This window comes from Salvelinus namaycush, chromosome 2, assembly GCF_016432855.1.
Source record: "Salvelinus namaycush isolate Seneca chromosome 2, SaNama_1.0, whole genome shotgun sequence".
In the NCBI taxonomy this organism is placed as follows: Eukaryota; Metazoa; Chordata; class Actinopteri; order Salmoniformes; family Salmonidae; genus Salvelinus; species Salvelinus namaycush.
The window spans coordinates 40687094-40759182 of NC_052308.1; the positions used below are offsets into that span (position 1 = coordinate 40687094).

The following is a 72089-nucleotide window of genomic DNA, read 5'->3' on the forward strand; positions in this document are numbered from 1 at the left end:
AGGTTTCAAAGAGGTTTACATTGTCAGCAGGGCAACTCATTACTATGAGCCTGCCTGCCCTCGCCACACTCCTTTGAACTCAGCATGTACAGTATGCACTGGAGAGTGAGAGAGAAAGAGAAGGTAGGAGAGACTCTCAACTGGCACAATACATAGTTGTCAAGGTTTGCGCAATACCTGTATTGAGCTTATGCAATAGTTGATACACTGTTTCAAGGTTGTTCCAAGCACCCACCCACTCCTGACTTCAAGCCTTACATCCAATATACAGAAGTCTCTAAATGCATGAACATCTATCAGTTGTTCTATTCAGTATCCTCTGTACACTCTCTCTGCCTGAGTCTACGTTCACAAAGTGAGCTCAGCTCCTAACTCACTCCAGGGCTAGAATCACAATGACTTACTGTTACCTACTCTCCATCTACACAGCTCCCTATCTTAAACACCACGTAATGCTGTTTTCATTTCTCACCAACCTCCCCTGATTCTTTACAGATTTATTTTATGGCCCACATAAACTAGGGAACATAGCTTGGCTTGTTTGGGGTTGCTGAGTATATTCAATGCACCGGATGTTTTGTTGTAATCAATGGAATCGACCAGGCACTCTAACCTCTTCTGCCTTTCAATCTACTGCAGAATGCAGTAAAGATGAGGATGGGATACGGCCCAAATGGCACCACATTGGCTATATAGTGCACTACTTTTGACAAAAGTGGTGGAAAATGACTGCGCTATAAAAGGAATAGGGTGCAATTTGGGATGCTGCCCAATGATTCACTGTAGACAGTAGCTGCAGTCAAAGTCCACTTGGTATGGACAGCACCTGGGTAGATGCATCATACAAGCCATGCATATGGCGCACAGATAAATCAGGTTGTCAAAAATTCTTTGTGTGTGTTTTCATCATGTCATCTCTCTTTTTATAGACTACGGCAAAGCTGAAAGGGCAGAGTTACTTGTCTGGCTCGAGTACAATGGCTGCATGAATGAAACACTATGATTTCAACCCCCTTGGCAATTCATTCATTCAACACAACGGAAGCCATGTGTTCCAATTACTCTGAATAGGCTCCTTGGTGCCAGTTGAACAGAGTGCATTTGCAAAATTAACAGGTCAAGCTGGCCAAGCATAAATAATAATTATCGTGGAGAGGTGCGGTGGGTGGGGGTATTTTTGGAAGTGATCTCATACCATGTGGATGGGCTAAGATAAGATAGTACTTTATTGATCACCAAAGGGGCGATTAGATTGTGCCAACCAATACCTAAGACACAGTAGTCTACAGAAAGATGGTAGTCTACACAGAGACAATTTCAATCAATGACAATCTGTCACAACATGATCATATAGCATGATCAATAGCTTACCGAAATACCTTAGTTTAAAGGAGATTCATGTCTTTATAGCCCAATCCACAGAGAGGGGCAACAATATAGCACTCTGGTAGATTAAATCAGATATGGTGTGTGTGGAGTTTTCCCTGGACAGGTTCCGTAGTAATGTGATGTGCTACCTGGCAGGGCTTGGTGTCGTGAACATCTGCTTCTGTTTACCTTAACGTATCCCTGTGGAGATCACAGAGCATCTGCTCTGGGGAGGGGAGGGGACATTTTGCCTGGTTAGGGTTGTCTTTAGGGTTGTCACATTGTGTAATGACTTCCAAGTTAGACTGCTTCCCTGTGTGGGGACTTCTATGTTAGACTGCTTCCCTGTGTGGGGACATCTATGTTAGACTGCGTCCCTGTGTGGGGACTTCCAAGTTAGACTGCTTCCCTGTGTGGGGACTTCTATGTTAGACTGCCTCCCTGTGTGGGGACATCTATGTTAGACTGCTTCCCTGTGTGGGGACTTCTATGTTAGACTGCGTCCCTGTGTGGGGACTTCTATGTTAGACTGCTTCCCTGTGTGGGGACTTCTATGTTAGACTGTGTCCCTGTGTGGGGACTTATATGTTAGACTGCTTCCCTGTGTGGGGACATCTATGTTAGACTGCGTCCCTGTGTAGAGACTCCCTGTGTGTGTCCCTTCTAAGTGTCTCAGGAGTGTAGCAAATTATTATTCAGAATCTCTGTAGAGCAACCACCATGCTCCACTGTAATGACATGGTCCTTACAAACAGTTCTACTGTGGCCCAGTGGATCATAGTATACCACTTTCTTTTACCTGTCTAATAAGTACTTAACAGTGGCCAATTACTGACACAGCTGATGAATGAATGTCTAATTAGCAGCTACAGTACTTCATTTAGGCCTTTGAGAGCAAAGGCCAATCCGTATCGCAGAAGTTCAGCTTTACAGCGTGATTGAAATTTAAAGGTAACGTTCCCTTGTTAGCGGAGACTGCATTCACGGTAACCGCTGCACGTCGGCTCAATCTGAAATGACCTTTTACATTTCTACCACACAATCTGTAATGCTACAGCGATACAGGTTGAATAGTGTGTTAAAATGCCAACGCAACATTTGCCTTAACTGCAGACAATAGAATTATGGCATGTCTTGCCCTTTTAAATATGGTCTGTGGTGCGCGTCTGTAGAATATGGAGTTGTGTTGTCGTTTTAATTACGGAATATTTTGCCATATATTAGCTGTCAGTCAAACTGGGCATTCATCCTGAGTGCTGAAGCTTAGGGTTACGGTTTGATATAATGTTAAACTTAAGTTTAGGCATTCATTCAGAGTGGTTATCGCATAAACTGACAGAGTGTGCTAGTGTAATACCATAAATGGCTGAAATGTAATACTGCTTGTATATACGAGACAAAGTTATGGCTCCAAGGTAATTACAGGACAGATTGTTATTTATGAAAGAATAACAAGTCTCATGTTTAACAATGACATTTACTTCGAGGAATCTCATTAGCCATGATATCATGAACACATCATTTCGCAAGGATGCAGCATCTTATAACCACCGTATAAAACGATTACTGTTCTCCAATTCCAGACTCTAATGCAATGTCCTCCTTGCCTTGGTTAAACCTGATCACAAGGCAATCCCAATTTGTCAGTAACATTCGGCATTTCCCCCTCTGCATGCAAGTAACCTAATTCCCTTCATGTAGAGGGAGGAGGGTGTAATTACAGAACACTACCGTGAGACATGGGAATGAGCGGGTGTAGTGTCGTTTTCGTCAGCACCGGCCACCGCTACGTTCACTAATGGCTTTTATGGGTGACGTATTTGACAGAGAGAGGCTAAAGAGAGAGGTCTGTGGCTCTCTTTAGAAAGGCGGCATGGTGGCGTGATTAGGACATTAATATTTACAAGCCTTGTGGGGGTCAAGGCAGGGAGAATGTATTCAGGCGTCTTCAATAAAACATACCATCAACCTACTCCAACTCCCCCTCTCTCTCTCTTTTGGTCTGCCAGCTGATTTATTGTTGTGCTGCTTGTATTAATCTTGCCAGTGTTTTGGGGTTTGTTGTCGACATGGAGGGGGAACAGTAGCCCTGCCAGTTTAATAGGAATGATGTAATCCATTCTAGGCATACATCAGAAGATAAATGAGAAAGTTATTTATGGTAGGGCTGTTTGGTGGGCTAAACCTAGACTGGGCCAGGGTCCAGTAGTGCTTAACCTTTAATGCTAAACCTAGACTGATAAAAAAACTATATCAAGCTCCAAGAATGTATACAGTACCTGTATGTGTATAGTATTTCAAACAGTTTTTGTAATAAAACATATTGACTGATGCACAAATAAACTCAGTAAACATTGGAAATTCATTTCTATTACTTTTCTGGATTTGGAAGTTTCCAGACTCTGGGAAGTGATTGAATAGTACGAGTTGTGTTGACATGGACAGAACCATAGAAGATAAAGACAATAGCCAGGGGTTAGGGAAAAAGAGATAGCTTTACTATAAAGAAGGCGTCTCTAGCAGAAGTTGCAACATCTCATCATACACGCATACATTGTGAATATATTAATATGCCATTTCTCCGTTGATTAGATGTACCTTACAAAAGCTGTTCTTTTGCGTGTAGAGGCTTGACGGACGAGCTGCTTTGATACACTTATAATTGTAAAAGTAAAATGCAGAAATGAAAATAATTTCAAATAACAAGAACATGAACAATAACAATACATGCGCCAATTTAATAAGTGTTATGGGCATCTCGTTGAAGAATAAAATCGCAGTTTTGCAGAATCTCAAATCAAGTGAACTCAAAGCTGTGAAAATGCACATTGATACTTTTACATTTTTTGTTACCCCTTGATAGTTTAAAAGTTATTTGCTATTGTAAGGGAGGAGTCGTGTCGAAAGATACACATATTACAAACGGAATAAAAAAACACTACTCCTTATGCACCTCCAGTAAACGCACACAAACAAATAAAAATACATAAGAAAGCACTGTGTATCAGCAAATATGCATTATTATATTTTCTGTTTTCTAGCCAGTTCACTAATTACCCCTTAAGGATCCATACAGGGAAAGGAGAAAGGCTGTCAGGGGAAAGGGCTTGTACAGAACTCAAACAACGGTGAGTTCAAGGCCAAATCCGCCGTCGAACATTCTGTGATTCAGTAGTTTTTAAGGGTTGTTGGAGTTTTGTGATTGGACTGTTTCTCTGTGCACTTTGTCTTGTTGAGGAGAGCGTATAGCAACAGGAAAGGCACTGTATTGTGTCTCTGCCAGCACTCCTGGCCTCCTGTGTCCTCATGTTAATACAGTGGTCAGGTGTCTGTGCATGGTAGGCTAATGTAGTCACTACCCAGTGGTCACGGTGAACTTTACCACAAAGAAACAACATGAAAAACAAATGGGTCAAAACTTGCTTTGACATACTGGAGAAAGAAGGTTTAAAGAGGACCCGTTCACAGAGGATGTTGATGGCCATACAGTATATTACATTTTTTTAAGTCTAAGAGGAGGAAGGCAGAACACAAGACATCTCTTTAAAGAAGTGAAACACACGACCAAATCTGTCCCTTTCAAAATGGCCACCAGCCACTGGGCTGTCACCAGGAGGAGTGGAGCAGCAGGCATGTAAGCTGAATGGCATGATGGGAGAATGAGTCTGTGCAGCCTTGAGAAAGTCTGGGGTTGCCTTATTAAGAGATGACAATACAAAAACAAACAAAATAGGGGAAAAATGGCTATCCGTTACCTCAGCAAATGCTTTTTTTTTTCATACCTATTGAACAGGTGTGTGCAGTATGCTACAACAACACATTTCATTAGCACTTTTTATTTACACCATAAAGTGGCTGACTACTGTATACCTGTTCCACAAGATAGTGTTTATTATCAACTGTTTCTTTTGAATTAGTGATCATCAGAAAAGTGACGGACCGATAGACAAGTCACAAGCCATATATTACAAGTTCAAAGCAAGTTCTTAGGGACAACATCAATTGAGTAATTTTGAGTCACAATCGTAATCAAAGCTACATTGCAAAGGTCCACATGACATCATTCTTGGGATGCACCAGGTACATTTGCTTGGTGGATACAGATTTGTGACTATTTCTTTACTCATAAAGCAGTTTTTCTGATAGATATTTACAAATACATATTGTTTCAGGACTTACGTGTACGTACAGTTACAGTATGTCAAACAAATAAGCAATGTTACATTTCTGTGTTAAGTTAAAGTTATATTAAATCAATTCTAATACCAACATGGAATAATAACAGTAATACAAACATGAATACTCAACATGAAGAGCAGCACAATGAATAGATCACCACAACGTCTTTAATGGTGACAGTCAATGTTGTTAGTTTACACAAAAATACCCATAGCAACAAAAGATGTGTCATACAGCAGATTTCCCTTTTCTTATGTACAATAACAAATCCCGTTAAGTTCTTTATCGTGGCTTTCAGAGTGGGTTCTGATGTGATACCATTGATTCAGTTGGTCAAACATGTGTATTCAACAATTAATAAGTGAATTACTAATATATTAATTAACACTATCGACATAATGTAATAAATTAAAATATAAAATAGTTATCTGAAATACAATGTGACCTCTGTTAGCTAATTGTAATTTGTTAGCTAAGATCTATTTGATTTAACGTGAAAGACTTTAGTAATGCTCTTGTAATAAGTTGTAAAAGTGGGTGCTGAGCTTTCTACCGCTTCGAGAGGTGAAACATCAAGGAAGACTCATGAATGAGTTCTACTATTGAAAGGATCAAATGGTAAAATGGCGGTCGACCAATGTATTAGTATCGATGCGCTCTAACTTCTTCACACTTCCTTGACATACTGGCTTCGTATGACAATGATGACTAGGGCCAGGTGGCATCTGCAGGGACCTTCATTACCTTCACAGAGTTATCTGTATCTTATATTCAAAGACATTACATATGTTTTGTAGCAGTATTTCGTTTATTTTTGACTTCAACAGTCAATTAGGATTCCAAATCATTTCTAGAGGTTTGAAGGTGAAGACATGCCTCTACAGATTCCTCCTGTCCCATAACGAGATCAGTTATAAAAGAAGCAGACAAAAGAGGTGCCGATCAAGCCAAGCCTAAGGATCACAGTCATGCTAAACAGGAAGTAAACAAGAAGTGAGTCACCTCCTTGGAGCACCATTCGCCATAGAGATGGACAGACAGTCTGTAGCAGTTTACCAAGCAGAGCAAACCTCCTCTCCAAGCTACTTTTCCTTTGTCTCTTGCACTAAAGTACTACCATGCTTGAAAAAAAATATTTTCTTCAAATGTCATTTATAACTGACATAGTATAGGCTTGTACTATAACAAAGCTTGAGGCAGGAATGGCATTGCTATAGCTGTGGCCATTTTGAATATCTCCACACTACTTGAGTTTGGAGGTGAAACAGAAGTACATTTACCACAGCGGGATGGGGAGGAAACGATACCATTTCATTAAGCAAGTTATTCTTCTTTAAACCTGTGAGAATCAACACAAAAACAACAAAAAATAAAATTCATAACCAGACTTTACCCAAAAACATGAGGTGGTGGTAGTGCATAGTTTTGCAGCGAATTAGAAGGTGAGCTAGCAGAGTTTACAGCATTCATATATTCTAATGACTCGTCTATTGTACCAGAATTATCTCTCTTTGCGGAAATATCAATATGATAAACATATCTGCCGACATCCTGCTGTGTTGGTGGTCTGTAGCTGATATGTTCACAGGAGGAGCGTCTGTGTCTCCTTCCCTAGGAATGCTGGGTAAAGATATGATATGTGTGGGAGGAAGAGGGGGGTTGCGGGAAAAGCTGAGGACGTTGAAAACAAAAAAGCTCTAGTGCCACACAAAATGCTTGAAAACCTCTGCGTTGCCTCTTAGTCCTCTATACTTGAGGCCAGCCCTTTAGGCACACTAACGTCTGTGTGATGGGCAAGAGGAGGAGGAGCATAGAGAAACCGGTACTGTTCAAGATTCCCAAACTTTGCCTCGGCAAGCCATTTTCTGGAGCTGACAATAAAGGCTTGGCTCACTGTATATGGTAGCTTCCATTCCATTCGCACCCCTTTATTTCTCAGAGGAATGGTTTCTCCGTCCGCTTAAAGAGGCCAAACAGTCTCCAGGCAGGCGCTGTGTGTTTACGTGTGTATACGTGTTTTCATAGATTCATATATATATATTCATATTCATATCTGTGTTTGTGTGTGTGTGGTAGTAGTAGTGGTGGTAATAGCACCCTCCGACCGCTAAGGGGAGCTCCTCAGATCCCCAGGCCGAGGCCGGCGGGGGGGTTACGCCAGCGAGTAGATGGCGTTAACGGGTGAGGTGGCCTCGGAGCTTTCGTTGCCCTCTGTTTCGTCCTTGTCCTTCTTGACTGTGTACTGGCCAATGAAGGAGCCGTCTTCGTTGAACTGGCCGTCCCCTCCCTCGCCGTAGTCTACCAGGCTGTCGTCACTCTCCTTCACCCCGCCGTCCAGAGAGTTCTGGCTACCCTGCAGAGGCTTGTTGTCCTCGTCGCTGCTACAAAGGGTAAAAAGGTCAAAGGTTAGACTCTGCCTGTGATGTCATCGACACGGTCATCACCGCAAGTGAGTCCTTACCGTCCCAAAGGTTAAGGGGGAGAGAGAATATGGGTCAGAGGAGAACTGGGGAAGGGAACAGCTGTATACAAGAGAAGTGTTGACTGTAGTTTTCCGCAGTCCTTTCTCTTACAGATCATCACAGGCTGAAGCTGAGGTCATTCAGTTCACACGGGAACACAATCACTTTCAAAAAAACAATTTTGGAACAACATCGATACTTGCCTTTAGCTATGATATAAAAACACTGGCAGTTGTCAACCAGAGTGCAATAATATAAGCTTGCTGAAATAAATACTGTAGACTACAATAACTGCTACAGCACCGCTGAGTCATTGGGGAAGCCGTATGTTGCCCTTAAATGCTCAAACCAACGCATTCTCACACATACACATGCCACTCAGTCTGGACTATGTTCTGATGTGAGATCTGTGCATTAACCTCATGCTCACACACAAAGCAGAGTGTTGCGGGGATTGGACAATTTGTGTGAAAGCTCAAGTTAGAGTAGGTGAGCGCATCTCAATTCAGAACATGTCCCTATGTCTTCTACCTCTGCAGTAGGGAGAGAGAACTGTCATGCAGAGGGACACTGGTGCTATCAACCGACATTAGCTCTCTAGACTCTTACAACAGGCAGATAGCAAACAGCAGAAAGGCATTACCAGAGCAGAGGGAAGAGAAAAAGATGGAAGTTTAGCTCTTCAACAGTCTTTCCGTCATAGTTGGAGGTGTTGAATATTTATCTTGGCTGTAGAAAGGATCGATCTACAAACCAGACTGTGTTGACATTTTCTTTGGTGATTTGCTGGTGTGGTACTGTATCAAGGCTGGCCGGTTAGTAGACCAACTACATCGGAATATAATCTGACAGAGATTACCTGAAGTCATGGCTCTGAGCATGCTCCATGCAGTCACCAAATCAACTGAGCACACAGGTCATCAACCAAGAATTACCAAGGAAACCAGACCGAACTGTATCAACACTAGTAAATAAGAGTCTGGTAGCAACAGTTGTGATGTGTGTGTGCGTGTGTGTGTGTGTGTGTCTGTGTGATTGTAGATAGAACGTGTCTCAGTGATGTACTGGGCCATCTTCACCACACACTGGAGGGCCTTTTGGTCGTGGACGGAGCAATTCTGGTACCAGGCCGTGATGAAACTGGTAAGGAAGCTCTCGATGGTGTATTTGGAGAGGACCTGGGGTGGCATGCCAAATTTCTTCAGACGCCTTAGGAAGTAGAGGCACTGTTGCACCCTCTTGACAAGAGTGGTAGTATTGTTGGTTCATATCAAGTAATCGGTGACGTGGACCCCGAGGAATTTAAAACTACTGACTCTCTCTTCTGCAGTCCTGTTGATGTGGATCGGGGCATGTGCCAGTTCACTTACATCCTTCCTATAGGCTGACTGGTTGATGTTGGTTATCAGTGTGGAGGAGGTTATTGCCAATCCTCACAGCCTGTGGTCTGCCCGTCAGGAAGTCCAGGATCCAGCTGCAGAGGGTAGTGTCCAGACCCAGGGCTCTGAGCTTGGTGACGAGCTTGGAGGGAACAATAGTGTTGGATGGTGAACTGATGTCAATGAACAGCATTCTCACGTAGGTGTTCCTCTTGTCAAGATGTGTAAGGGCTGTGTGAATCGCGATAGAAATGGCATCTTCCGTGTATCTGTTGGAGAGTCAGGGAAATTAGAGTGGGTCCAGTGTACCTGTCATGCTGGCAATGAAGTGGGCCATGACCAGCCTCTCGAAAGCACTAAATGGTGACAAGGGTGAGTGCGACGGGGCGATAGTCATTTGGGCATGTGAACTATTGGGCATTGGAACGATGGTGGTCTCCTTGAAGCAAGTGGGGACTACATCCTGGGATAGGGACAGGTTGAAGATGTCAGAGAAGACGCCCGCGAGATGGTCACCCACACTCTGAAGATGCAGTCAGGGATGCCATTTGGCTGGAGACTTTGTGAATATTCCCTCTTGAGATCTGTCCTCACATCAGCCGTGGAGAGCGAAAGCATCCGGAGCAGTGAGATACTTCCTGGATGGCTCTGTATTGTCTGCCTCAAAGCGAGCATAGAAGATGTTAAGCTCATCTTGGAGGGAGGCTTCGGTTGGCACCAATCCGCTGGATTTGCCTTTATAGTCAGTGATAGCCTGTAGTCCTTGCCAAGTGTCGCAAGTCTGAGTTGTCGAACGAATGGATTTGCGGAGCTTGTACCTGCTTGCCTTGTACACTTCCAACTGAGTCGTTGTGGTTCGTTCTGCTGACATTAAATGTTGCAGTACGGGCTCACAGCATGGTATGGATGTATCTGTTCATCCAGGGTTTTTGGTTGGGTTATATCCAGATTGGTATTGTGTGTACAACATCATCAACACATTTTCTAATGAAGCCTGTGACTGACGATGTATATTTCTCAATGTTAATGGATAAGTTCTGGGTGGATGAATAAAAAAAAATCAAATCAGCATTCTCAAAACAGTCCTGCAGCATTGCTCTGTCCAGCTCCTCACTATTCTCTGTGTTGGTGGCTCCCTCTTGAGTTTCTGCTTGTAGGCATGGAGTAGGAACACAGAGACGGGATCTTATTGGCTGAAGTGGTGGCGGGGGATTGCTTTGTACGAGCCATGGATGTTTGTGTACAGATGGTCCAGCATGGTCCTCTCGTGAGGCAGGATACATGTTGGCGATACTTTGGAATAATTTTTAAAAGATTTGCTTGGTTAAAATCTCCTGCGACAAAGACAGCTTCCGGGTGAGAGGCTTCTTGCAGGCTAACATTATTGTACAGTTCACTGAGTGCCACCTTGCTGGTTGCTTGTGGCGGTATGTACACAGCTGTGATAATAATACACATGAACTCCCTCAACATATAGTGGGGTTGGCATTTTAGCATCAGGAACTCCAGGTCGGTTGTGAACAGATGTTTTTAATTTCATTACACCAGGAAATGTTGATGAGGAAGCATACACCTCCCCTACTCTTACCAGAAGCCGCCATACGATCCATACGGAAAATGGAAACGCCATCTAGTCGGATAGCAGAGTCGAGTGAGTTTCACGTAAGCCATGTCTCTGTAAAAACAAAGACACAGCATTCCCTGATGTCTGCGATTGAAGCCTTGCTCTGAGCTGAAAGATTATTTTCCAGCAATCGGACATTAGCCATCAGGATACTACACTCTTAGAAAAAAGGGTTCCAAAGGGGTTCTTCGGCGGTGCCCAAAGGAGAACCATTTTGGGTTCCATGTAGAACCCTCTGTATAAAGGACTCTACATGGAACCCAAAAGGGTTCTACCTGAAACCAAAAAGGGTTATTCAAATAGTTATCCTATGGGGACAGCAGAAGAACCCTTTTAGGTTCTTGATAGCACCTTTTTTTCTAGGAGTGTAAGAAGAGGTCTTTTCAGCCTAGCTCAGAGTTCGCCTTCCCTTACTTTTCTTCATCACCGGCTTTGCCTTTGGTCAGGTAAGCCCGCAGTGCGAGGAACTATGGAACTAATGTATTATTCCAGATCTGGGAGGTTGAGAGATAAGTGTGTAGCTTCCAATCATGATCCAGAAGTGTTTGTCGGTCGTAGGAATATTGCACGAAGATTCTGAGCAAACAAAGTAACAATGAACGCAGAAAAAGCAATACAAAAGCAATGTCAAGCAGGAACCAGCAAGACTCGCCGTCCTCAGAGCCGCCATCTTATCATACATGAGAGAGTGAGAGTCTAGAGAAGATAAGTAGACCAGAAAATAAAGAGAGTGAAATAGATGAGAAGAAACTGGATAACTGCACGGGAGATGTTTTTTATATTTTAATCGATTAATATACTGAGTGAGGAATTGATCAGGAGTGTTAGAACTCACTCTCATACATACAATAGTGTATGTAGACATTGGCCTTATACAGGCATGGTCAATGACAACCTTGATTTTTAGTAGACCTGAGCAGATGGAGAAATGAACTTATTAGATTTTCACAACCCTCAAATTCACTAAGATTTATCGAACCATAAGGTGAGAAGCATAGCAGCTGGCAAATACGAAACTATTGTCCATAGTTCTAAATCCACTCAAGAGTGGAGTATTACAGCTGAATTATGAGGACATCTCCACATTATATAATTGAATAAATCTACTAGAGTGGCAAAGTCATTAAAAAAAACTTGACTCAAGTCGCGGGTTTCCCAGCTTTCGTGTGTTGACCTTATCGCTCAAGCAATATTAGTGAGCCAGAAGGTTTAGAGGAGGTATAAAAGACCAAGCGTTCTTCGACTTTAAACCTCTTTAGAATGAGAGGGTGTAGAATGATTCAATTATCTGATTAGATTATTTTTTAAGAAAGGAGCAAAGGTGGAAAAAGTAACTGGGAATACTTTATTCTACTGAAATAAGCTGCAGTGTCTGAAACTACTTTCAAAACAAACTGTTTCATCTTTGTTATTTGAGCATTTTTCTATAAAGATGAATATTATCCAGCTCAATTAACATATCAATTGGACTAGAGAAATCAATTGCGTAAATGTCAACATCAGTTTGTTACTTTCCACCTCCGCTTACTTCGACATGACTGGAATCAACAATATCTTGGAAATGAAATGAGGATTTTAGTTGGTTAAGCCTTAGTGGGAATATGTTTGAGCTACGACTTTCATTCAATTGAAAACAGAATGGTCAATGTTCAGTCAATTCAACAGGTTGTGATTAGTGTGTGATTAGATATTAATCGATTAAAATCCAATGCAAGAAGTCTGAGCGATCTCAAAGTAAATAATGCATATTACTTCAGGGTTATTCTGGTTGTGGTGTGCACTGCGCAGACTCCTTCCATACCTTTTCAAGGAACAACTTGATTTGACCCAATGGGAACAGAAACCAAAACAGAAAGACAAAGGAAAGACGTAAGGTGAGGAAGAACAAAAAACAGAGACGGCTAAAAACACACTGAACAGACAAACATACTGAATAAACACACGGATTGAAAATGAGATCTTAAATGCGATCTTGAATGGGGGGGAATTGCTAATATACCTGAGTGATATAGACCTAAAATCACATTTACTAGTGGGTCAAAAACATTTGGGTGCCCATACATAGTTGCCCCATACTAATACTGTACTATGACATCAAACAAACAAAAACACAGATGAAGCAACAATAATCATAGGATACCGAACAAAAAGCCCTAGAATTAGGTTTTACATAGCCAAAGGAAAATGGGATAACTATCTATCTGGTCATGAGGTGCATCAAGGCTAGCTCTGGTCCACGGTGTTACGTGAGGCTTGAACCTTCTTCAACTGAAGAAAATGCCTTCTACGGAGGAATGAATGGACAGATGGAGGCAGCTGAAGCCGTTTCAAGCCGCAAGTAACACACGGGACCAGAGCTACATCAAGGAGCGCATCTGTGGGTTTGGCAATTGGCAAATGAAGGCCCTAACAGCTGAGTCTGTAGCACCACAGCAAGTCAAACTGGATACACCATAGACCAGGGATGGCCGGATCTAGTCCTGAAGAGCTGCAGAAGGTGCAGGCTTTTGTTCCAGCCCAGCTTTAACACCCCGATTCAAACAAACAACCAGTCTTCAATGTACAAACCACAGAACGTTAAATCAAGTGTGTTACAGCTGGGCTGGAACAAAAGCTTGCACACTGTGGCGTTCCAGAAGCAGGGTGGGCCACCACTGCCATAGAGTCACGCACATGCAGAGATAGAACTGTCAAAGTGTTTATACATCATAAATTAAGAAAAGTACTCCCCCACATGAAAAAATACTATAGTCTATTTTAGCAACAAGGCACGAGGGGGTGTGGTATATGGCCAATATACCACGGCTAAGGGCTGTTCTTACGCACTACAGTGAATACTGTCTTATACTGTCATATTTACTGTAGTATAATGTATCATACTGTATTATACTGTAATATGTACAGTTAACTATAGTATAAATAGTGTATTAAAAGAAAACTGTATACACTATAGTAAAGAATGTAGTGTTTTTGCAGATTGTAGTATACTGTAGTGTTTACTGTCGTGTTTTTGGAGACATTACTGTAATATTTACTATAGTGTTTGACATAGAAGTGGAGGTTTTCTCCTTCAGGAAACCTATTGGAGAAATAATAAATGAGCACATCTTCCATAACCTGTGGGAAAACAATATATGGTCGACACTTGGCATTTAGATTTCTCACTTATGGGTGGCACAAATTGCGATATGGGGAGGCAAATTCAATACTGTTGTTTTTACAGTAATTTAAAAAGTGTACTGTTTGTACGGACTGTAGTGTTTTTACGGACATAACTTTAGTATTTATTACAGTGTTCTCTATAGTAAGTACTACCCATGTTTAATGGATACTACAGTGTGTAGTATAGTATTATACAGTATACTACAGTTTACTATAGTAAGTACTGTAGTATTCTATAGTACACTGTAGTATTTTTTTATGTGGGCCAGAACATACTAAGTTTACTCCTGCATGTTTATTTTATCGACATATCTGTCAGTCTGACCCTTTTGAAGGCCCAGGTTGACTCAACCGAAACGGGACAGAATAAGCATTTGTTTATTGGACGTGAGCAGCAGTGAATGTCAGCATGTAGGAAGGAGATAGTGTTGTACGTGTTGCTATTTTATCTGCATACAAAGGCTTTATTGTCACATGTTGCAAAGGTTCTCTGCTGCTTATTCCCCAAATTGGTTCCTCAAGGGTGTCAAACTCCAACGGAAGACCTTCCAACCTCCCTCCTTAAACCCTCTCTCCATCAGATTCTACCCTACACTTTCTTCCCTCCCTCCCTCTCACTTCGGCCCAAATTGATTTCCGTCCTCAGCCTTCGCCTCTGCACCTGGTGGTTGCTGCCTTTTGAAATGTCAGCTGTTGGAAGAAAAACAAAGCAATTAACCTTAAGGGTAGGAAAACACGATCAAAGCCTCGACAGAGACAAAGGGTTCAGGACTTCTCAGTGCTCACGATCAGTTTCAGGATCACCACATCACCTACCTGATCCATGAAACACTTGACAGCTCTCTAGGGACAGATAAGAAAACCCTGCATATTCTCTCTCTCTCTAGCTCTCCTTCGCTCTCTCTCATCTGCAAATTACCTGGATTTACCTGACACTTTATTACCTGATTAAATTGACACTTTCAGAGTATATTGAGATTAGTGACTCTTCAGCTGTGGATCTAAAGTGAGGCCTGTGGTACTCCGAAATCTGCTTTTCCAACTCTGTGATATCCTGCAGACTGGTAATAAGAAGAGGCTTTCACAGTACGGAGCCTTGGCTCACTGTCTGCGCACTTCAGCGGAGTCCTGAACACTAACACGCTTTTCTCACTTGAATGTCATAAGCCTGAGGCGACGCTTAAACCACAGCTATGATTAGCCTCACTTGCCCCATATTGAACACTTGCTGCTCTTAACCCTGAACAACCCATGGATGGATCTGGTCCCTGCCAAGAACTCTCCACCAGAGGCCTGTATTGAACAGGTACAGAACAGCCTTGGGCTTAAGTTATTTTGCCTATTGTAATGGCTGTTGTTCTGCTTGTGAGGTAGCAGGTGTGGAACAGCCATGGCCAGGCCATGGATACACAGGGCAATAGATGATCTTAGCCTTAAGGTTAGGACAAAGTAGCCTGGTGATGCATAACATGGTTTAGCCCTGAAATGGGATTGTCCTATTCACTAACCTGCCTTGAAGGGAAAGTTGACCTAATTTTATGGAAGAAGACTATATACCCAAAGAGTCAGGGACTGATTATAGAAGCTTTTGTTAATTAGCTACAGCTTAGCTACATATTTCCGAAGTCCCTTGCCGGAAGGTCTAGCTGTGCAGAAACAACACTCTTCTCACTTCTATCTGTGTATTCACACTACCCGGAGAGTCTCAACTGCGCCCTGGTCACATGTTTGACACCCCGGGAACTGAGATATCTAAATTGGCTGGTGTACTGTGTTCACCTCCACCACCCATCTCTCACTTTCCCCTTCTACCCCATGAACAGTAGTGCAAAATGAGGAGGGTGAAGTTGGTCATAGACCATGATCTACCGTCGCAGTTATTGCCTCACTTCCGCACCCCCACTATTACCCCGAACGCCCCCAATCTCACCCCCAAACCCGCAGGCAGCCCCCCTCCCCCAGTCTGGAGGGGAGTATCTGCCCCAGACATGCGCAGGCCGGGAGCAGGATACCGTGCCAAAACCAAAGTACCTGTTCTCCTTTTCGTTCTCGTTCCTGTCAGGGACAGACGACCATTTCAGCGTGGAGAAGAGAGGGAAGAGACGTGGAGATAGGAGAGAGAGTAGAGAGAGCGAGAGAGAGGGAAGGGAGGAAGGAGACATCCTCCAGGTGACACACAAGCGTATGAGAGCCAGAGACGACACACACACACACACACACACGTACACGCCACACACCCTTACGCACACACACACACACACACACCCAAACATGCACGTACACATACACCAACACAACGTGTGAGTTATGTAGACAAAGGGATTAGAGCCAGTGCTATTGAGTGTGTGTCACTGTGTGAGCTTAGCAATGACCTTCACTGTAGGAAAGAGGTTAATATTAATAGACATTGATTAGAGACGAGAGCAGGGACTTGCTTTGGTTTTCCATTGTCGACATGCCTCACACACTTGTATAAACATAACAGTAGAGCACTGCTCACACACAAGTGATAATGGTTGATTTCACCTTTGAACATCACACTACACATCCAAGTGCTTTTAAAAACACTTAACACTTTAAAACCACAGCACTTTGTTGTCAAGTAGAATAAACACCTACAACAACACTGTTCAAATGATTTCATACATTTTTTTATGGTGTAAGTTTTCTGGGTGGCAGGCAGCCTAGCGTTTAGAGCATTGGGCAAGCATTGGGCAAGTAACCGAAAGGTTGCTAGTTTGAATACCCGAGATGTCAAGATGAAAAATATGGGGATGTGTGATTGAGCAAGGCACTTAACCCTTATTTGCTCCACGGGCGCCATACTACTATGGCTGACCCTGTAAAACGACACAATTCACTGCACCTATCCGGTGTACGTGAATATATATATATCATTTTTGTTGCTCGTAATGCTTTCTAAAAGCAAAACTAATAAAATCTCTTCAAATGACTCTAAATATACCTGACTAAACCATTGTAACTGGTCTAGGTAGTAGGTGCCCCCAAATCTTGGGTAAATGAAGGTGCCATGTTCCATTTCAGACTCATAAGAACAGTTAGGGGTTTGGGTTACAGGTTGCGTGGTGTTACTGGGGGTTGAGTACAGGGGCACTTCCTCTCCTTCTGAAGTTCTTAAGACACTGTCAGCGGTAATATGGTCATCACCATGGCAACAGAGGAGGAGGGTCACCCGAGAAGGTATCTCTACTCAGGAATTAGCTTTGGTCATGTGAGAGGTCAAAGGTCATTGCTACCTTGGAAACCAAAGGCCAAAGGTTTTGTGTGTTACCACCACAACAATACACACCAGACAGGCTGTGTACGGATGCTTCTCTATGTACTTTAGTTATGGATTTAGGTGGCAAACAGAAGCTACACATTTAAGTGTGCACATACCCTCTGCCTGTCTGTGTAACTTAGGACATGGGTTTTAGCACCATTTCAATAAAGCAGGATCAGGATGATTAGAGTGAGTAAGCTGACTTGACGGTTAAGTTAGAGGGTTAATTAATCAGTAAAAGTGGACAGAGAGAGTCTCATTCCCCACAGAGAAAAACGAGTGGAGACAGATCAGTGGGACCTGGAATGAGCAAAAGACAATCACTCACCAACAAATATATATACTACTGAACACATGCATTGCTAGACCTAACACATACTAACTCCTGTCATAACAGGATTACAAGACCTAAGAGTCCCTGTCCCTCGTTCCTGATGTCTAAATACAGTACATGCAGATCAACACTGCTACGCATGATCCTAAGACTGAACACCATACATCATAATCATGATGACTAGCATACACATACATAAGTAAACCAACCAGACAAAAGCCTACTAAATCCCCCTCTATATAAGCCTGCATGACTCAGTCATACCTAGCTCTATTTACTACACAGTGTTACAATAGAAAATCTGCATCGATGAATCGGTCACTGATTGGTGAAACACATATTTAACCTCCCAGGGGAACATTGGGCCATATAATACATAGTTCCGCAAACATATGAGAAATATTCATATTCAGGAGAAATACTTACTGGTAGTCAAATGATCCGTCCTCCCCTTTCTGATCCACCGCGTCCAGAGGGAGATCTTTTTTTTCTCGCACTGAAGAGCGATCAAGCCAAAAAGACACACATGAATACTGAACATGTATTCAAAGCTCCACCAAGGCCTTGGAATTTACATGGGTGCTGCTCTCCGTAATTGAATAACCCATTACATTTACATTTATGTTTGACCTGTAAACTCTTACATTGGAGCTTGACCCACTCCCACCCCACATCATTACCTTAACTGGGTATGTAACTCCCTTGTGTTACTAGCACTTCTCCAGTAACCCTTACCTGGGTATTTAACTGCCTTCTGTTAACCCTTACCTGGGTATTTAACTGCCTTCTGTTAACCCTTACCTGGGTATTTAACTGCCTTCTGTTAACCCTTACCTGGGTATTTAACTGCCTTCTGTTAACCCTTACCTGGGTATTTAACTGCCTTCTGTTAACCCTAACCTGGGTATTTAACTGCCTTCTGTTAACCCTTACCTGGGTATTTAACTCCCTTCTGTTAACCCTTACCTGGGTATTTAACTGCCTTCTGTTAACCCTTACCTGGGTATTTAACTGCCTTCTGTTAACTCTTACCTGGGTATTTAACTCCCTTCTGTTAACCCTTACCTGGGTATTTAACTGCCTTCTGTTAACCCTTACCTGGGTATTTAACTCCCTTCTGTTAACCCTTACCTGGGTATTTAACTCCCTTCTGTTAACCCTTACCTGGGTATTTAACTGCCTTCTGTTAACCCTTACCTGGGTATTTAACTGCCTTCTGTTAACCCTTACCTGGGTATTTAACTCCCTTCTGTTAACCCTTACCTGGGTATTTAACTCCCTTCTGTTAACCCTTACCTGGGTATTTAACTGCCTTCTGTTAACCCTTACCTGGGTATTTAACTGCCTTCTGTTAACCCTTACCTGGGTATTTAACTGCCTTCTGTTAACCCTTACCTGGGTATTTAACTGCCTTCTGTTAACCCTTACCTGGGTATTTAACTGCCTTCTGTTAACCCTTACCTGGGTATTTAACTGCCTTCTGTTAACCCTTACCTGGGTATTTAACTCCCTTCTGTTAACTCTTACCTGGGTATTTAACTGCCTTCTGTTAACCCTTACCTGGGTATTTAACTCCCTTCTGTTAACTCTTACCTGGGTATTTAACTCCCTTCTGTTAACCCTTACCTGGGTATTTAACTGCCTTCTGTTAACCCTTACCTGGGTATTTAACTCCCTTCTGTTAACCCTTACCTGGGCATTTAACTGCCTTCTGTTAACCCTTACCTGGGTATTTAACTCCCTTCTGTTAACCCTTACCTGGGTATTTGCCTCCGCGACTCCTCTTGATGAAGCAGACGATGAGGAGGATGAGGATGATGAGAGCAATTGCACACATCAGCCCGATGAACCAGCCCTGGGTAGCAATGTCCACCTGATCTTTACTGTAGGCTGTCAGCAGGCAAACACATTGACAAGCACACACACACGCACACACACAGGAGGGAGAGATGAGACACACAGAGAGAGGGGAGAAAAATAATAAGAGTCTGTTGTGCCCCAGATGAGTCACTGGCAATACGTCCGACCATCTGTCCTCATCCAAGACTTTTCAAATCAAGATACAGCAACCACACAAACTATGACAACCCAAAACCATCATCACAATATTCCATTATTCCCTCAATGCAGAGCTATTACCCTGAATGGAATCCCACTACTCATTCAATTGTTTTTCTTTATTTGTACTATTTTCTATATTGTAGAATAATAGTGAAGACATCCAAACTATGAAATAACATATATGAAACAACACATATGGAATCACGTAGTAACGAAAAAAGTTTTAAACAAATCCAAATAGATTTTATATTTGAGATTCTTCAAAGTAGCCACCCTTTTCCTTGATGATAGGTTTGCACACTCTTGGAATTCTCTCAACCAGCTTCATGAGGTAGTCACCTGGAATGCATTTCAATTAACAGGTGAGCCTTGTTAAAAGTAAATTCATGCATTTGAGCCAATCAGTTGTGTTGTGACAAGGTAGGGCTGGTATACAGAAGTTAGCCCTATTGGTAAAAGACCAACTCCAAAGACTCTGAGTGGTCGTTGACCTGGTTTGCTAACTACCTCTCTCTCAAAGATTGCAGTGTATAAAGTCAGAACATCTGCTGTCTCAGCCACTGCCTGTCAACAAGGGAGTGTCCCAAGGCTCGATCCTAGGACCCACTCTCTTCTCAATTTACATCAACAACATAGGTCAGGCAGTAGGAAGCTCTTTCATCCATTTATATGCAGATGATACAGTCTTATACTCAGCTGGCCCCTCCCGGGATTTTGTGTTAAACACTCTACAACAAATCTTTCTTAGTGTCCAACAAGCTTTCTCTGCCCTTAACCTTGTTCTGAACACCTCCAAAACAAAGTTCAGGTGGTTTGGTAAGAAGAATGCCCCTCTCCCCATGGGTGTGATTACTACCTATGAGGGCTTAGAGCTTGAGATAGTCACCTCATACAAGTACTTGGGAGTATGGCTAGACGGTACACTGTCCTTCTCTTAGCACATATCAAAGCTGCAGGCTAAAGTTAAATCTAGACTTGGTTTCCTCTATCGTAATCTCTCCTCTTTCACCCCAGCTGCCAAACACACTCTGATTCAAATGACCATCCTTCTCATGCTAAATTACGGAGACATAATTTATAGATTGGCAGGTAAGGGTGCTCTCGAGCGGCTAGATGTTCTTTACCATTTGCCCATCAGATTTGCCACCAATGCTCCTTATAGGACACATCACTGCACTCTATAATCCTCTGTAAACTGGTCATCTCTCTATACTTGTTGCAAGACCTACTGGTTGATGCTTATTTATAAAACCCTCTTAGGCCTCACTCCACCCTATCTGAGATATCTACTGCAGCCCGATCTTCCACATTCAACACTGCCAGTCACATTCTGTTAAAGGTCTCCAAAGCACACACATCCCTGGGTCGCTTGTCTTTTCAGTTTGCTGCATCTAGCGACTGGAACGAGCTGCAACAAACACTAAAACTGGACAGTTTTATCTCAATCTCTTCATTCAAAGACTCAATCATGGACACTCTTACAGACATTTTTGGCTGCTTTGCGTGATGTATTGTTATCTCTACCTTCTTGCCTTTTGTGCTGTTGTCTGTGCCCAATAATGTTTGTGCCATGTTTTGTGCTGCTACCATGTTGTGCTGCTTCCATGTTGTGTTGCTACCATGTTGTTGTCCTGTTGTGTTGCTACCATGCTGTGTTGTCATGTATTGTTGCCTTAATATGTTGTTGTCTTAGGTCTCACTTTATGTTATGCTTTGTTGTCTCTCTTGTCATGATGTGTGTTTTGTCCTATATTTTTATTTAATTGCTTATATCTTTAATCCCAGCCCCTGTCCCCACAGGAGGCCTTTTGCCTTTTGGTAGGCAGACACTGTAAATAAGAATTTGTTCTTATCTGACTTTCCTAGTTAAATAAAGGTTAAATAAAAAATAAAATAAATAAAAATAAATATTATGTCAAGAACAGCTCAAATAAGCAAAGAGAAACGACAGTCCATCAGTACTTTAAGACATGAAGGTCAATGTGGAACATTTCAAGAACTTTGAAAGTTTCAAGTGCAGTAGCGAAAACCATCAAGCGCTATGACGAAACTGGCTCTCATAAGGACCACCACAGAAAAGGAAGACCAAGAGTTACCTCTGCTGCAGAGGATAAGTTCATTAGAGTTAACTGCACCTCAGATTGCAGCTCATATAAATGTTTCACAGAGTTCAAGTAACAGACACATCTCAACATCAACTGTTCAGAGGAGAATCAGGCTTTCATGATCGAATTGCTACAAAGAAACCACTACTAAAGGACACCAATAATAAGAAGAGACTTGCTTGGGCCAAGAAACATGAGCAATGGACATTAGACCAGTGGAAATCTGTCCTTTGCTCTGATGAGTCCAAATTTGAGATTTTTGGTTTCAACCACCGTGTCTTTGTGAGACGCAAAGTAGGTGAACGGATGGTCTCTGCAAGTGTGGTTTTCACTGTGAAGCATGGAGGAGTGCTGGGTGTGCTGAGTGTGCAAAGCTGTAATCAAGGCAAAGGTTGGCTACTTTGAAGAATCTCAAAAATAACATACATTTTGATTTGTTTGAAACTTCTTTGGTTACTACATAATTCCATATGTGTGATTTCATAGCTTTGATGTCTTCACTATTATTCTACAATGTAGAAATGAATGAGTAGGTGTGTCCAAACTTTTGACTGGTACTGTATATATATATATGTACCAATAAAGTATTTATCTTAATTTCCCCAAACCTTGAAAATAACAGTTGAAAATATAAAGTCTATTTTGCATTTCAAATTTAATCAGAATATACACTACAATTATGTGTTGGGTCAATTTGTTGATATGAACACAAAACCTAGGTATTTTAACAGAAATAAGCTCAAATATTGAAAGCAACCAAAGACACTGTAGAGTATTATGATCTGAAATCGGTCTAAAATATAATTCTAGAACATTGAAATAAGCCAAACACAGTACGCTACTGATTGAAAAACACATCTGTAACAAAATGCAGACTTAAATATACCCCGACAATGACATGAATAGTTTATAATTACTAACCAACCAAGTGTGAAATTAGCTAAGTGAATTTGCTCAGAACAAAACGAAGATATGAGAAAAGTAAAGTATATGTCCAAGTTATAGACCCATTGTATGTATTAGCTTTCATTCATTACATTGCATTGGATTATTCTTACCACATCGAATACTCTCCTACGGCAAGTCAAGACATCACAAACAGTTAAATCGCTGATTCACGGCAGATATTTCCAGAAGTTCAGAACAGACAACTGAACGGAGACAAAGCAGTCACTTTACAATGCGTTTGAGTATTTGATTGATGGACGGGGAATTCATGGCAACACTTCAATACCAGCTCATGGAGCTATTTCAACTCCTAGCCTTCTTTCACTTGGCTGGAGCACCACAGTGTTCTGACCCAACATACCTCATTGTTAGGAAACTGGGCCATCCATGTGGTCCCTGTAGCATGGGTGTTGTCATGTCTCTGCATTAGCCTGCTATAGTCTCCTAGACTGGGCTGATGCAGACACAGACTGGCCCCCAGGCTATCTGACCTGACCTGATCCGGGCCATGTACCATCCCTCCTCAACTGGGCAGGTGGAGTCTCAACTGGGCAGGTGGAGTCTCACCTGCGCTGGTCTCAAAGGTGACAACATTGCTGGAGATGCTGTGGTATTCGTTGGAGTACACCCTCAGGTGGTACTTGGCCCCTTCGATCAGTCCCGCCAGCTTAATGGGCGGCTGGTTCACAGGTACGCTTGACATACTGCCGTTGCCTTGGAGACACAAGAGAGGGCCAATCACACTCTGTTGTGGGGGCGTGGCCGGGCTACCGTGGTAACGACGCAAAGTGGAAGGGTACGACGCAGTGATACTACATGGGCAGGACTGATTTTTCCCCCTATGAGATGGTGGGCCAGTGGAGTGAATTGAGACTGACCCAATGCAACACACACACACCCTCTTACCTCCACTTATTGACAACCTCGTTGAGATTATTAGCTACATCTGTAAACCGATGTCTCGAATACGGATACATTTATATCTAATGGAATTTATAGAGACTGAAAGTGAATAGAAGAGCCGCAGCTCGGGGTTCCATGGCTTTTTCAGGATTCTTTTTGGTAAATTTTCTTCTCAGTGAGAGTGAAACCACATTTCTCACCTGGGGGATAATTCTCCTGAGAAAGCTAATCTAAAAAGGGGACATTTTCAGTTGGCGAGAGAGAAAAGAGTGTAAACCTAGGAAGCAGGTGTTCCTTCAGGCTACTATAATAATGTGGACATCAAAGTTTTACTAAACTCCCAGCTGAATTGCCAGCAGTAAATTGTATTACCCTGACTAGTGGAATTTAAATTCACCATTATGGAACACTCCGTATTGTGAAATAGAGCAGGAGGGTAGAAAAGCACGGTGTCACAATTACCCATAGCCCTCCACTCATCTCAATGGAAGAAACACCAATGGTGGAAAGGAACGCAGCATCTTTCCAAAGGTCATGACAACACCAAGCTGTGGGGGCATGGGTCAGTGATCGCACGCAAACTGGTGACTTCATGCACCATGCTATGACATGACCTTTGACCCCATGAAAGGGTGAGACGAGATCATCATACAGCAATCAGCCAAAACCATTCCAAAGCTTGGTACATCCAATGCAGCCTCTGAAGCAACTAAACAAAACTGTAGAAAACTCAATTCAATCTTGACTAGGCCACAAAAAGACCTGAAGCCCTATGAAAATCAATAACTTGGAAGAATGTCTGACTAATATAAAAACAGACTGCATTCCTTACATCAGTTAAAACATGAAGCTAAATCTACAAGTTGAATGTCTGAAAAATATATTTGCTATTTGACTCAGTGTACAGATGTAGGATCTTAATTTGAGCCAGTTTGCTACAGCATGAAAATAATCCTACACTACAGGAAATGTGAATTATAATTCATGGACATTTTTTGTAGGGGTAGATACATTTTTCGTTAGGGCAACTCAAGTAATTTTAAAGTGAAAATTACAAACTTTAGAAGACGTTTGCATTTCCTGTTGTGCAGGAAAATTCTCAGCAACAAGAGTGATCAAATTAAGATCCTACATCTGTACAGCCTTGAGTCCAAAACATAGAAAGACAAAAGCAAACAGCTTGTAGCCCTCCCTTCCCAATCTTTTTAACCTTCCCAATGCCCTTGGCTTGCGTTGTGAAAGCATCTCCTTGCCTTCCCACCCGATAACATTAGCCGTACTACAGCATGTAGACCAAGCCTGTAATCTAGATCTGGCATAGAATACACACCACTGACTACAGCTAGTCATCATCACAGTGATAGGCCTGCCGGGGAAATTACGCGTGTGTGTGGTCATAAAGACATCATGCGTCCCCCCCCCCCCCCCCCCCCCGCCCCCCCCCCCCCCCCCCACTGACTCTAATGTTAAACAGCCAATGGAAAAGCCAAGCCTGACAACCAAACATACAGCCAGACAGACAGCCAGATGATGCAGGAGCCCGATACTGGGTAGTAGCTATGAAGGTTGCACACTGCACAGTTTGGGGAGTTAAAACATCATGATACACTATGGACATGAACTATACAAAGCCACATTTCCAAAGAGAGAGATGGAAAGAGAGCAGTAGAGATAGGGAGAAAGTGGGGTATATTGTGTGTTACAAGTACAGTATGTCATTGATACAGTTTGGGAAAATAGAAATGTGTGCACACGCTCGGCTTGTTTGAATATCACCTAACATTTCCTCCTCTGCAATCAGAATCATTTAACACATATACATATACTGCTATCACTGTGCTATAAGCCATCAGTATTGTAGGTAGCATATCAAGTTTTGGGGAATGTTATTTTGAGTCTTTTTTTAAGGAATGTTGTTCATTAAACAGTATATTTCCACCCAGTAAAATAACACATTCTCTCTCTCTCCCTCTCTCTCTTTCTTTCTGAAATTAACTTCTGTTTCAACTGGCAACAGAGAACCTACATGGGCACAATAAAATACAAATTTAACATAGCCTTTAGTAGGGATTTTTGAAAAAACAAAACCTCAAAAACCTGCAATCAAAGTGCAATAGAAACCAGAGGTGCTATACAATAACACATTAATTATTCAAATGGCAATGCCACAGAATATATTATACATTTCACCCACATCTACAGCTATGGGATGCTAGACAGATTCTAATCTGACTTCTATAGGTAACTGAACTCCGCTCTGCCGAGGCAAAATTAAATGAGAGCTGAGAGTTTCTTCTCAGAAATTGCCTTTCTGTGGAGATGAATAGAGATGAGAATGTTGCCTTACTCGCCTCTGAATAAAAGCCTTGCTTCTCCACAAGAGTGAAGGGCTGTCATGAATTGGACTGGATTTTTTAACACCATTTGGTGTATTTTCCTGCCCCAAGAATGCCTCACCGTTCCCTTCAGAAAGCCCAGTGGGTTCTCTGCAGAGATACACTGTCTGAAGATGAACTTTACTGTTGACATTTCTGCCCAGGATGGATTTTGAACTGTAGCTGTTTGATATGATCACACTTGGGTCAAATACATATGTCAAATCCTTTCAAATACTTGAGCTGGGCTTGATTCAGTTCCCCCTTTGCAATGGAAGCAATGAAATAGTCCCTAAATTGCAAACGCCAAGATTTATCAAGTGCACATATGTATTTGACCCATTTCTGAATATTACTGTCCCCAATAAGACCTAGGCTGAGGATCTTAAACTCTGGGTCTTTTCTTATTGTCCAGCCTCAGCTCTGACACAAACTCTGGTTCTTTTCTTACAGTCTAGCCTCAGCCTTGACACAAACTCTGGGTGTGGATCTTACTGTCCAGTGTGAACTCTAGCTGGAACTCGCTGCTGCCGGCCGGGAAGTTGTGGTTCCAGCTGACGTTAGCGTAGTTACTGTTAGGCTCCACCGTCAGGTTCCAGATCACCCTCCCAGGAGCCATGCCTACTAGAGGGCAGGGCGGGGTCAGGGGCGTGGCAAGGTGGAGCAGAGAGGGGTGTGTTACAACACCACACACGCAGGGTTGTAATCACACAATGGTTTTAGGGTTAGAGTTAGGGTTGCCCTATAAACAGTGGACTGGACCAATGTTATGTTTGAACACTTTTAATGTGTCAACATTGACGTCAACACTTTTGGTGGTGTCCACTCCACAGTTAATGTATTAACACTGATGGAGGTGTCTTGAATTGTAATGGAGGTGCCCAGTAGTTAAGGTATCCACTGCACTGGGCAGAGTTATAACGGCCCACAAACACCCTCTAACTGTTAATATTACATGTTGGATTCTCACAGCCCGACCGAACAGTGTTGAGTTAATGGTTACGTTCCAATACATTAAAGTGACTTAATTTCATGTATCCTGTCTCCAAGGAGACATGACAAGGTAATGAAGTGGTATACTGGAATGCAGCCAGTTCCTCCAAATGCTTCCTTTCTGGTCAGGAGGGAGTAGCCAATAAAAATGCTTCAAAAGCTTATTAATGAATCCCTTGAATCTTGGGCAAGATATCAAAATAACACAATACACCTTTAAAAGTGCATCCATTGTAAATCTATTTAATCTATGCCATAGATGCCATAGAAGAAAACAACTGAACTAAAGGTCAACTAAAGGAAACAGTAGGCCTATTGTATGTACCCAACACATTCGTACGTGCTTGCTTGGTGATGGTAACCAGCACAGGAGTGGTAGCAGTAGTCACAGCAGTAGTGGTAGTAGTAGTAGTAGTAGTAGTAGTAGTGGTAGGGGGAGTAGTAGTTGAGGTAATAATGGTTGTAGTAGCAGCGGTAGTAGTGGGAGGAGGTGGAGGGAAAGTTGTAGACACGGACACATCTGTAGGCTCGACTACAGGGCAAGGGAAGAGAGCACATGGTTAAAGACAAAAGCAGGAAAATCACAGCTAAACACATTTACCAATAGAGACACAGAGAGAAAGTCAATGAACCAATGAGCAGAAAGGTGCTATGGAATTTCCCAGAACCAGCACTGTTGCGGAAATAAGGAAAAGGCAACTCTTTAATTAGCCAAAAGAGGTCAACAGAAATCTAATATTTATAGATTTTTTTATTTTAGGCATTAGAAGTTAAGATAATAAAATATGTTACATGTGTGGGTAAATGCAACAGATATCCAGGATTAAAATAGGATTGGGTATTCTTAAATCATTTAATTCATCCACACATCCCACATTGAGGGCCATAAAGTAGAATATCAGTGCCCCCAAGTGGCCAAATGCTGCTATGACTATCAATCCATCCCAATCCTTTCCCAAACCAACACAGGGCAGGTCTATTGGTTGTGTTTTTTTTTAAATTGAATAAACAGGAAGTTATGGGAAATTCATACTTAGATACACTGCTATTACAAAGGAGACTTGCTTTCTTCTTACGTCATTTTGAGCAGAATCATCACATTATCTACGGTGAACATACAGGGGCCTATGCAGGCCATCATTTGTAGGACCTACAGTATGTAGGACCTTCTTCGTAGGACCTTATTACTCTTCCTTTTACCTTGCAGTTGATGAACATCTCCATTTGGAGGATCCCACTAGAGAGCAGTTGAACTCATATCCTTGTTGAACTGCACCCCTCCATCCCCCCCCCCCCCCCCCTCATGCATACTCCCCCAAGTCAGCCATGACACACAGCATGCCAGAGAGAGCCAATCTTGAGAGAAGAAGAAGAGGAAGAGGCAAAGGCGGCGGCGAACTTGAACACATCAGTGCAAGCAGGTGCTCAAGAACCGCTGTTACCCAGGTAACACTAAAAAGCCAGCCAGAGATCACATTGGCCGCAAGCCATGTCAATCAAAAAGCTGTGCCAATCCCAGGCTGTTTCAGCCAAAAGGCATAAACCAGAAGCATTGCCCTTCAGAGGGGTTGAACCCCAAGCTCAGTGATCTCTTACCTCTGACTTCACCTTATACAGGGATCAGGGAGAAGAGGGGCAATGCTCACCAGCCAAGACATAAACACACATGGATGAGATGGATGCGTGACACTCTGAAAGCTGAAGCGCAAGCAGCAGTGAGCGAGCAAGCAAGTAAATGAGCAGCAGAGGACGTTTGATGATGGAGAATCATTCAAGCGAGAGCAGTGTAAGCTTGAAATCACCACCCATCCCCACCCCGGAGACGTGCTCCCATCTCAACATACAAACGACAAAGGTAAGCAAGCCTCCCCCATCCTGCCCCCCCCCCCCCCCCCCCCCCCAAACCCTCCAGTGCATTCCACGTAATGAGGGTCAACCCCTTTGCCGACTCAGTCAGTACACAAGATCCAAGGCTTGTGACGGACAGGTAATTGTCATGATTCAAGTTGCAAGGTGCGCTATCAGGGATTGGAGCTGGGTGACAGGTCAAAGTTCAGACCTCAGAAATGGCAGGAAGTTGATACCGACTACAAGTTGATACCGACTACGCTACAGGTGATCCTGACCTGGACTACAGTACAGCCGAATTACACACTTCTTGGATATAACGGGATTTGCAACTGTTATACACGTGCTATAAGAGTTATAAAAGTGGCTCAAATAGAACTAAAGGTTGAAGCAGAGACTATAATGTTAGTTGTTTCTACACTCATTCCTTTAAGGTGTGCATAAGAGAGTTATACGTGTATAATACTGTAGGTTTTAATGTCAAATATGAACCTGAGAGTTCTGTGGGTTTGTTCAATCCCTGAAAGCACAGAGTGAAGCACAGATACAGTACACTGAAAGATACAGATATAGACAGAGAGACAGACATGACAGACAAGATAGACAGACATACAGTTATACAGCTGGCAAAGAGGAAGCCAGTGTTTGGTAGAGTGCAGTTCAGTCCATTACAAATAACTTTCTGGTTACAGTCCAAATCTCTCTATTTAAGCTCTCTGTAAAATGTTCAGATGACAATGCCAGTCCTGAATATGGCTGCTCACTTGCTAATTGTTCTATTAATTCAATCTAGAATCTACTGACTTAAATATCTAATAGTAATTAATGTATACTTGATTTGACGAGAACTCATACACATTCAAAATGAGTTTTCCTCAGGGTTTTACCCTTGACAGACCTCAAAGTTACCCCTCATTTGTTTTGTTTGTTAGCTACGGCGTAAGATTTGTTAACCTCTATGGGTAGTTTCTCTCTAGGATAGAAGGTGTCTGGGTCTGTACCATTGTCATCAGTAGGGGGTGGTAGAAACCCATGATATGATGACGAGGCAAAGTGGTAAGGAAACGTAAAGATGACATGGTCATTAATTTGAACTGGACACCACTGCTGGAAAATGGACTGAGACAGAGTCGGAGAAGAATTATAGAAAATATACAGACAGACAAGCAGACAGACAAACGGGCTATGCATTTCCCATCACCTACACCCGAGTGGTCAGTACCTGAGCTGAAAAAGTATTCTGTTAACACCCATGGAGAGAGACACACAGAGAGGAGGTTGAGAGGGAGGGGGAGAGGGGAAAGGGAGGGGGAGACAGGTAAGAGGGAGGAGGAGAGGTGAAAGGGAGGGGAGACCGGTGAGAGGGAGGGGGAGACAGATGGAGACAGGCGGGAGGGAGGTGATGATGGGCGAGAGGGAGGTGGAGACAGGCGAGAAGGAGACAGGCGAGAGGGAGGTGGAGACAAGCAAGAGGGAGGTGAAGACAGGCAAGAGGGAGGTGAAGACAGGCGAGAAGGAGACAGGCGAGAGGGAGGTGGAGACAAGCAAGAGGGAGGTGAAGACAGGCAAGAGGGAGGTGGAGACAGGCGAGAAGGAAACAGGCGAGAGGGAGGTGGAGACAAGCGAGAGGGAGGTGGAGACAAGCGAGAGGGAGATGGAGACAAGCGAGAGGGAGGTGGAGACAGGTAAGAGGGAGGTGGAGACAGGCGAGAAGAAGGTGGAGACAAGCGAGAGGGAAGTGGAGACAAGTGAGAGGGAGGTGGAAACAGGCAAGAGAGAGGTGGAGACAGGCGAGAGGGAGGTGGAAACAGGCGAGAGGGAAGTGGAGACAGGCGAGAGGGAGGGATGATGTGAGAGGGAGGTGGAGACAAGCGAGAGGGAGGTGGAGACAAGCGAGAGGGAGGTGGAGACAAGCGAGAGGGAGGTGGAGACAGGCGAGAGGGAGGGGGAGACAGGCGAGAGGGAGGGGGAGACAGGCGAGAGGGAGGGGGAGACAGGCGAGAGGGAGGGGGAGACAGGTGAGAGGGAGGGGGAGACAGGCGAGAGGGAGGGGGAGACAGGCGAGAGGGAGGTGGAGACAAGCGATGGGGAGTTGGAGACAGGCGAGAGGGAGGTGGAGACAGGCGAGAGGGAGGTGGAGATAGGCGAGAGGGAGGGGTGAGGTGAGAGGGAGGGGGAGACAGACAGACAGAAGAGGGTGAGGCAGGTGAGAGACAGCAAGTGGAGGGAAAACAAGAGTGAGAATCTGAGAGGCGGAGACAGAAAGACAGCGTTAAAAGACACTACAGAAGATCAACCACAGGAGAGGAAGAGAGACAAAGGGAGAGAAACGAGGAGAGAAAGAGAACATTCTGACAAAAGAGCACAACGACAGACAGGAGACATGCCAAGAAGGAGAACACTGGGTGATTCTGCATTTATCGCTACTAACACCAGTGTGTGTGTGTGTGTGTGTGTGTGTGTGTGTGTGTGTGTGTGTGTGTGTGTGTGTGTGTGTGTGTGTGTGTGTGTGTGTGTGTGTGTGCACCCGTGCTCATCGTGACCCATTGACCACTACTGCACACACTGTGTGCGAGTGTGAATGTGTTACATATGTTGAATGGGTGTGCCAGTGTCACAAAGACTTATGTGTTTGCTGCCGAGCTGCAGTAGGCTGGAGTCACTGAGCTTTACAAGCCTTTTCTGTTGGCCTCACTTGACACACTCTACCGTGTCAACTAGCTGCACAGACACAGTAACAAACATCTAACCCAGTTTCCACACATAACTAAGACTTAAAATACCAACTTATTTTCTTTTTTTTAGCACACATTTCTGTGTCTACATAGTGTAGATGGTTTAACTTTTTCATTCAGTCTTTGTGAAATGTGTCATCCTAAACAGTGAATTAATAAAAATCTGTGTAGATGTGTTCTGGTTATCTGTTTTATGTCTTCTCAACAATAACCTGTTAATCCTACATTACCCAGCGTACCACATTACTGAAGAATTAAAACGAACACGTGCCCCAGGAAAGACTTGACCATGCAAGCTGGTGACATACTGCATATCAAAAAACTGCCTTACACAACTTACCTGAAGTAACCAAAACCGTGTTTGTGTGTAACAGCGTAAAAAGTCAGAGTTGACTGTGTGTGTGTGTGTGTGTGTGTGTGTGTGTGTGTGTGTGTGTGTGTGTGTGTGTGTGTGTGTGTGTGTGTGTGTGTGTGTGTGTGTGTGTGTGCGTGCGTGCGTGTGTGCGAGGGTGTGTAAGAATGGTATTGAGTAAGAGAAGTTTGTTTGTATGAGTAAGGATTTATGTGTGTATGTGTGTGTAAGTGTGTGTGTGTGTGCGCATGAGCATGAGCATGTGTGTATGTGTGTATGAGTAAGGATTGAGGTGTGTGTGTGTGTTTGTGCTGTGTAGGCAGTGTGGACTTACCCTCATTGGTGAAGTGTGGAGACTCTTCAGCGTAGACCTCCCCTGCTCCCACCTGTGTGAGGGCCGCCAGGTAGAACTTATAGCGGATGGCTCGTTCGGGTAGGCGGAGCGTGTACGCTGTCACGTTAGGTAGGAAACTCTTCATCTGCATAAGGCCGACACGCGACCCGTTCACTACAAGAACACACACAGTCAGTCAGCTGGTCAGGTAACAGTCATGCTGCTACTGTAAAAACAATGAACTGTCTATCATCGCGACGTTCATATCTACATACCATTATCTCTTGTCATAAGGTTATCTCTAATATGCTCTTGGAATTGTATATGATTATACAACAGTTGGGTCTAATCCTGAATGCTGATTGGTTAAAAGCGCATTCTAGCCGGTGTCTATTCCACAAGTTACCACAGGCTAAATCTATGACGATAAAATGCTTATTCACTCTGTTCCATCTGACTGCGCAATCCACTGTCTCATCAGCCCAGCTATACAATTTATAAACTTGATCTCGACTATAAAAATCACCTAGACATTATCTCCCATTTCTTTTAGACTAACACTTAGTTTTCAACAGCGGAGATTTGTGTAAACCGTGATTGTCTCTCCGACATTTGCAACATTGTTTCAATCTTCAAATTCGATCTCCAACTGTCCCATAGTAATGAACGTGTAGGGGTCGGGAGTCGGGACGAGAGAGAGAGAGAGGCAGTCAGCGTTTCTTAGCCAGTCGAAATCATGAATCACCTGGATACATACAAAGAAACTGAAAAAAGGTCTCACTAAAGTGCAGCTAGTGTTTGGAAGCCGGTGTTTGGAAGCCGGTGTTTGGAAGCCGGTGTTTGTGGGATACGGTGCCAGTAGATCCCCCAAACACCGGCTTCTCAGGCATTATTATAACAAAAATACTAAATGATTTAACTTTTATTTAACTAGGCAAGTCAGTTAAGAACAACTTCTTTTTTACAATGATGGCCGACAGGACCATTATCACTTATTTCACATCAAATCGTATTTGTCACATGTGCCGAATACAACAGGTATAGACAGACCTTACAGTGAAATGCTTACTTACAAGCCCTTAACCAACAATAGAGATTAAGAAAAAATAAGCGTTAAGTCAAAAATAGATAATATAAAAAATGTAAATAATTAAAGAGCAGCAGTAAAATAACAGACGCGAGGCTATACGGAGTCAGTGTGCAGGGGCACCGGTTAGTCGAGGTAATTGAGGTAATATGTACATGTGGGTAGAGTTAAAGTGACTATGCATAGATAATAAACAGAGTAGCAGCAGCATAAACGGGGGGGCAATGCAAATAGTCTGGGTATTCATTTTGATTAGCTGTTCAGGAGACTTATGGCTTTGTCGTGCCCTCTTCACGGCTGTGTTGGTGTGTTTGGACCATGATAGTTTGTTGGTGATGTGGACACCAAGGAAGTTGAAGCTCTCAACCTGCTCCACTACAGCCCCGAACGATGAGAATGGGGGTGTGCTCAGTACTCCTTTTCCTGTAGTCCACAATCATCTCCTTTGTCTTGATCACGTTGAGGGACAGGTTGTTATCCTGGCACCACACGACCTCCTCCCTATAGGCTGTCTCACCGTTGTCAGTGATCAGGCCTACCATTGTTGTGTCGTCAGCAAACTTAATGATGGTGTTGGAGTTGTGCCTGGGCATGCAGTCATGAATGAACAGGGAGCACAGGAGTGGACTGAGCACGCACCCGAGGGGCCACCGTGTTGAGGATCAGTGTGGCGTATGTGTTGCTACCTACCCTTACCACCTGGGGCAGACTGTCAGGAAGTCCAGGATCCAGTTGCAGAGGGAGGTGTTTAGTCCCAGGTTCCTTAGCTTAGTGATGAGCTTTGAGGGTACTATGGTGATAAACGCTGAGCTGTTGTCAATGAATAGCATTCTCATATAGGTGTTCCTTTTGTCCAGGTGGGAAAGGGCAGTGTGAAGTGCAATAGAGATGGCACCATCTGTGGATCTGTTTGGGCGGTATGCAAATTGGAGTGGGTCTAGGGTTTCTCGGATAATGGTGTTGATGTGAGCCATGACCAGCCATTCAAAGCACATCATGGCTACAGATGTGAGTGCTACAGGTCGGTAGTCATTTAGGCAGGTTACCTTAGTGTTCTTGGGCACAGGGACTATGGTGGTCTGCTTGAAACATGTAGGTATTACAGACTCAGTCAGGGAGAGGTTGAAAATGTCAGTGAAGACACTTGCCAGTTGGCCAGTGCATGATCGGAGTACAAGTCCTGGTAATACGTCTGGCCCTGCGGCCTTATGAATGTTGACCTGTTTAAAGGTCTTACATCGGCTACGGAGAGCGTGATCACACAGTCGTCCAGAACAGCTGATGCTCTCATGCATGCTTCAGTGTTGCTTTCCTCGAAGCGAGCATAGAAGTAATTTAGCTCATCTTTTAGGCTCGTGTCACTGGGCAGCTCGCGGCTGTGCTTCCCTTTGCAGTCTGTAATAGTTTGCAAACCCTGCCACATCCGACGATCGTCGGAGTCGGTGTAGTATGATTAAATCATAGTCCTGTATTGCAGCTTTGCCTGTTTGATGATCCGTCGGAGGGCATAGAGGGATTTCTTATAAGCTTCCAGGTTAGAGTTCCGCTCCTTGAAAGCGGCAGCTCTACCCTTTAGCTCAGTGCGGATGTTGCCTGTAATCCATGGCTTCTGGTTGGGGTATGTACGTACAGTCACAGTGGGGACGACTTCATCAATATACTTATTGACGAAGCCAGTGACTGATGTGGTGTACTCCTCAATGCCATTGGAAGAATCCCGGAACATATCCCAGTCTGTGCTAGCAAAACAGTTCTGTAGCATAGCATCTGCGTCATCTGACCACTTCTTTATTGACCGAGTCACTGGGGTTTCCTGCTTAAATTTTTGCTTGTAAGCATGAATCAGGAAGATATAATTATGGTCAGATTTGCCAAATGGATGGCGAGGGAGAGCTTTGTATGCGTCTCTGTGTGTGGATTAAAGGTGGTCTAGAGTTTTATTTCCCTCTGGTTGCACATTTAACATGCTGTTAGAAATTAGGTAAACGGATTTAAGTTTCCCTGCAAAAGTCCCCGGCCACTAGGAGCGCCGCCTCTGGATGAGCGTTTTGCTGTTCGCTTATGGCCATATACAGCTCATTGAGTGTGGTCTTAGTGCCAGCATCGGTTTGTTGAGGTAAATAGACAGTTACGAAGAATATAGATTAAAACTATCTTGGTAAATAGTGTGGTCTACAGCTTATCATGAGATACTCTACCTTAGGCGAGCAAAACCTCGAGACTCCCTTACTATTAGATTTTGTGCTCCAGCTGTTGTTTACAAATATACACAGACCGTTACCCCTTGTCTTACCGGAGGCGGCTGTTCTATCTTGCCGGTGCAGTGTAAAACCCGCCAGCTGTATTTTATCCATTTGTCGTTCAGCCACGACACAGTGAAACATAAGATTTACAGTTTTTAATGTCCCGTTGGTAGGATATTCGTGATCGTAGGTCGTCTATTTTGTTATCCAATGATTGTACGTTAGCTAATAGTGCTGATGGTAGAGGCAGATTTCCCACTCGCCTTCAGATCCTTACAAGGCACCCCGACATACATTCCCGATATCTGCGTCTCCTCCTCATGCGAAGCACAGGGTTTTGGGCATTGTCGGGCATTTGAAATAAATCCTTTGCGCCCGACTCGTTAAAGAAAAAAACGATTCTTCCATGACGATGTGAGTAATCACTGTCCTGATATCTAGAAGCACTTTTCGGTCATACGAGACGGTGGTAGAAACATCATGTACAAAAACGTTACAAATAACGCGAAGAAACACACACAATAGCACAATTGGTTAGGAGACTGTCAAATGGCAGACATCTTCTCCGGCGCCATTATCTAGAGGAATTAGAAAGACCTTTCCGACCTTCTACCCAAAGTTCTTGTGCAGTGTATAATGCTGAACTGATAACGTGTCTGTCGTTTGACTGTGTAACTAACCAATCAGAAGTGCTCACCTTTCTGGTACTTGACTGGGTAGCCAATCAGAAGAGCTCACCTCTCTGTCTTTTGAGTGGGTATCCATTCAGAAGAGCTCACCTCTCTGTCTTTTGAGTGTGTATCCAATCAGAAGGGCTCACCTGTCTGGTAGTTGAGTTTGTATCCAATCAGAATGCCGTTAGGCTCCAGGGGTTTGTCCCACTCCAGGTTGATAACATCTGTACTCCTCTGGATGATCTTAAAGAACTTAGGAGTTTCTGGCACTGCACACACAGGAGAGAGAGGGAAAGAGAGGGGGAAGGGTAGAAATGAAGAGAGATGGAGGATGTTAGAATGACAGAGGGAGAGAGTGGGAGAGAGAAAGAGGGAGAGAGTTGGTAGGTGTAGGAGAGAGAGTGAGTTACAGTGTAAAAATAATTTGTCCAATGAACTGTATGATAGTTGGAGTTGTCCTTCTCTCTCCCTGTCTCACCTCCTTCCTTGGTACTGAACTCCACATGTTTGCAAGGCGGTCCCTCGTAGCGATTGTTGGCGACCACCATGTATATGCGGTAGGTACTGTATGGCTGTAGGTCTGTCAGTATACCAGTAGGCTGGGCCACGGTACTGTAGAACCCTTTAGTCCTCTTCTCTTTATTCACACGCAGACCCTTCACCATGCTGCTCTCACGCCAGTAGTACACCTGAGAGAGACGGCCCACACACATTGTCATCACAGGGTGGTAGAAACACATGGTGTGTCTGTGTGTTTGTCTGTCTGTCTGTCTGTGCCCACGTGTGCCGTGTGTGTGTGTGTGTGTGTGTGTGTGTGTGTGTGTGTGTGTGTGTGTGTGTGTGTGTGTGTGTGTGTGTGTGTGTGTGTGTGCAGTGGGCTCCAGTTCTCACTCTGTACTCCTTGAATTCTCCCAATACAGTGCTGGGATCTACCGGGGTCCAGTGGACATTGACCTTGGTGCTGTCAATCTTAGACACTCGCAGGTCAGCGGGAGGGGCTGTTGGCTCTGGAAGAAGACACAGGTAGGAGATCATCAGCATGACGTGAGAGAAAGAAGAGAGAGAAGAGAGCAAACATTTGCTAGTTCCAAAAAGATGATAGTAAAGAAACTTTGCTTCACGTGTATGTAGGTTTGTGTGGGTACGTACTGTCCTCCCCAGAGTATCCTATGATGATGTTGGACTCGCGTCCCAGTCCAAAGTCATTCACAGCCTGCAGTTTGATCTCATAGGGTACGTAGGTCTCTGTGTCGTGGACAATGTGCTTCGCCCCCACTGTAGTCACATTACTCCATTCCTCCCCCGTATCCTTCCGTCGCCACCACACTGAGTAGCGCAGGTTAGGGCCGTTTCGCTCTGTGTCCAACAAGGGCTGGAAAGCACAAAAAGACACACACATTAGTCTAGTTTTTACTGGCTGAAACAACCTTGCCATTGAGGGTATCATGGCTCCTCATGAAGGGTAAAGGGCGAAACCATGACATCAGTCCCTGCTATGACCCTCTTTTTCTCACCTCCCAGCTGATCTCCATGTTGTTCTTCTTGGTGCCCCAGCCTTTCAGGCCACTAGGGATAGCATCAGGAGCTGAAACACACAGGGACACAGAGGACAAACGTAATCTCTCTGGCTAAAAGACACTACCGTCAAAAGTTTTAGAACACCTACTCAATCAAGGGTTTTTCTTAATTTTTAACTATGAAATACCACATATGGAATATTGTAGTAACCAAAAAAGTGTTAAACAAATTCAATTCTATTCTGTATTTGAGATTCTTCAAATAGCCACCCTTTGCCTTGATGACAGCTTTGCACACTCTTGGTATTCTCTCAACCAGCTTCACCTGGAATGCTTTTCCAACAGTCTTGAAGGAGTTCCCACATATGGTGAGCACTTGTTGGCTGCTTTTCCTTCACTCTGCGGCCCAACTCATCCCAAACCATCTCAATTTGGTTGAGGTTGTGGATTGTGGAGGCCAGGTAATCTGATGCAGCACTCCATCACTCTCCTTCTTAGTCAAATAGCCCTTACACAGTCTGGAGGTGTGTTGGGTCATTGTCCTGTTGAAAAACAAATTATAGTCCCACTAAGCACAAACCAGATGGGATGGCGTATCGCTGCAGAATGCCTTGAATCCTAAATAAATCCCAGACAGTGTCACCAGCAAAGCACTCCCACACCATAACACATCCTCCTCCATGCTTCACGGTGGGAACCACACATGCGGACATCATCCGTTCACCCACACCGCGTCTCTCAAAGACATGGCGGTTCGAACCAAAAATCTCAAATTTGGACTCATCAGACCAAAGGACAAGTTTTCACCGGTCTAATGTCAATTGCTCGTGTATTTCTTGCCCCAAGCAAGTATCTTCTTCTTATTGGTGTCCTTTAGTAGTGGTTTCTTTGCAGCAATTTGACCATGAAAGCCTGACTCACACAGTCTCCTCTGAACAGTTGATGTTGAGATGTGTCTGTTACTTGAACTCGGTGACACATTTATTTGGGCTGCAATTTCTGAGGCTGTTAACTCTAATGAATTTATCCTCTGCAGCAGAGGTAACTATGGGTCTTCCATTCCTGTGGCGGTCCTCATGAGAGCCAGTTTCATCATAGCGCTTCAAGTTCTTGAAATGTTCCGTATTGACTGATGTTCATGTCTTAAAGTAATGATGGACTGTCATTTCTCTTTGCTCATTTGAGCTGTTCTTGCCATAATATGGACTTGGTCTTTTACAAAATAGGGCTATACTTCTGTATACCCTCCTACCCTGTCACAACACAACAGATTGGCTAAAATGCATTAACTTCTTATGGCTGGGGGCAGTATTGAGTAGCTTGGATGAATAAGGTACCCAGAGTAAACTGCCTGCTACTCAGGCTCAGAGGCTAAGATATGCATATTATTAGTAGATTTGGATAGAAATCACTCTGACGTTTCTAAAACTGTTTGAATGATGTCTGTGAGTATAACAGAACTCATATGGCAGGCAAAAACCTGAGAAAAAAATCCAACTAGGAAGTGGGAAATCTGATGTTTGTAGGTTTGCCTAACCAATATACAGTGTCTATGGGGTCATATTGCACTTCCTAAGGCTTCCACTAGATGTCAACAGTCTTTAGAACCTTGTTTGATGCTTCTACTGTGAAGGAGGGGGGAATGAGAGCTGATTGAGTCTGGGGTCTGGCAGAGTGCCACGAGCTCACTCAGGCGCGCCCCCGTGAGAGGTAGCTGCGTTCCTTTTCGTTTCTAAAGACAAAGGAATTCTCCGGTTGAAACATTATTGAAGATTTATGTTAAAAACATTCTAAAGATTGATTCTATACATCGAACTCTAATGGAATTAGCGTCGTGAATTTGGATTTTTGAACTAAACGCGCAAACAAAAAGGAGCTATTTGGACATAAATTATGGACTTTATAGAACAAAACAAACATTTATTGTGGAATTGGGATTTCTGGGAGTGCATTCTGATGAAGATCATCAAAGGTAAGTGAATATTTCTAATGCTATTTCAGATTTCTGTTGACTCCACAACATGGCGGGTACCTGTATGGCTTGTTTTTGTGTCTGAGCGCCGTACTCAGATTATTGCATGGTGTGTTTTTGCTGTAAAAAAATTTTGAAATCGGACACAGCGGTTGCATTAAGGAGAAGTTTATCTAAAGTTCCATGTATAACACTTTTATCAATGTTTATTATGAGTATTTCTGTAAATTGATGTGGCTCTCTGCAAAATCACCGGATGTTTTGGAGGCAAAACATTACTGAACATAACGTGCCAATGTAAACGAAGATTTTTGGATATAAATATGAACTTTATCGAACAAAACATACATGTATTGTGTAACATGAAGTCCTATGAGTGTCATCTGATGAAGATCATCAAAGGTTAGTGATTAATTTTATCTCTATTTCTGCTTTTTGTGACTCCTCTCTTTGGCTGGAAAAATGGCTGTGTTTATCTGTGACTAGGTACTGAACTAACATAAACAGATGGTGTGCTTTCGTCGTAAAGCCTTTTTGAAATTGGAAACTGTGGTGGGATTAACAACAAGTTTATCTTTAAAATGGTGTGAAATACTTGTATGTTTGAGGAATTTTAATTATGAGATTTCTGTTGTTTGAATTTGGCGCCCTGCACTTTCACTGTCTGTTGTCAAGTCGATCCCGTTAACGGGATCTCAGCCATAAGAAGTTTTAAGAAGGAAAGAAAATCCACAAATTAACTTTTAAGAAGGCACAAATGTTAATTGAAACACATTCCATGTGACTACATCATGAAGCTGGTTGAGAATATATAAGAGTGTGCGAAGCTGTCATCAAGGCAAAGGGTGGCTTTTAAAGAATTTTAAATATAAAATATATTTTGATTTATTTAACACTTTTTTGGTGTTAGATTCTGGGTTAATGTTAGATTCTGGGTTAAACTTGGAACATTATTATACTCAGAAGTACAGTATCTAAGGAGTGATAGAGACTGGTTTCACAGGATTGCTATAGGAGATACAGGTGGACATCTGTGGATTAGGCAAATGAGGGGTTGAGGTCAGGTCAGATCCCCCCTTAAGGGAGAAAGTATGGTTTTATTACCCTATCACTTCGTCTTCCTGTCGAACCATAATAGATGTAAGGATTGGAGAGAAGGAGGAGTGTCTAAATTGGAGCATATATACTTGTGGTGGTGGAAACATGTTTTGTCTGAATGCACCTGTATTGACCCTCTGGGAAGAAATAAACTTGGTTAAGCTTTCATAATGTCCGTTGAGTGTTTTACTCTGAGAATTAGAACCTAACAGTTACTACATGATTCCATATGTGTTATTTCATAGTTTTGATGTCTTCACTATTATTCTACAATGTAGAAAATAATAAAAAATAAAGAAAAACCCTTGAATGAGTAGGTGTTCTAAAACTTTTGACCAGTAGTGTATATTTCACAGAACTCCTGAAAAAGACACCCCCACCTGCCCTCCCTTCACCCTCCCTCGTTCCCTCTATTATCCTCCTTGATAACCCACTAGTATTGTGGTGAGGATTGGCTGGAGAAAGATCTGGTCGAACATCCTCCTAAATTCCCTTATCCATACCCCCATCCATCCCCTCTCTCCCTCCCGGTGTCTGACTCACGGGCTCCGCTGGTCTGGTATCGTTGCGAGGGGAGGCTGGGGCGGCTCTGGCCCACAGAATTGACAGCGATGACTCTGAACTGGTAGTTGACAAAAGGAGAGAGCTCCAGGATGACAGAGTTGAAGTTTCCGGGATAACTAGAGTGGTTCTGCCACTTGCCCGACTCCCAACGGTCCTCCTCAAACTGAACCACGAACACTGCAGGGAAGAGGTGTGACAAGCCATGGAACGGTTGAATGTATGTATTGCGGTTACATTGGGAAGGAGTCTTGTGTGTGAGTGAGTGAGAGAGGTGTGCGTGCGTGCGTGCGTGTGTGTGTGTCTGTGTATTTATTTACGTGTGATGTTACTGTGTGTGAAGTGTGTGTGTGTGTGTATTTACGTGTGACAGGGCTGTTGTGATCATCTCCAGGTATCCAGGTCAGTCGTACGTTGCGTGCTTCAGGGTCAGACAGCTCCAAGTCCATGGGAGAGTCAGGACGGTCTACACACAGGAGGGCCATAGGGTTAGGTGGTACACATACACACACACACACACACAACACATGCATTCAAGCAAACACACACTCATGCACACACGCATATTGACACACACACACACACACACACACACACACACCAGCACGTGCACATGCATGCACAGACACACTCATACACACACAGACACGCATCCAAACACACTGATACGCACACACACGTATAGTGCATTCGGAAAGTATTTTCCACATTTTGTTACGTTACAGCCTTATTCTTAAATGGATTAAATCGTTTTTTTTTCTACCATAAAGGCCTGATTGGTGGAGAGCTGCAGAAATGGTTCTCCCAGCTCCACAAAGGAACTCTGGAGCTCTGTCAGAGTGGCCATCGGGTTCTTGGTCACCTACCTGTTTTGGTACCCTTCCCCAGATCTGTGCCTCGACACAATCTGTCTCGGAGCTCTATGGACAATTCCTTTGACCTCATGGCTTGGTTTTTGCTCTGACATGCACTGTCAACTGTGGGACCTTACATAGACAGGTGTGTGCCTTTCCAAATAATGTTAAATCATTCGAATTTACCACAGGTAATCAATGGAAACAGGATCCACCTGAGCTTAATTTAATTTTGAGTCTAATAGCAAAGAGTCTGAATACTTATGTAAATAAGATATTTCTGATTTATAACATTTGCTAACATTTCTAAAAAATGGTTTTCACTTTCTCATTATGGGGTATTGTGTGTAGATTGATTAGGAAAAGGTTTTATTTAATTCATTTTAGAACAAGTCTGTAATGTAACAAACTGTGAAAAAAGTCAAGGTGTCTGAATATTTCCCAAATACACGCACACACACACAGGTGCACAAACATACACCCTCTCAGCCAGGCATATTTATACTCATATCTCTTACACACTGCATTCATTCCTTTGGCATTAGGAAGCAATAGTCCAAACGAACCACTGTTATTCTTATTAGAGTGAAGAGAGAGCAAAAAAGTTAGAAATACTGAAAGAGAGAAAGAAAGCGAGAGAGAGAGAGAAAGAAAGCGAGAGAGAGAAAGGGAGAGAGAAAGAGAAGAGAGAAAAAGAGAGAGAGAGAGAGAGAAGTAGAAAAGGCCACGGATGTTACCTGTAGGCAAGACACTAGACTGTGAGGGAGACAGGGAGGCGTCCTCTGTGAGGGGGGCAGGGGGGTAAAGGTCAGAGGTTAAAGGTTAGAGGTTAGTCAGAGCATTAGTACAGTGGAGGAAACCCATCCACTACAGTACTACAACTGGTGTAGGGTGAAGTTGCCCCTGGACGCTAATCTTGCGTCAGTTTAGCATTTTCCTGACTAGTGGTTAAGGATAGAATTGGAAGAGGGGAGACTGATCCTAGATCTGTATCTAGGGGAAACTTCACCCGGAAGCACTACAACTACACGACCAGGAAACATATGCAGTACGATCCACCACCAATGCTGACGACCTACAAACTATTAGTAGCAGGAGTCTGATAGAAGTCAATAATGAGAGTAAATTCAGTGACATAAAACAATTGAATGTATTATAGTGTTATCTACGCAGGGCTAACTACAACGTTAAGAAGATGTGGGTTGATGAGAAGATGATTTGTAGAATGGAAGTAGAACATTTTCAAATCCATGTTGAACAAATCCATGTCTGTTTATGTAGCTGGGTTTTGTAGGGCGAGAGAGTGTGTGTGTGTGTGTGTGTGTGTGTGTGTGTGTGTGTGTGTGTGTGTGTGTGTGTGTGTGTGTGTGTGTGTGTGTGTGTGTGTGTGTGTGTGTGTGTGTGTGTGTGTGTGTGTGTGTACCTAACACAGTAAGGCGTGCTGAGGCAGTGTCTTGGTCAATCTCTGTTTTAACAGTGCAGGTGTATGTTCCCTCATCTCCCTCATGGACATTGGGGATGGACAGAGAATCCTCATCCTTCTTCAACCTACAGTGCATAGACAAGGAAGGGAAAATATTACTGTACTTGAACTATTGGAAACAATTAACTATTACAGCCAATGATGCAGGGCTAACAAAATCAGCAATTGTGGTCAATAAGGTATATCAAATCAAATCAAATGTATTTATATAGCCCTTCTTACATCAGCTGATATCTCAAAGTGCTGTATAGAAACCCAGCCTAAAACCCCAAACAGCAAGCAATGCACGTGTAGAAGCACGGTGGCTAGGAAGAACTCCCTAGAAAGGCCAAAACCTAGGAAGAAACCTAGAGAGGAACCAGGCTATGAGGGGTGGCCAGTCCTCTTCTGGCTGTGCCGGGTGGAGATTATAACAGAACATGGCCAAGATGTTCAAATGTTCATAAATTACCAGCATGGTCAAATAATAATAATCACAGTAGTTGTCGAGGGTGCAACAAGTCAGAACCTCAGGAATAAATGTCAGTTGGCTTTTCATAGCCGATCATTAAGAGTATCTCTACCGCTCCTGCTGTCTCTAGAGAGTTGAAAACAGCAGGTCTGGGACAGGTAGCACGCCCGGTGAACAGGTCAGGGTTCCATATCCGCAGGCAGAACAGTTGAAACTGGAGCAGCAGTTAATATAATATAATAAGGCTCCCTAGTAAACGCCGATTACTATAGTACTTATTACAATATTATTACAACATTATCACACTTTATTGCACTTTAACTTTAACTTACTATTGATCAATAGTGTACAATTCATTACACATCACACAGGGGACAACAAAGTTACAGAAATCTGTTGTTGTTTGTGTTTTGGGGTGTGTTTTACCTCGATCCCGGGGAGAGGGGCTTGTCATCCTTCAGCCAGGTAACAGTGATGGGCAGGGTGAGGTCTGATTTGACCCGGCAGTCGAAACGAGCCATGGTGCCTCTGATGGCTGACTGGTGCTCTGGAGCCCTGACAATACGTGTCGGCTCTGAAACACACCCGGGAAACAACACACGTGCATGCATACCCGGGACAATAAGTGGGGATATAGGGAAGGCAATGTCATCCTTGAATCCCTGACAAACACATTGTGGAATTTCCGATCAGCTGCAACTCAATAATATGAACAGTCGCTTTCTCATGATATGGGATGTTTTTAAGGCCACTTTCTTTTGAAATGGGATGAATGAGAATGACAAATGCATTGCTGAATATGAATGTCCAATGCGATCCTCTAAGTAATATTGTCTGCTCTGAGAAAGGAAAGGTCCGAGGTGTGATACAAATCTTCAGAGAGGATGGAAGATTCAATCCAAAATCACATGGGTTGATAAGGCACTTAGAACTGTTTGGCGACAACACAGGGACTATTTGGCACCGAGGAAGGAGAAGGATGGTGTGCTGTGATGTGATTGGTTGCTCTCTAACCTTTGACCTCCAGGAGAACCTGGTTCTCCTCCTTGCCCAGGATGTTGCTGGCCACGCAGGTGTAGGTCCCCTGGTCCTCAGCCCGTGCACGCTTGATCTCTAGGGTCCCGTTGATGTAGACCCGATAGTGACCACCGTCCAGACCACTTCCTTGACCATTCTTAAACCTTTATGGACACACACACAGAGGGGGAAAATACTCAGGGTAAGACACACTTTTTTTCAAGTAACAGAAACGGAACATGGAACAAAAGTGATCCATACTGTTCCCGGAACAGAACCGTTATTTTAAAAGCATGGAAACCACAACAAAATGCAACAACACTCCTATGCAAAGCCCTCACTCTGTCACTCAGAAACTTATTTCAGCATCTGCCTGCAAGCTAAAAATCTTTGCCAGTGTGTGTGTGTGTTTAGGCTACCTGCCCCTCCCCCCTGAAAAGCGTAAGCTAATATACTGACGTTAGAAGTGTGAAAAGATAAGAAGAGAGATGTTTTATTAGGTAGAGAAGAATGGATTCACTTGTTCAATGCTAGTTAAGATTAAGAACATTATAGGCCTAGTTATCACATTTAACATTGGATTTATTAACTCCAAAAAGAAAATAAGTGTTTTTAATTTGGGTGCAGCTTGTATGAAGGAACTTTAAATGTCCTTTGAGCTTGCTAGCTCAAGCTTGTTAGCTAGCTAGTTCAAGCTTGTTAGCTAGTTAGCTCAAACTTGTTAGCTAGCTAGCTCAAAGGAAATTCTAAGTTCCTTCCTAGAAGCTGCTCCTAGGTTCAGATAATGCATGTCATAACAAGATGCCTAGCACTTCAAGCCTGTTCCTCAACACTCTCACTCTCTTCCCGCCTGTAAAATTTCAGTTACATCTTGCGGATAGGCTACTCTACTCTACACAAGTCAGTCATCTGCAGTAACAGCATAGTCTTACCTCTTTGTTGATTGATATCCATTGAATTGTGTCCATTTTCTGTTGGTCTCTCCATCATCTATACAACTAGCTTGCCTGCTCTATCCGCACTGATTGATTAATTGAATGAGCTACAACTGTTGATTTCACAGGTTAAAAAAGGAACAGAAAGAAACAATATAAACCAGTACTTTTTTGGGGGTTCGAACCGGTTCAGAACACTATTTTGCTGGTCGGAAGAGTGTAATGGAACCCCCCAAAAATAGTGGTTCTGTTCAGAACAAAACAATTGGAAAAAAAATTGGTTCCAACCCCTGACACGCACATCCATACACGTACCCACACACACAACTTTGAAACTTTTTGCACTCATATCTCCTCAGGAGGTAAGGTATCTATTCTATCTAGGTCTTTCTTTCCATACTCACTAGTACTCACTAGTACTCACTAGTATATGCATTTTGTTTTGTGTGGACCACTGGAAGAGTAGCTGTTGCACTACAGCTAATGGAGAACCTAATAAAGTAAACCAAACTCACCAGCGTAGCTCAGGAAGTGGCGAGCCAAAATAGGGACAGTCCAGGAAGGTTCTGTTGTTCTCTATCACCTTTATCAGCTGGTTCTTAGGACCCAGCATTCTGGGGGCCATGTCTACAGAGAGAGAGGAAGAGAGAGAGAGACAGAGAAAGAGAGGGAGGAAGAGAGGGAGAGAGAGAAAGAGGGAGGAAGAGAGGGAGAGGAAGAGAGAGAGACATAATACATTTACATATTTAGTCCTATTTAATTATAGCTTCATTACTCATCATCATAACCATCATCACCACTCTCTTTCTTACCCAGTATGCTAACGAATGCGTTGGCCAGCAAGTAACCATGGTCATTGGAGGCATTACACTGGTACACAGCGCTGCTGCCGATCTGAACGGAGCGGAACATGATGGTGTCACCTACCACCGATCTGCTATGGTTGGGCAAGGAGCCTGGAAGAGGGGGAGAAAGGAGGAGAGAGAGAGAGACAGAAAAAGAGAGAGAATGTAAAATGTAAAAACAGGCTGGCAGTGGAAGCAGCTGGTTTGAGTTGGCTTATTTTGATAGTATTTCCATGGCTGATGAATGATGTTGAATGGGTTTTGAAGGACTCACTATCGCTCTCGATAGGCTCTCCGTTGACCAGCCACTGGATGTGAGGTTTGGGGTTTCCATTGGCCCGACACACCAGACGACCGTTCTCATCCGGCGCTAGCACCAGATTGGACGGCTGGTCCAGCCAATAGGGAGCCGCTGTTGGGTACAAGAGATGCCATTGGTCAGATGGTCAACACCCACCCGGACGCTCACATGCATGGCAACACACACACACACCCCTCCCCTCCTTACCTTTAACCTGGACGTAGATGGAGTGTCGGATGCTTCCTATCTGATTGTTGGCCATACACATGTACTCCCCTGCATCCTCCTCTGACACACTGTCGATACGCAGAGTCTTATTGAAGTTGTCTAGTTTCACCTTCTGGTTCAGGTCTCCCCCCTTCTTAAACCACTTTATACTGGGAGTTGGACTGAGAGAGAGAGGGAGGGAGAGGGAAAGAGTGGGTGAAATGGGAGAGGGAATAGGGGGTGAGATGGGAGAGGGGGGAGTGAGATTGGGTGTTCTTTTTCCTGATAAAATATAGATTGTGTGTGTGTGTGTGTGTGTGTGTGTGTGTGTGTGTGTGTGTGTGTGTGTGTGTGTGTGTGTGTGTGTGTGTGTGCGCGCGCGTGCGTTTCCGCCACTCACACTCCGGAAGCGATACACTCCAGCTTTAGCTTTTCTCCTCTCATCACCATCCTCGAGCTGTCAGTCCCCGTGGGGGAGAGGAAGTTAGGGGTGGTCTCTGCTACCTTACGACCTGGGGACAGGAGAGGAAGGGGTTAACACACCCACACAATACATTCACCTCCATCTCAATTCTAATCAAACACAATCATTGGAGTTTATGTTTAATCCACGAGTCACTTCCGACACAGTAGGAGTACCAGCTCCTTATAACGACATGAGACAGAGCACAAACTAATCGGTTGATTATTTTCATGCTTCCATGCCCAGCGTCTCTGCCAAGCAAACGGAGGAAACGGTTCATCTACATCCGTAGAATGTTCTCATCGTTATCTTTCAGTTGCCCCCCTTAGCTTTGGCTTGTTTTCCGGTTTGTTCCGTAGCCATATCACCCTGTTAGTTGTTCCTTTGTCTCTCACCCCCCCCCCCCCGGAGGGCAGCCATTTAAACCAGAAAAGAAGAAACAACAGCATTGATCCCCCACGTTCAGTCCGCCAGAGAATCACAATTACGTGAACCGAGACCAGAGACTCTAAATAAAAAAAGACTGACATCAAAACCAGTCCTGATGAAACACAGAGGAAACATATTGTTTCTAATTCCCTTTTCTTCTCTGCTTCGAAGGAAATCCTTTGATATAGTTAAAAGAGCATATATCGGGCCACTGAGTTCATATATTTCAGTGGTGTGCTTCATGTAACAACCCCATCGCAGGGCTTAAGCATTTAGCTGATGTTAAATCCCTTCAACATTTGGATCCCTTCCAGAACCTTCTGAGCTCTGAGTCAGGTTCAGAGTTCGGTCATTAAGGGATTTATACTCTTAAAGATAATGTAGCAGAAATGTTGTGTGAGGCATGTTGTGTTTGCACATAGATCGGTGGGAATAGTACCACACTTGTGGCTGTGAGCTGTTCAACTGCTTGTTGCGTTGCACTTCACCAAAATCCACCTCAGATCCATTTCAATTCATTATAGATTTACTATATACGTATTATACTTACCCACCATCACAAAAATCATACGCATATAAATACAGCATTTCCTCAAACAGTAAAGACATTAAAACATCTATGCCCAAAGTCAGTGTTACCAAACACTAAATACATTAGGTAGGGTAAGTTAGAAGGTTAGCCCACAGTAAACAGAATTAGCCTAAGAGTAACAGAGCTATAGCTTCGTTCGTGATGCAGATCTGATCTGTATGGGATTAAAGCACGTGTTAGCAGTTAGCATCTCCAGAGCACTGAAAACAGAGATGTGCTATTGTTAGTGACACTTGGAGAGGAGAGAGAGGGTCTCAGGGATTAGTGCAGACAACTGGCAGAGGACATATGTACGCCATCACCGCGACAAGTGACATTATAGCCGTGGCAACGCGTAGCCATGGCAACGTGTAGCCAATGGCACCGCTTGAGCGGGATCCTCCCATGGTGCACTGCAACCCCCGAGGAAAACTAGACCTAGTCCCTAGGGATAAGCTTACTACAACTGTGTGTGTGCGTGTGCGTGAGCGCGTGTGTAAGAGACAGGTGGTACAGCTCCAACCCGCTCCCATCCTCTCTCTCTGTGTGTGTGTGAACACGAATATGTGCACATTTGCATTTGCAAGCTCATAACTATTAATGAACATATCATGAATACAGATGCTGTTTCTTGCATGCATGGTTTAGGATAATCCCTCTCTTATACCTCCGCCACACGACCGTCCCATAGAGGGTCACGGTGTCTGTCCCCATTTTGTTCCTATGAGAGTCGCCTCACAATGGTACACATGCCATCCCTCCCAGGCCTACTCCCTAGAGCCAGAGTAGTTAGAACATATGCCACTAGTTCCCCCTCTGGCTATATAGGCTGACTGTGGATTGGGCTTGGGTTAAGGGCTTTATGATAAGCAGTAGGAGAGGGGAAGAAGGGTCCGATTCTCTAAGTGTGATGAGCGATTCCTTAGATACAGTGGTGGAGTGTGTGTGTTTGTGTGTATGTTCTTATTTTTATTTGACCTTTATTTAACTAGGCAAGTCAGTTAAGAACAAATTCTTATTTTCAATGACGGCCTAGGAACAGCGAGACCAGGAGGACGTCAGAGAACAGAGAGACCAAGAGGAGACCTTTTCTAATCATTTTTTTTGCAGTGCTAGCCTCTAGAGTACCACAGGGAGATTCTCCAAAGCTCTACTGTCACCACTGACTTAGTTTGGAGGGGCTCTAAAGCCAGGCTTGACATTGGTTGAGTTAAGGGACAAACTGGCCTATTGTCTGTACAGCTGCTGAGTTACCGCATATGCAATGAGTCAGCTGAAGAGAGAATTAGAGGTTATGCTCGGATAAAGGACCTTATGGGCAAATCAACACTGTTGTATTCTGGCAGTGAGAGGTCTTGGTCAGGGTGAGTGTCATTGAAAACAGCAGGGTGGGTAAATAAAACACCCCACACTTGAATTAAATTGAGTTTAGTATGCCTGAGCTGGCTGGTTATGAGGCCAGGGTTGAGGTTAAAGTCTGTGCTATAAAAAAAAGCTATAACAGTCTGTGAAAAAGGTTGTTAACAGCATCCATTGAGGCTAGGCTGCTGTTGTTAGCTGTGTTAGCTAGCTATGTTGGTCGCATATCCATTGAGCTGACTGATTAGCATGCTACATGGCTAGCTGTGATGTTAAGACATCCATTGAGCTGAAGGATTAACAGGCTAGGCTACACGGTGCTAGCTGTGTTGATAACGGAGTCATTCAACTGACTGGTTAGCATATGCAGGCTAGACTACGGGGGTAGAACGGTGTTATGAGAGTGACATGGTACTGCTGGGGGTGAAGAATGGGAGGAAAAGGAAGAGAGTGTGTCTGGACTAGACTCACCACCGTACGGGTCAGTGGAGTTGACAGAGGAAGTGTCATTATACGGCTCCTCTGAAAACACACACACACGGCAGTCAGCATGCAGAACACGCAAACACACACACACACACACACACACACACACACACACACACACACACACACACACACACACACACACACACACACACACACACACACACACACACACACACACACACACACACACACACACACACACACACACACACAACCTTTCCAGCTCTAAGAAAATCGTAGAAACTGATGAGCTGTTTTCTTCCCTGCTCCAGAAAGAGAGAGATGTCAACTTTAATGTCAACTGTGAAGAAAGCAGCTTCCAGGACACGTAGAAGACAACCACTGCTGGAAGTGAACACAGGCACAACAGCTCACACTGAGGAACAAAGGAGAATGTCCTGATGAAACATTGTACATGTCATGGCATCAGGCCACCTGTAGATGGAGGCATCTTATATCTCATATACACTGAATGTACAAAACATTGGGAACACCTTCCTAATATTGAATTGCACCCCCTTTTTGCCCACAGAACAGTCTTAATTTGTCGGGCATGGACTCAACAAGGTATAGAAAGCTTTCCACAGGGATGCTGGCCCATGTTGACTCCAACTCTTCCCACAGTTGTGTCATGTTGGCTGGATGTCCTTCGTGTGGTGGACCATTCTTGATACACACGGGAAACTGTTGAGCATGAAAAACTACCATCAAAGGCCCTTAACTCTTTTGTCTGGCCCATTCACCTTCTGAATGGCACACATACACAATCCATGTCTCAATTGTCTCAAGGCTTAAAAATCCTTCTTTAACCAGTCTCCTCCCCTTCATCTACACTGATTGAAGTGGATTTAACAAGTGACATCAATAAGGGATCATAGCTTTCACCTGGTCAATCTACTCTCTACACTAAGTGTATAATATGAGGCACACTGGTTGACCAGGTAGTAAATGATCCCTTCTGAACGGAACAATAGACCATGGCTACATTCAAAGCCTATGTGTGTGTGTGTGGGTGCGTGGGCTCATGTGTGTGTCTGCGTGCACGCACGTGTGTGTGTGTGTGTGTGTTTGTGTGTAGCCTACTTACTGGTCTGCACTTTGAGTGTGAAGGGGTTCTTCTGCTGGATAGTGTGTGTGAAGAGGAATCGGGCGTTGCAGCTGTAGTCTGTGTGGGAGTCTTTAGCCAGCACATTAGAGAAATACAGGTCTCCATTCAGGCCCATGGACACACGCTTGTCCTGGGTTATAGGCATCATGGCTGTGGAGGGAGGGAGGGAGGGAGGGAGGGAGGGAGGGAGGGAGGGAGGGAGGGAGAGATACTAAATCATTTAGACTTCATGATCAACCATAACATTATCTAATTTCAGAGGCATCCACTGGACTGGCCAAGCTGAGTAGCCTGCATCTCATGTGAAATTGAAAAACTAAACCAAATAGACGTTACCCTCTAACTGTAACCTGGTCTCATTGGCTTGACCTTCTAACTAGTCTGACCCCGGCTGAGTGTACAGTCGTGGCCAAAAGTTTTGAGAATGACACAAATATCAATTTTCACAAAGTTTGCTGCTTCAGTGTCTTTAGATATTTTAGTCAGATGTTTCTATGGAATACTGAAGTGTAATTACAAGCATTTCAGAAGTGCCAAAGGCTTTTATTGACAACTACATGAAGTTGATGCAAAGAGTCAATATTTGCAGTGTTGACCCTTCTTTTACCAAGACCTCTGCAATCCACCCTGGCATGGTGTCAATTAACTTCTGGGCCACATCCTGACTGATGGCAGCCCATTCTTGCATAATCAGTGCTTGGAGTTTGTCAGAATTTGTGGGGTTTTGTTTGTCCACCCGCCTCTTGAGGATTGACCACAAGTTCTCAATGGGATTAAGGTCTGGAGAGTTTCCTGGCCATGGACCCATAATATCGATGTTTTGATCCCCGAACCACTTAGTTATCACGTTTGCCTTATGGAAAGGTGCTCCATCATGCTGGAAAAGGCATTGTTCGTCACCAAACTGTTCCTGGATGATTGTGAGAAGTTGCTCTCGGAGGATGTGTTGGTACCATTCTTTATTCATGGCTGTGTTCTTAGGCAAAATTGTGAGTGAGCCCACTCCCTTGGCTGAGAAGCAACCCCACAGGCATTGTTCGTCACCAAACTATATCCTTCTAATGGTCTCAAGATGCTTTACTGTTGGCATGACACAGGACTGATGGTCTGATGGTAGCGCTCAACTTGTCTTCTCCGGACAAGCTTTTTTCCGGATGCCCCAAACAATCGGAAAGGGGATTCATCAGAGAAAATGACTTTACCCCAGTCCTCAGCAGTCCAATCACTGTACCTTTTGCAGAATAACAGTCTGTCCCTGATGTTTTTCCTGGAGAGAAGTGGCTTCTTTGCTGCCCTTCTTGACACCAGGCCATCCTCCAAAACTCTTCGCCTCACTATGCGTGCAGATGCACTCACACCTGCCTGCTGCCATTCCTGAGCAAGCTCTGTACCTGGTGGTGCCCCGATCCCGAAGCTGAATCAACTTTAGGAGACGGTCCTGGCGCTTGCTGGACTTTCTTGGGCGCCCTGAAGCCTTCTTCACAACAACTGAACCGATCTCCTTGAAGATCCGGTAAATGGTTGATTTAGGTGCAATCTTACCAGCAGCAATATCCTTGCCTGCGAAGCCATTTTTGTGCAAAGCAATGATGACAGCACGTGTTTCCTTGCAGGTAACCATGATTGACAGAGGAAGAACAATGATTCTAAGCACCACCCTCCTTTTGAAGCTTCCAGTCTGTTCTTCGAACTCAATCAGCATGACAGAGTGATCTCCAGCCTTGTCCTCGTCAACACTCACACCTGTGTTAACGAGAGAATCACTGACATGATGTCAGCTGGTCCTTTTGTGGCAGTGGAAATGTTTTTGGGGGATTCAGTTCATTTGCATGGCAAAGAGGGACTTTGCAATTAATTGCAATTCATCTGATCACTCTTCATAACATTCTGGAGTATATGCAAATTGCCATCATACAAACTGAGACAGCAGACTTTGTAAAAATTCATATTTGTGTCATTCTCAAAACTTTTGGCCACGACTGTATGTAACGTGTAACAGAGTACCATGTCTGTCCAATCTAGCAGTGTCTGGACACAGTGGCAGCCGTGGTGCCAGCCATAGACAATATATCCTATCTATATCCTTCTATATCTATGGTGCCAGCTAGGTCAGCTCTAGTGTAGTGTGTGTCACCCTCTGGGGCTCTGTGTTAATGTTAACTCCTAACACACACAAGACGCTCCCGACAGATGATCACACACTCTGTAACTATAAAGAGCGAAACGGGCCAATCTGGTTGTCATGACGATGCCCGAGGTCCAAGCATAACCCAGCCAGTGGTCTAATGAAGTGGTGGTGTGCAATTGCGAATGGACAATGTGCTATAATAATATGATCACTGTATTTTCTAATCTACTGTAAGTATTCTGTTCATAGTGGCCCCATGGCTAATGCTCAGCATGTCTAATAAAGATTAAAACTGCTTCCCAAATGACATGCTTTTCCCTACATAGTGCACTACTTTCGATCAGAGCCCTATGTGCCCTGGTCAAAAGTAGTGCATTATATAGGCATTAGGGTGCCATTTGGGACACAGACTTACTGAACTGAACTGAATGGCTGAGGAGAGTATAGTGGACACCATTAGCTGTGAAGGACCTATTGAGTAAAATGGCTTCTGCCGTCTCTTGGGTTCTGCTCTCTCAGCTCTTTACCCAGCCGAGTCAGAGATTCACATGCATGCACAGACAGACCCAGACATATTTTTAGTTGGTCAGCAGTAACACACACTGCTATAGAAGAGGACAGAGAGAGAGAGAGCGAGAGAGCGAGCAAGAGCAAGAGAGAGCGAGAGAGAGCGAGAGAGAGAGAGCGAGAGCGAGCATAGAGAGAGAGAGGACAGATTGAGAGTGAAATGTGTTAAAGGTTTCTAGACAGGAACAAGAGTGAGTGAGAGAATAAAAGAGCAAGTGGCCAAAAAGAAGAGATGAAAGGTCAAATGACCGGCATAGAGAGAGACACAGACAGAGAGTCAGACAGAGAGAGAGACACTGTCAGAGAAATACTATTTTAATTATGATAATATTGTAAATTTCCAAAGTAAGCTTTGGCAATATGTACATTGTTACGTCATGCCAATAAAGCACATTTAATTGAATTGAGAGAGCGAGACCTGTTGCCACAAGAAAAGGGCAACCAGTGAATAACAAACACCATTGTAAATACAACCCATATTTATGTTGATTTATTTTCCATTTTGTACTTTATTATTTTTGAATGTTTGTGAGTGCAATGTTTACTGTTCATTTTTATTGTTTATTTCACTTTTTTTATTATCTAGTTCACTTGCTATGGCAATGTTAACATATGTTTCCCATGCCAATAAAGAGAGAGAGAGGAGAGAGAGAGAGTCAGATAGAGAGAGGGGGGGGTCAGAGTCAGATGAAAGGGGAGAGAGACAGTCAGAGATAAAGAGAGAGAGAGAGACAGAGAGAAAGACAGACAGAGAGACAGAGAGAAAGACAGACAGAGAGACAGAGAAAAAGACAGACAGAGAAAAAGACAGACAGAGAGACAGTCAGAGAGACAGTGAGGGAGACAGTCAGAGAGACAGAGAGTCAGAGACAAACAGATAGACAGACAGACAGAGAGCAAGACTCACCACTGTCCATCCAGAAGGTGAGCGGAGGGGGCAGGCCAGGAGGAGGGTTACAGGCCAGGACCAGGGGAGATCCCTCACCCACTACCACTGGCTCCAACACCTCCTTAGGCCACAGAGGAGACTCTGACAGAGGGAGAGAGAGTTTTAGATACCTATTACAAGTCATATTCACTTGCTAACATTTCAGAATGTAGACTATAGTTTTTTTTGTGTCCATGCAAATGTCTTTGTGTCAATCTATCTATGTGTGTGTGTGTGTTGGTGTGTGTGAGTGCATGTGTATGTGTGTATATAAACAGTCTCCTCACTGGACACTCGTAGTAGGATCTTGTTGGTCAGTGCCATTCCAAAGTCGTTGGAGGCAAAACACTGGTATTCTCCCTCGTAGTCCTCTGGCCTCCCTCCGCTCCGGAAGCTGATTTCCAGCGTCCCTGAGCGCTTCCGCATCGTCACCCGCGGATCCTTCCCCACGTTGAAGAACTTCCCGTTCCGTCGCCATGAGAACCTGAGACGCCATGGAAACCGAACAGAACACAACAACTGGGTCAATTCCTAGAACTATAAAGCAGGATTAGTCAGTGATGTAAGAAACCTCTAAATTCTTCAGTAATTCGTCCTGGGCCCTGTATTCGTGTAGTGTCTCAGATGAAGTGTCCTGGTACAGGATCAGGTCCCCTCTGTCCATGCAATGTTATGTATTATGATCTAAAAGACTAAACTATTCCTAGATCAGCACTCCTACTCTGAGAAGCTGGTCCAGGTCTGTTATGTCAAGCATTGTCTAATGCTTCTTTATCTCAACCACTAACGGGCAGTTGAGCAATTTGCACGGAACAGATTAAGGACTCCAGAATAAGGACTCCGAAAATAAAAAAGCACTTTCAAAGGAGACTCTTGATTTGATAATGCTTTTAGGGAGCCAGGAGTAAAAGACTTAATCTGTGTCTGTGCAACCACACAACATTTTTTGGGATTGAGAAGCGCTTCTGATTGGTTAATGAATGAATACAGCATGTGGTTACATAACTGCTAGGGCTGCTATTTTGAAAGGGGATTACTGTCATATTTACTCAACATACAGTAGAGTAGACAGAGTCGATTCTAGTCCCATAGCTCTGTCTGTGGCAGACTGTAGGACCAGGGTCATAGAACCACAACTAGAGCAGGACAATGGGTGTATCTCTAGGAGGCTGTATGGGAGCCAACAGGACTGATTGGGACTGAATGAGTGAGCGATCCCTCTCTGAATGATTCATGAGCATGAATAGTAAACTGGCCGCATTATTCTAGCACAATGACTTTCCTAGGAAGGGAGAGAGGCGTGTGTGTGTGTGTGTGTGTGTGTGTGTGTGTGTGTGTGTGTGTGTGTGTGTGTGTGTGTGTGTGTGTGTGTGTGTGTGTGTGTGTGTGTGTGTGTGTGTGTGTGTGTGTGTGTGTGTGTGTGTGTGTGTGTGTGTGTGTGTGTGTGTGGACCAGAAGTCCAACTGGGGACATTTTATTAGTCCCCACAAGGTCAAATGCTATTTCTAGGGGGTTTAGGGTTAAGATTAGAGTTAGGGTTAGAATTATGTTAAGGGTTAGGGTTAGGAACTAGGGTTAGTTTTAGGGTTTGGGTTAGGAGCTATGGTTAAGTTTAGGGTTAAGGTTTTTGGGTCAAGGTTAGGGTTAGGGTTAAGTTAGGGTAAGAGTACGGGTTAGGGTTAGGTTTAGAGTTAGGGGTTAGGGAAAATAGGATTTAGAATGGTGTGTGTGTGTGCATTTGTGTGTGTGTGCATTTGTATGTGTGTGTATTGTGTGTTTGTTATGAGTGTGTGTTATGTAAACCGTCAATGTGCCTCGAAACAAACAAAAAAAAACCTGAATGAGACCACTGTCCTCAGCTGGTCAGGGCCTGGTTACGCAACTTCACATGGGTGTGTGTGTGTGTGTGTGTGTGTGTGTGTGTAAGTGGGTCCGTATTAGCCCATCTGATGGCATGAGAGAGGAGGGGGAGTGAGGGGAGCAGGCAGGAGGTAGAATAATGGTTTAAAGGGGACACAGGCTGGCATATCAGGTTGACGCATAGGGGAGGGCAGTGTGGGTGCTGCTAGTTGAGTTGATGTGGGGCAGGAGGAGGAGGGGGAGGTGGTGGAGGGGGAGAATGAGGAGGTGGTGGTGGAGTGGGAGAAAGAGGAGGTGGTGGAGTGGGAGAAGGAGGAGGTGGTGGAGTGGGAGAAGAGGAGGAGGTGGCGGAGTGGGAGAAGGAGGGTGGGGGGAAGGCAACATAGTTCAGTGTGTTCCTATTAATTTGGCATGACCAGAGGTGGAGGGAGTAGGCGAGGGGAGGAGTGGAGGCGAAGAGAGAGGAGGAAGCAAGGTGAAAGCACTTGTCAGGTCTGGATAGCAGGGCACTTGTCAGCTTGGGAATATGGGGGGTGGCTGGATGGCTGTCATGGGGTATGGGGTAGGGGCAGGTGTGGGTGGAGTGCAGGAGATGGGTTTGGGATGCTGACAAGGTTCAGGTGGGGGTTGGAATGGGGTCGAAGGTGGAGGGTAGGGGGTGAAATGGGGTGCAGGATGGCACACTGGCAGAGCAGTGGTGACCTATACATGCTCAAACTAATGACTGTCACCCTGTATAACTGTCACCGTCAGAGAGAGAGAGAGAGAGAAAGGCCATGGTAAGGTAACAGTAGGGCAGATCGAGACGGGGGGTTGAGAGAAGTGAGACAAGATATAACAGGGAGAAAAAAAAAGAGTGAATATGAGAGCGAGAAAGAATGAGAGAGAGAACAAGTGGAAACACCCAGCTCCAGCAGGGTAAAAACGGAGGGGTAGAGTGTGAGATAACGACAGAGTAGGAAAGTATGCAGGATGGAGAGAGAACAAAACAAGCACAAACAAAAAGACAAAAGAATAATCAGAGAACGAGAGAGAGAGATTGAGCGAGAGAGAAAGCAGGCGAGAGGGTGCGGGAAATGAGAGACGACAAGCTGAGTGGGCGAGGGAGGGATGAGAGAAGCGATAGATGATGGATGGACAGAGAGGGATGGAGGGATGAGAGGAGGTCTTTGTGTGTAACTCACGTTGGCACGGGGTTCCCCTTGGCCTCACACTCAATGATGATGTTATCTCTGGGATCAACAATGTAGTCCTTCAACGACTGTTTCATAATGGTGGGAGGCTGCTTCACTGGAGAGAGAGCGAGACAATGGAGAGAGAGAGAATGTACCGAGAGAGAGAGAAAGAGAGAGACAAAGGACAGAGAGAAGAGAGCGAGAGAGAGAGAGAATGTTCATAACCTCTGACTTACCTCTAGACCTAGTAGGCATGTACTGTACATTTAAAAATAAAACATGAACAAGTACAGGAAGCATTTTTCGACCCTGCTGCTGGAGGACTGCAGTGTGTGTGCCTGTGTGTGTGTGCAGGCTTTTGTTCTAACGGAGAACTATAACACACCTGGTTCACCTCATGAACTAAACAGTAAGACCTTGATGAGCTGAATCAGGTGTGTCAGTTTAGTGTTAGGAGATAAAAGACATTGCACCAGACAATACACATCACCAGACATCACCTAACCCCCCTCCCAGCACACTCACACACACACACACACACACACTGTGGCCATATCCAGGAGGAGTGAAGGAAGAAATGAGAGCATTAGGCTACGGTGTAGATGAGTTGGTTCCATTGACTCTGTGTATTCTCCCCTCCCTCTAGCCTTAACACAGCTGTGCTCACTCTTCTATGCACATTTAATTTCCCACTTAAGCCAGATGATTCCCCACTGTTTCTCTGCCCTGCTCCACTTCTAGATCACTGAGCGCTCGGGGCTCATTCTGCTCCTTCTGCCTCAGCACTGACACGACACAGCAATCAGGCCCAGCCTCAAAGAAAACGGTTTGCGCCGTCCCGCTGTACAAAATAGCCTCAGTCGAAAGGAAAGCCCGCTTGCCAAGATGTGCCAAGCTGGGAGAGAGGAATGACCGTGTGTGTGTGTATTTGTGAGTTCCATAAATCTTGTCCAGAGTAACCGTAGTCTTAAAGGGAATAGCCCAAGTCTGACGGAAGTTCCCTTGCCAAGATAGAGAATCTTCTGTTCGAGGGAAAGAGCGAGGGGATTTCATCGCTCATTACTATTCTCTCTATGTCCTCAGTTTGGTGTTGCCGGCAGTTACCCAACTGTTGTTAAGCACTACTTTAAGAATAGAATATATATATAGAATATATATGTATAGAATAGGTAACAACTGTAGTCATCCACTCGTTTGTGTTTCCAGGGTTTAAAGCAACAAACAACAAAAACATGACTGAAACTGAAATCGATCTCAGATTGATTGTCTGGGGCCAAGTTAACCTCCCCTTTCATGTAAGAAAGTCATGACAATGGCTTTTAGTGAAAGAGGATCATTTAGCACATTTTAAACTGCGAGTTTGACCAATTCCAGTCCCCTTGTGGGGTGGGGTGGGGGGGGGAAGACCTAGTTTGGGAAACCCTTGACCCACACATACACACAAAAAACACACACACAAAAAACACACACACCTAGCATATTTTGCTGCCATACTGTTTCTGATTACTATTATTTCTCCTGCTACCAGTCAGTTTCTCCTTATCCCTGCCTACATGTACAGTGCATTCGGAAAGTATTCAGACCCCTTCACCTTTTCCACATTTTGTTACGTTACAGCCTTAATCTAAAATGGATTAAAAAAAATCCTCATCAATGTACACGCAATAGCCCGTAATGAAAAAGTGAAAACAGGTTTTTAGAAATTTTTGCAAATTCATTAAAAATAAAAAAAACGGAACCTTATTTATATAAGTATTCAGACCCTTTGCTATGAGATTCGAAATTGAGCTGAGGTGCATCATCTTTCCATTGATCATCCTTAAGATGTTTCTACAACTTGATTGATTGGACATGATTTGGAAAGGCACACACCTGTCTATATAAGGTCCTACAGTTGACAGTGCATGTCAGAGCAAAAACCAAGCCAGGTCGAGGGAATTGTCGGTAGAGCTCCGAAACAAGATTGTGTCGAGGCCCAGACCTGGGGAAGGGTACCAAAACATTTCTGCAGCATCGAAGGTCCCAAGAAACACAGTGGCCTTCATCATTCCTAAATGGAAGAAGTTTGGAACCACGAAGACTCTTCCTAGAGCTGGCCGCCAGGCAAAACTGAGCAGACGACCGACAAGGGCCTTGGCTCAGGGAGGTGACCAAGAACCCGATGGTCACTCTGACAGAACTCCAGAGTTCCTCTGTGGAGATGGGAGTACTTCCAGAAGGACAACCATCTCTACCGCACTCCACCAATCAGGCCTGTATTGTAGATTGCCAGATGGAAGCCACTCCTCAGTAAAAGACACATGACAGCACGCTTGGAGTTTGCCAAAAGGCACCTAAAGGACTCTCCGACCATGAGAAACAAGACTCTCTGGTCTGATGAAACAAAGATTTAATGCCAAGAGTCACGTCTGGAGGAAACAGACACCATCCTTACGGTGAAGCGAGGCGGTGGCAGCATCATGCTGTGGGGATGTTTTTCAGCAGCAGGGACTGTGAGATTAGTCAAGATCGAGGGAAAAATGAATGGAGCAAAGTACAGAGAGATCCTTAATGAAAACCTGCTCCAGAGCACTCACTTATAATTCACTATATCACAATTGCAGTGGGTCAGAAGTTTACATACAATAAGTTGACTGTGCCTTTAAACAGCTTGGAAAATTCCAGAAAATTATGTCATGGCTTTAGAAGCTTCTGATAGGTTAATTGACATCATTTGAGTCAATTGGAGGTGTACCTGTGGATGTATTTCAAGGCCTATCTTCCAACTCAGTGCCTCTTTGCTTGACATCATGGGAAAGAAATCAGCCAAGAGATAAAATTGTAGACCTCCACAAATCTGGTTCATCCTTGGGAGCAATTTCCAAATGCCTGAAGGTACCACGCTCATCTGTACAAACAATAGTACGCAAGTATAAACACCATGGGACCACGCAGCCGTCATACCGCTCAGGAAGGAGACGCATTCTGTCTCCTAGAGATGAACGTACTTTGCTGCAAAAAGTGCAAATCAATCCCAGAACAACAGCAAAGGACCTTGTGAAGATCCTGGAGGAAACAGGCACAAAATTATCTATATCCACAGTAAAACGAGTCCTAGATTGACATAACCTGAAAGGCCACTCAGCAAGGAAGAAGCCACTGCTCCAAAACTGCCATAAAAAAGCCAGACTATAGTTTGCAACTGCACTAGGGACAAAGATCATACTTTTTGTAAAAATATCCTCTGGTCTGATGAAACAAAAATAGAACAGTTTGTCCATAGTAATGTTTGGAGGAAAAAGGGGGAGGCTTGCAAGCCGAAGAACACCATCCCAACCGTGAAGCATGGGGGTGGCAGCATCATGTTGTGGGGGTGCTTTGCTGCAGGAAGGACTGGGACTGGTGCACTTCACAAAATAGATGGCATCATGAGAGAGGAAAATTATGAGGATATATTGAAGCAACATCTCAAGACATCAGTCAGGAAGTTAAAGCTTGGTCGTAAATGGGTCTTCCAAATGGACAATGACCCCAAGCATACTTCCAAAGTTGTGGCAAAATGACTTAAGGACAACAAAGTCAAGGTATTGGAGTGGCCATCACAAAGCCCTGACCTCAATCCTATAGAAAATTTGTGGGCAGAACTGAAAAAGCGTGTGTGAGAAAGGAGTTCTACAAACCTGATTCAGTTACACCAGCTCTGTCAGGATGAATGGGGCAAAATTCACCCAACTTATTGTGGGAAGCGTGTGGAAGGCTACCCGAAACGTTTGACCCATGTTAAACAATTTAAAGGCAATGCTACCAAATACTAATTGAGTGTATGTAAACTTCTGACCCACTGGGTCATATATATATACAGTACCAGTCAAAAGTTTGCACACATCTACTCATTCAAGAGTTTTTTTGTTACTTTTACTATTTTCTACACTGTAGAATAATAGTGAAGACATCAATACTATGAAATAACACATACAGAATCATGTAGTAACCAAGAAATGGTTAAACAAATCAAAATATATTTTTTATTTTAGATTCTTCAAAGTAGCCACCCTTTGCCTTGATGACAGCTTTGCACACTTCCCATTCTCTCAACCAGCTTCATGAGGTAGTCACCTGGAAAGCATTTCAATTAACAGGTGTGCCTTGTTAAAAGATAATTTGTGCCATTCTTTTCCTTCTTAATGCATTTGATCCAATCAGTTGTGTTGTGACAAGGTAGGGGTGGTATACAGAAGATAGCCCTATTTGGTAAAAGACCAAGTCCATATTATGGCAAGAACAGCTCAAATGAGCAAAGAGAACTGACGGTCCATCATTACTTTAAGACATGAAGGTTGTCAATCCAGAACATTTCAAGAAATTTGAAAGTTTCTTCAAGTGAAGTCGCAAAAACCATCAAGCGCTATGATGAAACTGGCTCTCATGAGGACTGCTACAGGAATGGAAGACCCAGAGTTACCTCTGCTGCAGAGGATAAGTTCATTAGAGTTAACAGCCTCTGAAAATGCAGCACAAATAAATGTTTCACAGAGTTCAAGTAACAGACACGTCTCAACATCAACTGTTAAGAGGAGACTGTGTGAATCAGGCCTTCATGGTCGAATTGCTGCGAAGAAACCACTACCAAAGGACTTGCTTGGGCCAAGAAACACGAGCAATGGACATTAGACCGGTGGAAATCTGTGCTTTGGTCTGATGAGGCCAAATTAGCGATTTTTGGTTCCAACTGCTGTGTCTTTGTGAGACGCAGAGTAAGTGAATGGATGATCTCAGCATGTGTAGTTCCCACCGTGAAGCATGGAGGAGGAGGTGTGATGGTGCTTTGATGGTGACTGTCACGCCCTGACCTTAGAGAGACGTTTTATTTCTCTATTTGGTTAGGTCCCGGTGTGATTTGGGGTGGGCATTCTATGTTGTCTATTTCTTTGTTTTTGGCCGAGTATGGTTCCCAATCAGAGGCAGCTGTCTATCGTTGTCTCTGATTGGGGATTATACTTAGGCAGCCCTTTTTCCCACTTTCTGTTGTGGGATCTTGTTTTTGTTAGTTGCTGGTTTAGCGCTACAAAACTTTACGTGTCGTTTTTCTTTCTTATTTTTTTGGTGTTCATTTAATAAATTCAAAATGTACGCCTACAACGCTGCACCTTGGTCTCATTCCGACGACAGCCGTAACAGTGACACTGTTGGTGATTTATTTAGAATTCAAGGCACACTTAACCAGCATGGCTACTACAGCATTCTGCAGCGATCATCCTATCTGATTGCGCTTAGTTGGATCATTTGTTTTTTAACAGGCCCAACACACCTCCAGGCTGTGTAAGGGCTATTTGACCAAGGAAGAGAATGATGGAGTGCTGCATCAGATGACCTGGCCTCCACAATCACCCGACTTTAACCCAATTGAGATGGTTTGGTATGAGTTGGACCGCAGAATGAAGGAAAAGCAGCCAACAAGTGCTCAGCATATGTGGGAACTCCTTCAAGTCTGTTGGAAAAGTATTCCAGGTGATGCTGGTAGAGATAATGCCAAGAGTGTGCAAAGCTGTCATCAAGGCAAAGGGTGGCTACTTTGAAGAATATCAAATATAAAATATATATTTCATAGTATTGATGTCTTCACTATTATTCTACAATGTAGAAATTAGTAAAAATAAAGAAAACCCTTTGAATGAGTAGGTGTGTATCCAAACTTTTCACTGGTACTGTATATATATTATTAGTTATACTATTTTGATATTGAAAACTGCGCTGTTGGGTAGGGCTTGCAAGTTAAGCATTTCACTGTACTTGTGCATTTGACAAATAAAACTTTAAACTAAATGAGTATTATAACAGACACAATAGACACAACAGAAGCGTTTCTGGGGTGATCCACAAAATGAGTCAAAATGATAATTTAAAAAAAAATCTGCATTTTTTATATTAATAAAGACTTGCTAAAGTGCAATAATTCAGCATTTCCATTTATGCACTCTGTGTGTTATTTTATGTGATGGCCCTGATAAGGTCAGCCATGTTATGTGAACTGAACTCTCGTTTGAATATGGTCAAACTATTCCTTCAATATTTTGTTTAAAAGAAACATTGAACATATAATAGTCAAATCCTAGTGTAAAAGCAGGTGAGCTCGTTCTACTCTTTTTGGCCATTTTCAGTTTTTTTGTGGTGGAACACTGAGTGGGTCGAGCAGTATGCCTGTTACCCACAGATTGACAGTCTAGAAATGTTTTACAAATTGTTGTTGTTGTTGTAAAGCTTGCATTCAATTGCCCCTCCCAGTTCCACACAACAAGTTTCCATTCCCCCTGCTACAAATATATGGCTGACTTAAGATAAAATCGTCAACCCTTACTTCATTTGGCACTTACTATAGACTTTTTTTCAATTTAACCACTTGAGATGGGAAACATGTTCATTATTACATTGAAAGTGTGATCTTTATGACGGAATGTTCAAATTAGTTACACTACCCAAAAGGAACTCATTTCGTGGAATGACCCGACTGTGTTAATAAAAGATCACTTACGGTCCTGCTGGATCTTTGCTGTAGTCCCAGAGAGAGCAGGAAAATATACAGAGAGAGAGTTGGCAAGAGATTAATGTTGCAGGAGTTAGTGATATTAGAGGGTTCATTAAAACATTGTCCTATAGCAAGAGCATGTCTACAGCATTAAACAATGTTCCAGTCGCATACAGTAGTCACAGTTCTATTGTTATGGAGTAAGTAAGTCATAAAAGAAAAGGATGTGGAGACAATGTTATTCTACAAAAAAAATAAAGTTATTCTACTGTTATATCCATGTTATGTACCTAAAGTACATTTACATTAGTTATGCGATTAGCTAGTTGCGTAGAAAGTTGAGTGACTACACTGACTGTGAATATGTCCTGAAACAAATTAGCACAATAAGACGGAAACTTACCTGTTGATGGATTCCATGTGGCGACACGGTTGGTTTTCAGGGAGGGGGCAGCAGATAGAGGAAAAAGAGGGAGGTTATATGATCGCCAATGTCTGCTAGCATCAGCATGGTAAGACAACAACAAGCTAAGAAGACCCCACCCACTGGTTGAATCGTCGTTGTTTCCACGTCATTTCAATGAAATGAACCAACATGGAATAAACAGTCAATTGATGGCTGTGCCCAGTGGGCAGGCATTTGGGACAATCTGTGATAGTACTATATTTGAGAAACTAAATGTTTCTCAAATATACGGATGTTTTTTGTTGACGTGATGGCACTCTTTAGGAATGGCCATGACTGACATAGCTGACACAGTGGTCCAGGGCTGTGTGTCTGATTGAGAGTCCCTCCCCTCCCCTTGATGTAATGTTCCTAGTGTGTGTGTGTGTGTGTGTGTGTGGGGGGGGGGGGGGGGGGTTCCAAGGCTATGGGGGGATATAGACAGGTGAAACACCCAGCTCCCCATTTAGTCAGAATAAGCCATGGTCACATGGGAGGGGTAGGGGAAGGGTGAAGGGAAAGAACCTAAGAAGGACATGACAACCCTCATCAGTAGAGGTCACCACTGGGACCTGAGTGGATGGGGGGACGGCTGGGGAAGGAGAACAGAGATAAATGAATCTCTCCTCAGCTCACATTAGAGACATACAGTCCTATACACAACACACGGAACCATTCATTCCTGTCAGTTGTGTCTGTACAGCAGTAAGTGAGAAGCAGAGGATTCCATATTTCTCTGTTGTCTATCAATCACCCGGGGCCTCATTTATAACCGTTGAGTAAATTTAACACTAAATATCTGCGGGCAGCATTTCTGAAAATATGGAGATTGATAAACCTAATGCACGCCATGTTTCCTGTTTTAAATCAGACTTGTTGTGAAACTACGCAAGTGATCAAGCATTATAGCGCCGCATGAAAAAACGTCCATCGTTCACCTTTTATGGTGACAATAATGCCCTTATTTGTTGTTTACTTTGGAAGTATTGGAATTAGGCTAATATAGTATCTAAAGGAAATAGCAATGGTGAACTTGATAACATGTCTTTGAAGTTGTTGGCAGAATGTTTTCTTTTTCAGTGACATTTGCTGAAACACTTTTTTTTTTTTTTTTTTACTTCAGTAGGCCTACTTACAGTGAATCAACTGTATTTTCACCTGTTAAATTCTACAGTAAGTTATTAACCGCGCTACCTGTCCGATGCATAGGCAAAAACGTGAAATTATAATAGCCTATCTAGTAGGCCCAATAACATGAGAGATGTTCATGGTATGGTTACTTCAGGAATATGAAGTCGTTATGGTCAGAAAAGGTGAGGAATTTATTCTGCAATGGTTATGATATATGTAGGCTATTATGTTTATAAATGAAATATTCTCCACTTGAGAAATTTGACATTACAGTATTCAGAAGTAGCTTTGCAAAGTCAATGGAAAAGGTCAAATGTCCGTTCTACCGTTAAACTGCACTTGTCTTTTTACTACTATGAAGTGGATCCGATTAAATGAGAGACGGGAAGAATGGTAGCCTATCCTAACTTGTTGTAGACCTATAGGCTATTTCGCGCGTAGCCTATGAAACCATCACAGTCAGAAAGGTGAGGAATTTATTCTGCAATCATGGACATTAAATAAATAGTAGGAAATAAATGCCTATTTCTAATTGTTTTAGAAAGTAAAGATTAAAATAAATCGACGTTCGCACTTCTCACTAACAGAAAATGATTCCATCTTGTTATTAAATTTAGCTACCTGATTTCTTTTACGAATAAGTCATCATATATTCCCTGTTTGCACAAGGCTACTAGGCTACATTTGCCTTCTTGCAATGCAATACTTCAACTACTAGAAACTGTGTGTAGGCATGGTCTAAAGTTTGCGGGAGGAAAAGCACATTCTCACATTAAGTTCTGTTTTATAAAACTTTTGTATGACAATAGGTGCACACATGTTTTGGGGCATATTTTCTGCATACACAAAGTTGTTAAATAAGGCCCCAGGGCTGTAAAATCAGCTGTTTTCAGACAGCCCCTTTTCTGCATCTCTGTCACTCTTTCCCTGTCTCTGTCTCTCTTTCCCTCTCTCTGCCTCTCTCTTCTCATGTCTTTATCTCTGTCTCACTGGTGATGAATATATTTGTGAGAGGTCGAAGGGGTTACAAGGGTATTATGTATTTTTCTCTGTGGGGGCCTCTCTCTCTCTCTCTCTCTCCCTCCCCCCGTTGTGTGTGTCCTCTGTCTGACACTAATCAATAGAGCTTCCTGAGGGCGCGGGTGAAAGGTTGTGGGGTATAAAGAGACATTGAGAAAGACGGCGCAGTAGGGGGGAGATGAGGTGGAGACTACAGAGGTGATGACAGCTGATGACCGTGTGTGAACGTGTGTCCATACCCTGTGTGTTTGAGGCACGTAAAGAGGTAGACAATAAGTGTTGTGTGTGTGTGTGTGTGTGTGTGTGTGTGTGTGTGTGTGTGTGTGTGTGTGTGTGTGTGTGTGTGTGTGTGTGTGTGTGTGTGTGTGTGTGTGTGTGTGACCACCGCATAGCAGGTGCCCATGGGGCTTTATCTGCTATCAAATCATTTTTCATAATGCCACTGTGAGACATTCTCAGCTATTATTGTCCTTTTTAACAAAAACCGAGACTGAAAGGAGAGAGAAAAGGCTAGTTCTCTTTCACTTTGTCTCTTTGTTTCATATTCCCACTGGAGTCAATCCGATGGGACACTATAGTCGGGAGCTTTCACACATGTTATGATGGCCTGGTACTGGAGTGTGTGTGTGTAACAAGATCTCATAGCGTCCCTTCGAAATCCAACGTGTTATGGATGAACGTCACAATTAGTTCCGCTTGGTTACAGGGTTAAAACGGAAACAACTCAAAGGTTAACAGTTTAGGCATTCATTCAGAGTGGTTAAGGTTAGGGCTATGGTTTGGGGAAGGCTTAAAACAAAATAATGAAAAACAATGTGCTATTACCATAAGGTACCATCAGTAATGTGTGTGTGTGCATGTGTGTTGGTGTGTGTGTGCGTGCGTGCGTGCGAGTGTGTAAGATGGGGGATGGTGAGCTCCAAACCTATTGTTCAAGATATCACTGGATATGAAGCTAGATGTGCAGATGTAAAGACAGGATCACTGTGTTGAGTAATACATCTTCGACTTCACTTGATCTTACAGTATATTTAAGACGTTGATTTACTGTGGAATTCCTTCTGAAAGCTGTCACAGTTAGGTCTCTCTACACCAGTGGGTTAGAATGGGATGTCGCATGCTTTTTTAATGACCTAAATGGTAGCCTTACCATAATAAATGCCAGCTATGTGTTTGCGATGTGGTTGTTGGACTTACAATCGAGAGGAACATCGATAGCAGACACTTCTTGCCACAGCAGCAGGACCAGTGATATGACAGACAGGGCCCAAGGCCCGCCCTGCGCCAACATCTCTCGCCTCTGTTTCTCCTCTCCCGTCACAATTCCTGATACGTCTCTGACCTATGTGTGAGAGAGAGAGAGAGAGAGAGAGAGAGAGAGAGAGAGAGATGTGTTTTCAGTGTGTGAGTGTGGCTGGCCTACATCTGCAGCTGAGGCCCTGGCTCCCCAGCGAGAGCTGCCCATAGACAAGCTCCAGAGAGAGGAGAGATGTAGACATCACACAGACCAGTATCCCCCTCTCCTCCACTACCACATTACCCCAAACCATTACCGGTACCAGAATCAGTACCCCAGTTCCCCAGGCCCCCAGGCCCAGCACTAACCACCGACCCTCCTTCTCCCACAACAGTCCAGACTCCCAGGACCCAGGACCCTGTTCCTCCACTCCCCCAGGCCTCCAGACCCAGAGTACCATAACATAGACGAGGGTACCATCTCAGCCCACTAGCCCCATACACCCTGCCCCCCAAACCCAGACCCTTCCGGCGCCGACAGAGATGGCCGCCTCGCTTCGCGTTCCTAGGAAACTATGCAATATTATTTATTTTTTTACGTGTTATTTCTTACATTGGTACCCCAGGTAATCTTAGGTTTTATTACATACAGTCCGGAGGAACTATTGGATATAAGAGCAACGTCAACTCACCATCATTACGACCAGGAATACGACTTTCCCGAAGCTGATCCTCTGTTTGGTCTACCACCTGGGACAATGGATCGGATCCCAGCCGGCGAACCAAAACAACGACGCCGTAAAAGAGGCAGACGAAGCGGTCTTCTGGTCAGGCTCCGGAGAAGGGCACATCGCGCACCGCTCCCGAGGATACTACTCGCCAATGTCCAGTCTCTTGACAACAAGGTAGATAAAATCCGAGCAAGGGTCCTCACAATCAAATGTCGACCGCATTATCTACCAAGAGAATTCTCTTCGATTATAATCACAGCCGCATATATTCCCCCCCAAGCAGACACATCGATGGCCCTGAACAAACTTCATTTGACTTTATGTAAACTGGAAACCACATATCCTGAGGCTGCATTCATTGTAGCTGGGGATTTTAACAAGGCCAATCTGAAAACAGGGCTGGTAAAACCCTGGATCATTGTTATTCTAACTTCCGCGACGCATATAAGGCCCTCCCCCGCCCTCCCTTCGGAAAAGCTGACCACGACTCCATTTTGTTGCTTCCAGCCTATAAACAGAAACTAAAACAGGAAGCTCCTGCGCTCAGGTCTGTTCAACGCTGGTCCGACCAATCTGATTCCACGCTTCAAGATTGCTTCGACCACGTGGACTGGGATATGTTCCGCATTGCGTCAAACAATAACATTGACGAATATGCTGATTCGGTGAGCGAGTTTATTAGCAAGTGCATCGGCGATGTCGTACCCACAGCAACTATTAAAACATTCCCAAACCAGAAACCGTGGATTGATGGCAGCATTCGCGCGAAACTGAAAGCGCGAACCACTGCTTTTCATCAGGGCAAGGTGACCAGAAACATCACCGAATACAAACAGTGTAGCTATTCCCTCCGAAAGGCAATCAAACAAGCTAAGCGTCAGTATAGAGACAAAGTAGAGTCGCAATTCAACGGCTCAGACACAAGAGGTATGTGGCAGGGTCTACAGTCAATCACGGATTACAAAAAGAAAACCAGCCCCGTCGTGGACCAGGATGTCTTGCTCCCAGACAGACTAAACAACTTCTTTGCCCGCTTTGAGGACAATACAGTGCCACTGACACGGCCCGCTACCAAAACCTGTGGACTCTCCTTCACTGCAGCCGACGTGAGTAAAACATTTAAACGTGTTAACCCTCGCAAGGCTGCAGGCCCAGACGGCATCCCCAGCCGCGTCCTCAGAGCATGCGCAGACCAGCTGGCTGGTGTGTTTACGGAAATATTCAATCAATCCTTATCCCAGTCTGCTGTCCCCACATGCCATTGTTCCTGTTCCCAAGAAAGCTAAGGTAACTGAGCTAAACGACTACCGCCCCGTAGCACTCACTTCCGTCATCATGAAGTGCTTTGAGAGACTAGTCAAGGACCATATCACCTCCACCCTACCTGACACCCTAGACCCACTCCAATTTTCTTACCACCCCAATAGGTCCACAGACGACGCAATCGCAACCACACTGCACACTGCCCTAACCCATCTGGACAAGAGGAATACCTATGTGAGAATGCTGTTCATCGACTACAGCTCAGCATTTAACACCATAGTATCCTCCAAACTCGTCATCAAGCTCGAGACCCTGGGTCTCGACCCCACCCTGTGCAACTGGGTCCTGGACTTTGATGGGCTGCCCACAGGTGGTAAGGGTAGGTAACAACATCTCCACTCCACTGATCCTCAACACTGGTGCCCCACAAGGGTGTATTCTGAGCCCTCTCCTGTACTCCCTGTTCACCCACAACTGCATGGCCATGCACGCCTCCAACTCAATCATCAAGTTTGCAGATGACACTACAGTGGAAGGCTTGATTACCAACAATGACGAGACGGCCTACAGGGAGGAGGTGAGGGCCCTCGGAGTGTGGTGTCAGGAAAATAACCTCACACTCAATGTCAACAAAACAAAGTAGATGATCGTGGACATCAGGAAACAGCAGAGGGAGCACCCCCCTATCCACATTGGCAGGACAGTAGTGGAGAGGGTAGTAAGTTTTAAGTTCCTCGGCGTACACATCACAGACAAACTGAATTGGTCCACCCACACAGACAGCGTGGTGAAGAACGCGCAGCAGCGCCTCTTCAACCTCAGGAGGCTGAAGAAATTCGGCTTGTCACCAAAAACACTCACAAACCTTTACAGATGCACAATCGAGAGCATCCTGTCGGGCTGTATCACCGCCTGGTACGGCAACTGCTCCGCCCACAACTGTAAAGCTCTCCAGAGGGTAGTGAGGTCTGCACAACGCATCAAAAAACAGCTT

The 72089-nt window shown here is 43.9% G+C and overlaps 1 protein-coding gene across 1 annotated transcript; it reads right to left on the minus strand.

The window, feature by feature from the left end:
• Positions 1-4778: 4778 nt before the first annotated feature.
• Positions 4779-58874, minus strand: LOC120026080 (neurofascin-like). The gene is made up of 23 exons (XM_038970877.1): positions 58777-58874; positions 56020-56216; positions 55712-55834; positions 52089-52259; positions 48091-48202; positions 47691-47872; positions 47463-47594; positions 47150-47293; positions 46853-46964; positions 45400-45566; positions 44812-44959; positions 43875-43999; positions 41962-42063; positions 41580-41777; positions 37964-38034; positions 37599-37821; positions 37341-37456; positions 36928-37138; positions 36596-36718; positions 32446-32619; positions 19550-19681; positions 18218-18287; positions 4779-7928 (listed from the first exon to the last, which is right to left on the minus strand). The coding sequence occupies exons 1-23, from the start codon at positions 58860-58862 to the stop codon at positions 7700-7702; spliced, it is 3348 nt and encodes a 1115-aa protein (XP_038826805.1). The 5' UTR covers positions 58863-58874; the 3' UTR covers positions 4779-7699.
• Positions 58875-72089: the final 13215 nt, after the last annotated feature.

What these genes read in the sequence shown, in the direction of transcription:
- LOC120026080 (XM_038970877.1), bottom strand. Translation starts at nt 58,862, where the DNA reads ATGAAACAGTCGTTGAAGGACTACATTGTTGATCCCAGAGATAACATC. An exon ending in CACCTTCTGGATGGACAGTG is followed by an intron (nt 52,260 to 55,711) that starts GTGAGTCTTGCT and finishes CTCCCTCCACAG; the next exon opens with CCATGATGCCTATAACCCAG. An exon ending in CGCATTCGTTAGCATACTGG is followed by an intron (nt 46,965 to 47,149) that starts GTAAGAAAGAGA and finishes CTCTCTCTGTAG; the next exon opens with ACATGGCCCCCAGAATGCTG.